General features: G+C 34.3%; 7 protein-coding genes and 1 non-coding gene across 8 annotated transcripts in view; 2 read left to right on the forward strand and 6 right to left on the reverse strand.

The window, feature by feature from the left end:
- Nucleotides 1-674: 674 nt before the first annotated feature.
- Nucleotides 675-2175, reverse strand: LOC104894735 (hypothetical protein). The gene has a single exon (XM_010681041.4). The coding sequence runs from the start codon at nucleotides 1597-1599 to the stop codon at nucleotides 985-987; it is 615 nt and encodes a 204-aa protein (XP_010679343.2). The 5' UTR covers nucleotides 1600-2175; the 3' UTR covers nucleotides 675-984.
- Nucleotides 2176-8886: 6711 nt separating this feature from the next.
- Nucleotides 8887-9649, forward strand: LOC104894736 (hypothetical protein). The gene has a single exon (XM_010681042.4). The coding sequence runs from the start codon at nucleotides 8972-8974 to the stop codon at nucleotides 9491-9493; it is 522 nt and encodes a 173-aa protein (XP_010679344.2). The 5' UTR covers nucleotides 8887-8971; the 3' UTR covers nucleotides 9494-9649.
- Nucleotides 9650-9710: 61 nt separating this feature from the next.
- LOC104894737 (uncharacterized) lies at nucleotides 9711-18886 on the reverse strand. Its single transcript, XM_010681043.4, has 23 exons — nucleotides 18275-18886; nucleotides 16704-16783; nucleotides 16018-16104; nucleotides 15886-15936; nucleotides 15686-15803; nucleotides 15537-15593; nucleotides 15101-15165; nucleotides 14845-14928; nucleotides 14554-14604; nucleotides 14383-14445; nucleotides 14183-14229; nucleotides 13891-13960; nucleotides 13751-13813; nucleotides 12772-12861; nucleotides 12592-12630; nucleotides 11932-12081; nucleotides 11767-11844; nucleotides 11599-11684; nucleotides 11354-11402; nucleotides 11189-11269; nucleotides 10957-11050; nucleotides 10107-10219; nucleotides 9711-10018 (listed from the first exon to the last, which is right to left on the reverse strand). The coding sequence occupies exons 1-22, from the start codon at nucleotides 18576-18578 to the stop codon at nucleotides 10155-10157; spliced, it is 1872 nt and encodes a 623-aa protein (XP_010679345.2). The 5' UTR covers nucleotides 18579-18886; the 3' UTR covers nucleotides 9711-10018; nucleotides 10107-10154.
- Nucleotides 18887-18888: 2 nt separating this feature from the next.
- On the reverse strand, nucleotides 18889-18960 carry TRNAE-UUC (transfer RNA glutamic acid (anticodon UUC)). The gene has a single exon. It is a non-coding gene; the product is annotated as a tRNA-Glu (tRNA).
- A 2061-nt stretch (nucleotides 18961-21021) lies between these two features.
- LOC104894738 (vacuolar protein sorting-associated protein 52 A) lies at nucleotides 21022-33511 on the reverse strand. Its single transcript, XM_010681044.4, has 20 exons — nucleotides 33016-33511; nucleotides 32684-32768; nucleotides 31713-31770; nucleotides 31140-31235; nucleotides 30283-30384; nucleotides 28520-28603; nucleotides 27922-28002; nucleotides 27186-27329; nucleotides 26832-26923; nucleotides 26391-26472; nucleotides 25557-25742; nucleotides 23874-23989; nucleotides 23736-23794; nucleotides 23470-23570; nucleotides 23323-23373; nucleotides 22867-23046; nucleotides 22650-22784; nucleotides 22493-22567; nucleotides 22280-22337; nucleotides 21022-21728 (listed from the first exon to the last, which is right to left on the reverse strand). Exons 2-20 carry the CDS (start codon nucleotides 32746-32748, stop codon nucleotides 21421-21423), a joined length of 2073 nt encoding a protein of 690 aa, XP_010679346.2. The 5' UTR covers nucleotides 32749-32768; nucleotides 33016-33511; the 3' UTR covers nucleotides 21022-21420.
- Nucleotides 33512-35932: 2421 nt separating this feature from the next.
- Nucleotides 35933-40211, forward strand: LOC104894740 (hypothetical protein). The gene is made up of 3 exons (XM_010681046.4): nucleotides 35933-36397; nucleotides 37457-37554; nucleotides 39148-40211. Exons 1-3 carry the CDS (start codon nucleotides 36284-36286, stop codon nucleotides 39704-39706), a joined length of 771 nt encoding a protein of 256 aa, XP_010679348.1. The 5' UTR covers nucleotides 35933-36283; the 3' UTR covers nucleotides 39707-40211.
- Nucleotides 40212-42016: 1805 nt separating this feature from the next.
- Nucleotides 42017-44335, reverse strand: LOC104894739 (berberine bridge enzyme-like 22). Its single transcript, XM_010681045.3, has 2 exons — nucleotides 43386-44335; nucleotides 42017-42789 (listed from the first exon to the last, which is right to left on the reverse strand). The coding sequence occupies exons 1-2, from the start codon at nucleotides 44318-44320 to the stop codon at nucleotides 42141-42143; spliced, it is 1584 nt and encodes a 527-aa protein (XP_010679347.2). The 5' UTR covers nucleotides 44321-44335; the 3' UTR covers nucleotides 42017-42140.
- Nucleotides 44336-58399: 14064 nt separating this feature from the next.
- The window catches only part of MYB12 (transcription factor MYB12), a 6438-nt gene continuing 3771 nt past the window's right edge, over nucleotides 58400-61066 (reverse strand). Inside the window, 1 exon segment of the mRNA NM_001303064.1 lies at nucleotides 58400-59480. Coding sequence (NP_001289993.1) covers nucleotides 58610-59480 — 871 coding nt within the window. The 3' untranslated portion in view covers nucleotides 58400-58609.

Genomic DNA, 61066 nt, shown 5'->3' on the forward strand with positions numbered 1-61066 from the left:
TCTAGTGGAAATGCTTTGTATCCATGTGTAGCACTCAATACAAAAAATTTGTGTAATTATTGCAAGATCTCGAACAAGTGATATTTGAAATGAAAAGTAAGAGGTTAACAATCAATACACTTTAACTTTATTGTCTAATGTTGAAATAAATATACTTGACTAGAAAGAGTTACAAAAGTACATACATCTCTACCACTCTTATTATGACGTAACTAACAAGAGACTATTGATGTCATATTCCCTTACCATAATTCCTTTTAAGATATTATTTTCAAACTTAAACCTTTTAGATTTTTGTACTTATCATGTCATGATGTAAAATTTTCAATTTCTTAATGGAAAAAAACTACAAAAATTGCAAAATAAATTATGGAATTTAAGAATAATAAAATATTTGTTTATCTGTAACTGACTCGAGGTATCGTTCGGACCAAAATACTAATTATTAATGAAAATGTGATATTATAAATCTACAAATAAGACGAATCTATCAAGACCGTACAAAACTATATCTTTAATTATCAGAGAAAGAAAAAAAAAATTGATTAAAGTTGATAGTTTTGCTTTTTTACAAAAGATGCAGGAAGTAAATATAAATAGTCAAAGTATCAACATTTCCCTGGATATATTATAAGATGGAAGTAAAAATGGAAACTGAAAACGTATAACTGTAGTGATGAAAACCAAATTAATGCATTGAATGCTTGTGACCATAATTCTAAAATAAAAATTTGCTTGCTGATGATCAAATGCATGCATGCATGTGATCATGACATGAATTTTTATTGTACTAGCACATCTATTCTCTGTTTTTTTCTTTCATTCAATCAAAAGCACATTCAATTGATCTTATTACTCAATGTTCCTCAAGAAAAATCGAACGAAATCACAAGATATGATCAATAGCATGCATCATGCATGATACATGATGCATGATGCACGATCATGAATTCATGCTCCCAGTGTTTCATATATAGAGATGGGTCAATTCAAGTGTTGAAGCCTCATTTGCTGGTAAAACTTAGCAATGAACATGTCAGCCTTAGCATCAATCATCTCATCCCCTTCAAGACCATCATAATAAGCATCTCCATCATCCATCATACCCTCCTCATGATCATCACCATCATCATGGTCATCAAGATCATACAAACTCTGAGCTGAGTCATACCTACTCATTGCTCCACCGGAGGAAGATGAGCACGTGGAGGCGGCATACTTGGGATTATAGGCCGGGGAAGTTTCCTCAGGCGGCACCACCACCTCCGCCACATGCGATTCTAGAAAATTATGTGGCGGAGGTGCTGGAGGGGACATGTCACCAACGTCCCTCTGAAGGTGAAAGGGTCGAAATGCCCCCACTAAATTAGTCAGAGTAACGTTGGTGGCAGTAGTTGGGAAGGAGGGCGACAACTTTTTAGAAGATTTATCGCCCTTCTTCCGCAACATATATAATGCTACCTTGATAATATTCATAGGACCCCCTTTGAACGTCTTTTTCTTGTCTTTGGAGGTAGGAGGTTTTTTGTGATGATTGTTTGCATTGTTGATGCTTTTTTGATAACCAACAACGTCATGTTGTTTGGTAGACTCATTCATAACGAAATTGTGTATGAATATGATCAAGCAATTCAAGCAATATGATCCCTCTTTGATTGAGTATTCGATTTAAAGGGCTATTTGTTTTCTTAATTTTTTTTTTTTTTTGGAGTTTTTTCTATTTCTCCTCTCCCCTGCAGAAAGCAGGGCGAGAGGAAAATTGAATAATCTATTAGGAGACTAATTGTCTTGGAATTGAAACAATTTGTTGAGAGGAATGCTTGAATTGGCGATTTTATATATAGTGTCTCAAACTCAAAAATGAAAATTGTGGTTGCTTAGAAATTGAAGGGCATGATAACAAATATATGTATAGATTAAATTATGGAGGAGTAAGGAGCTTTAAGAAAAGTACAATAGAATATCATATAGAATTATTATTATTTTTCTAAAATTGTGGGTTCATGCTAATTAAAATAAGTTGACATTTGACAGCTAAAATTAGTTATAGACAATTTCCCGCATATATAGGAATAACAGGACACAAACATCATTTCTCTTCTAACTTTATGAAGCCTTAATTTCTGAAATTAATTAGAGGTAGGCGATGAAAATAGGAGAAACAAATAAAAGGTTGTCTCTTAAAAATAAATAAATTATTGAGTTAGTCTATAAAAGATCGTTTTATCTTACTATTTAAGATAAAAAGGTAACTTTAAAAAGGGCGTAAATAAAAAGTGGTATCGTACTATTAGAACTTCTTGTTTTAAAACTTTTATAATTGCTTAGAAGAGATTATACACAATATCTTTGTTATACATTATTTGTATGTACATACGTTGCGTGTGACATGCCACATAATTGATATATCATATAAGTTGTAACAATTAACAAACCCTAGGAAAATTTATTTGTGCATGGCTTAACTCCAAGGTATATACTTTATATTATTAATTAAGATTGATCAATGACAATGATGTACTCCTTTCGTTCTTTATTAGTTTGCCTACTTTGACTTATAACACTATTCATTTTTATTACTTTGATCATCATTTGTGATTTACATATCAGGAAAAATATAATCATGTTGGATACCGTTGAATCGTCTCAATATGTAGTTTCAGTATATCAAATTTTCATAATTTTTACAAACATATAATTAGAGATATTATTACTCAAACTTTTACATCAATAAATGTGAATAATCAAAACGAGTAAACTAATAAAGTATGAAGGGATAATAGTAATTAATCTCTAATTAACATCAAAAACAAATTTAATAAGAGTACTCTACTCCCAAATACTACTACCGTCAAAAGTAATACTTCTTCTGTTTCGTTTTAAATGTAACAAAAAAATATTTTATATCTCACAAATAATATCCTTTATTGCATTTAAAACGAAACAAAGAAAATACGTGACATCCACACCAAATTTTCTATAAAGTCAGTTGACAGTTATATTTTGAGTTACGTGATATTAATATATTATGATACTTCTATTATGATTTAGTGATCTACTATAAATTCATATAAGAAATGACCTCAAAACATGCAACCATGAAACCTGTACCCTTACAACTTAACAATATATCACGTCCATTTTTTTTGTTGATGAATAAATATATAATCAAATTTGCAACTGTAAGCCATACCTAAATTCTGCGGTATTAGTGATGGGTCCCACACCATCATGCAAGTCCTCCCATAAATTACGACGTTTACTTGCAAGGTGCAACCACGCATAGTCTTTGGCAACTACGAATATGTTTTTTCGAAGATCTTGCATATCTTAGTAATCTTACATATCACAGTTGGGAATTTGGGATAATTCATGGAATTTGTTAATTTGATTATAAAAATTGATAGTTTGTTACAAGTATTTGCCAAGAGAGAGTATATAATTCATGAATAATCAAGTTCCATGAATAATTCCTTGGCAAATTCCATGAATAAACTACTAGAAGTATAAACGTTGGCACTTTCATGGAGAACATATATTACATATCACACTATGTAGGAATAGTAAGATAAATTTCATAATTAAATTTATGGAATTTGCTAGAAGTGTTTGTTTGTTAATGGGGTCGGAGGTATTAGAGTATATTTGTGTAAAGAACAGTATGGGCTTTCTACTAGAATAACTGAATAAGGTCTTTGTATTATTATTATTATATATATAGCGAGGGCTACATTTCCTATTTGGTCGCTGCTTGGCAATATGAGATCGAGAATTTCCACATCACCTTACTTATTCCCTATTCTCTACAGAAGTTTTCCTTTACCGGACCCTAGGTTAGCAACAAATATAATACTAGTTCATAACAAATTATGAAGTACAATTATGAAGGTCTTATTACATATCACATTATTTACCCACCTTGTTTCGGGACAAGAATGTAGTAATTACTTTGTTAGAAAATAATTCTAGTTCATAACAAATTATGAAGTATTATCAAATCATATTTTTTTTTGTCTTATCTGTGTATATTTTACATGGCACAATCTATTAACCATTAACGATCAATCAAATTTTATTTTATTAGTTTATAAGAAGGTTGCATTGACATGTAGCGTAACCTATGTAATATGACCATTATTTTCCGAACGAGGGAAGTAGAATACAACAATATCGTTTTCTTCAAGTAGTCGAGTTGTATATTGATTGCCAACTTGTTAATTGCATATTTTAGAGTATGAAAGGTTGATTCACATGTACCATTAGAAGATTTCAGGCCGAAAACATGGAATGCACATTTGTTTTTCATTTCCTTGGTGTATTCACAAGTTTGCAAATTGCAATGTTTAATGAATCGTTGAATGTAACATCAAGCCCAATTTGTTGCATGTTTTCTCCTTATTGCCCGTTTAAGGAAAGACTATAGCTTCATCATTTGATGTTGATGGCCCATTCTCCCTAACAGTGGCCCAATCTCCCTAACAGAAATAAAAAAAAGATGCCCACAGACTTTGAGAGAGTCAAAAGTCCCGTTCCTTTAGACGGAGAGAAACTAAATTGAACTGAAATTAATTAAAGTAAACTAAATTGAAATTAATTAAAGTAAACTAAACTGAAAAATAAATCCAAAAAAATAATCTTTTAACATTTAAGGTTAAGGGTCCCAGATAGATGAAAATTATAATTTTGTTAATTTTTCTACCATTAAGGTAAAAATGATAAATTAACACACTAAAACTCCAAAGGACAATAATAATTTAATTTGAGAGTTGGAGTAAATTTGAAATGCAGTAAAAAAATTCAAATGATAAAGTAAAGTAAAATGTAAAATGCTGAAGTAAGATAAGATTGGTAAAAAATTAACAAGGGCATAAAAGTCCATTCATATATAAATTTGGGCGATTTTAAGTACTTTATGGACGATGTATAGAAGTTCAGATTCTTTTTTTTTTTTTTTTGAGGGGTATAGAAGTTCAGATTCTAATAATGTTGCAAGCACATCGATTTATTTCTTTTGAAACATAAATTTTATATATGATTTTTTAAATAAGGTACAGATCACTTTCATTTCAAAAACCGAGAAAGTTTCTCAAAATTATTGGTACCCTAAACTTGATCCTTAAAGTACCTTTAGCTTGACTTTGAGACAATAATTGCTACTTCCTCTGTTTCAAAATATAAGGCATTTACGCTTTATAAAAACAGAGAAAGTTTCTCAAAATTATTGGTACCCATATTATTTTTACTTACTTTATCTTTTTTGTCATTACTTATATATTTCTACCTATTTTACCCTTTTTTGTTACCTAGTAATAAAGTCGTGGTCCTCTAATCTCTCTATATGTATCTCCGAAAATCTTAGTAAGATATAACAAGTAAAGATTGAAGAGGTGGTTATAGAAAATTACACGTAAGTGAAGATTTTTTTTTTTTAATTAGGAAAGATAATTGATTTAAAGACCAACCCCTGCTAGACTACTAGCTTACCGGGTACATCAGCTCAAAAATTGGAAACAAGGCTAAACAACCCAAACTAAATGCCCAACATATTGTTGGGATGAGGATTCGAACCCTGGACATTACCCTGAAATTCGGGATGGTACTCCACTGAGGTACCACCTCTCCCTCTACTCGTAAGTCAAGATAAAAGAGTAAAAATTAGTGTATAGACGAAAGACGTTTAATCAAATCATCAAATCATCTAACAAAAGACGAACTAATAATGGAATTAGAGTATGGTGTGTTCATGTATCGACATTGAAGTTTCTTAGCATCCTTCTGTGGACCCAAAGCTTCTAATAACCAAAAAAAATGCCCTAATCATTGATTTAGGGGATGAAGGGTACTATGTACGTTTTTGAAACATAGACAAAAATCATTGAATTTATAATCTTAACTATTAAGTCAAACAATTAGTTAACCAAAACTTAAACAAGTACATTCCGTGTTTGCGGTTTAGTCAATTCTTAGCTGCGACTAAAAACGCCATCACATTAAATTGTACGACATCTGACAACAACCCATGTTAGTTTTCTTCCTAAGGACTAAACTAGATCTCCTTAAGTTAGAGTTTAGATACAAGAATTTTCATTTGGATTTAATGAATATAGATAGGAAATATGAAATCTATAAATCAAGTTCAAATATGATGTTTGGTAAATGATACAACAACAATTATTGTATCAAAAATTCTAACCAAATGATTGCATAAATAAATCAATGAGTTGATTTTGTAAGAGACTGTCTATTTAAATTTAAAATTAGGCAGCAGTCAAAACCCAATATTAAGAAGAGAATGAGGAGACCACCTCCTGAATATAGTGACTAATTTAAGCCATTTAATGATTAATTTAATCTGTTCAACAATCACATTCTTTAATCAATTCGGTACAACTGCTAGGTTATTTTTAAAATTGTCTGTTATAGTTCGAGATTCACAAGGAAATAAAGAAACGAGAAGAGAAGAGAGCACTGGTTGGTATGAGATGTTTAGGGATAGTGTTGGATCAGAGTAAGATGCTTGGGAATAGTGTTGGATCAGAGTGAGATGGAATAGACTAGGAAAATATAGGCTTGAGTTTGTACCGCCTATTCTAATAATTTCTGAAAATGAAGAGCATATTGGCTGATCATTCACATATATTTTCTTCCTTTACTCACTTCTAGTTCTACCTATTGTTACATGTTTAGTAAATGATAGAAATTCAAAATGTAAAATCCATCATCATGTTTGGCAAGTGAGTGAAACTTTTATTATGGAATTGAAATTGTCAAATTTTCTTTTTTCACAACAAGCCCAATGGATTCTAGCTTTACATGTATAATGTTGCATATTCTTCCGAAATTACTTGTCTAATGTAAAATTATGATAGAAAGAGGGAAGTCTCCAAACTTGACATAACATGCATGTTATTGGTTTCCTTAACTTTCTCTGCAATTTCCATTTTCAACCATCCCGTAATTTTCTTCACATTCTATCATGAACAAATATTTTATTCACATAAAGTATCAATATATCCCTATTATATAAGGTAGGAATTTCCCTACCACCCCCCTACTCTAATAGCGTCTATCCTACTGTCCATCTGTCTCATACCGGGTTAACCTATGCAAGATCCCGATTCAGTAGGATAATTTATATTATTAATTAAAAAACCCATCATAACTCATCTCTTTTTCTCGATGTCAAAAAAAAACTCTTCTCTTTGGTTTTCTAAGAATAAGATGTTAACTAGTTATTAGGCCCGGGCTATGCCCCGGGTAAGAAAAATATCATTTATTAATATTATACTTTAATATGATACCACTAAATACAACTTGGTCTAGTGGTTAAAATTTTAGTTCATGAACTTGAGGTCACGGGATCAAAACCTATACTATGCAATTTCTAATTTTTTTATTGTACATGGATTACATGAACTAAAACTCCCTAAGAGAGAGCGCCACGTGGCACCTTTTTGGTTTACACACGCCTTTTAATATATTAGTAAAGATAATGATGTGAAGTCTCTTGAAACAATGATTAGCTTTAATTGATTTGAAAAAGCTGGAGAACTTTTTGGTTAAATAAGGGGACAAAAATGTTTGATTTTAAAGAAGTAGGGGAGGAAACATCACAAGCAGCTGCAAAACAAAATTCCAACCAAAATGTTGATTTCAGGTTGCTCCACTATGATATGGGGTTCCACCTATTATTATCCAGCTCATAAACTCCTGTATTTTTTTAAGCCGTGATTTTAAGAAAACTGGAAGTCTAACATATATTTATAGAGTGCGTCTTGAATGTAATATATTACACCATAACTTATTGTATAACATGCGTAATGACACAAATTTCAACAAGAATGACATGGACTGTACATATAATGATGTGAATCTCATATTATTTTGTTATTTATTTCATGTCATTTGAGTTTCTTTACAAAAGAAGCGGTGGTTTGTGAATTGTTGCACCATAAATTATGGTGTAACGTTTACAGCTAGGAAGTTGTGATATTTATATGAATAGTGGAATAATCAAAGTTTTCCTGAAATAAAAAAAAAGAAACAAGGAACCGAGCAATATTTTGCCTTAAATTACTAGTACCGCTTCAATTCAAGAATTACAAAAATCCACAAAAAAATTGTAATATTAAGAAAATATAACATATAACCACTAATATATTTAACTACAGATTAATAAGTTTGTAAAAAGTTAACGTTAAAAACACAGTCACACACTAAAACACAATAACAATATCACACATGACATTGTTTAAGGATCTTTCATGCATGGGAGAATTTTCGAAATACTACCATTTTAGTATTTTTACCCACAACAAGAAAATGGGAGAATTAATTCATGCATGGTTTTAAGGATCTTTCCTAGCAAGTTGAGTATGATTGAAAAAATAGCTGAAAAAGAAAGATTTATATTACACAACTCATTCTTAATAATATTTGGTAGGTCTCCTTTTTTTTTTATTATTAGGAAAGATAATTGGTCCGAAAACCAACTCTTACAAAAGTACTAGCCTGCATGACACACCAGTTCAGAGACTGGATACAAAGCTAAACCGCCCAGAAGTAACTGCCCCAACATATTGTTGGGATGAGGATTCAAACCCTGGGCAATGCCCTGGAATTCGAGGTATTACTCCACTGAGTTACCACCTCTCCGTCAGTAGTAGGTCCATAAACTTGCAAAAAAAAAAAAAACCATATGCTAAAAAAACTATGAAATTAAAACAAGAGGCTGTATGGTCCCACATTACAGCCGTGTCCCTACTCCCTTTTCCCACTCTTGACCTTTTCTCACTCCAATCACACCGCGTAACATTCTTATAATAAACAACTTTTATCTAATTATGCACCATATATATATATAGACAATGAACCTTATGCCTTCATCATCTCAAACACAAAAGTTCATTCACTTTTTGTATACTAAGATACTCAAACCAACCATTGTAATTGTATCCTCTTGCACAAAAAAATGGGTAAGAAAACAAGTTCATGTGAAGAAGCAGCACGCCGAGCATGGCGGCTCCTTCGAGTAACCTTGTTGTGGGCTCGGAAGGGCAGTTTACTAAAATGTCGGCTCATGGCTGAGCTAAGGCACATGCCAAAGCACCTAAAGGGCCATAACAAGAAGACTAGAGATATGATCCGGTATGGTGAGCGTGAGCTCTCTTTTGATGAAACACCCATAATGCACCTTAGGATGAGCCGACATGGCTCGTTAAGGTTCAAAATTCCGTGCATTACCCCAGAGGTAACTGATTTCGATTATGATTTTGGTAACGACGGTGATGATTATGATGATGTAAGGTATGGGAGTTTTCTAAGGAGCAATGTGGAGGATTACAAAGATGACTGCGACGAAGAATGTGAAGAAGAAATGGTTAATGAAGAAGTAGGGATTGATGTCAAGGCAGATGAGTTTATTGCTAAGTTCTATGAGCAAATGAAGCTGCAAAGACAGATTTCCTATCAACAAAGGCATAATGTAATATAAGGAAAACTAAAGATACAGCATTACATTCGGATTTTCTATTTTTTGAGGAGATTTTGTAAGAGAGGCGTTGCGGCGTTTTGTAAATACCCGAGGCTTCATTGAGAGAGTTTTACAGTAATTTTATTGATAATAATAGATTTTATCCAGTTTCACAAATTTCATTTTGCAATTATTTCTAAACAGCAATATAAAAATATGGGAAGAAGGTAAGACAGTATTGTGCAAAGGAACTTAATTTAAATATTCCAATCAAAAAACAAAAATTTAAACGAATATGAAGGTGATTTGAACAATGTAGTAAACTATCTGGAGCCCAATGGAGTGGTTATTCCAGAGCTGCTATAACCAACACCAACCAATATTCACTATCCAAAACTTCCTAATGAGCATAAAAAGAAATGAGCGAGTTTCGAGCCTGACATTTTCAAAAATAAATGTGTGCGGCAAGAGCTACGAACACACCTTTTGAATTGGATTGGCACAAAAATCAGGCAGAAACCACTATACTTATGCTACGCCTATTCCCTGTGACAAAAAAAGTCCAACGCTTGCATTAGTTCGTTCCTCAATTTCAGGGGAAAACCAGAGAATGCCTTCTTAAAGATATGCTTACCAATATAACAATGAAAACGTATAAGAGAAATCGATCTAGATTTGCATGCTAGCTACCGTTTTGATTCGTCTTTAGATAACCTTCCAATTGCTTGGTTGCTGCCAATATAAGACCTATAATAGCAAAAGGATTGGTCAAAATTACAATCTCCCCGTAGCCAAAAAATCAAGATCGTTTCAGTATTCTGCGGAAGATGTTTAAATACCATGTAGCCCAAGCCTCATTAGCTTGAGCATTCACCATCCTTTCTTTTTTGTTGCTACATTATATCATATATTTATGATGGTATACAGGATTTTTAATGAAGCAATCATGGTATCCATATGAGCATTATCCGATCTCTTTGAATCCATAAATCTAGTGCACTTCTCACTTGTTTATTCTGAATAATTCTCCAGTCTCCAACTATTGAGGGTGAAGTCTACCTCGACTAGAGTAACAGGCGTGATTCCTTTTCTATCAATCGGATATAACATGGGAGAAAAGAAGGGTATTGAAAGGATGCTTTCCTTTTCCCTCTTGATAAACAAATCCTTCCAATGTCGGAAGAATAATGCAATATCACTCTTCCTTTCCATTCTTTCAATCCCTTCCCTGCCTTTCCCTCCATTATTGCCATCCAAACAAAGTGTCAAGTTCTCCTGCTTGCTGGTGCAGTCTTTGCACTCAAACACCCCTCATTTCCCTAAAATGAAAAATATTGCATTTCCAATGCCAAACTTGACTCCAAGGAATAGTTAAACATGCTTAATATGGTAGATTTTCCTTCTTTGTTAATTTCTGATACATGTATTTTTTATTTTATTACGTCGCGTTTATTTTTTCTTTGGGGGGGGGGGGGGAGATTTACCAAGGAATGGAGCAGAAGCTCTCCCAGGCCTTGATTTGAATTCTGGATGAAATTGGACCCCAACATAATAAGGATGACCAGGCAGTTCTAAGATCTGCGCAAGAAAGGAGACACAAAAAGAAAAAACATATTAAAGATGTTCAATGAAAAAAAAACACCGAGAACACACTTTATTCCTCATTTATGCTACAATAATCAGATAGTTACTTAGTAAAGTGGGAGCACAATTTACCTCCATTCTTTCTCCACTTTCATCCCTCCCCACAAATTTTAAGCCACCTTCTTCTAAAGCACTAACTAGATTTGGGTTTACCTGCAGCACGAATTTCAAATTAGTACCATTAATTTGTATACCTAAAATGATTAGCACGAAAAACCAAGTATCAGGAAAATGAACCTCGTATCTGTGGCGGTGACGTTCATCCACAAACCTCGAATTATGATACCTAACCAATTGGAAACCGAAGAAATCAATGGAAGAAAAAAAATATGTCATTCGAGAAAATCAACTCATTTAATATGAGCAAAGAACTAAGTTCATAGACTCACATACATATCAAAAAAAGGGATGAATTATTATTAGGTATCAAGAAGGAGCAAATCATTTCTGCGTTCTTATAAGAAAAGTGATGTCAAACTTACAACTTCGAGGTCACACAATTAGGGGTCTGGAACAATGTCTTCCGAGAACCTAATCTCATTGTATTTCCCATATGCGTTCTAGATCCCTGAGTGCACAAATAATTGATAATTACCAAAATAATCATTCCTTTCTTCGAACACTCGAAACCAAATACTGTCATAGCATACCTCTGGCATAAATTTAATCACAAGACTTGTAGCCTCCGCATCAAACTCTTCACTATTAGCATTTTCCCAACCCAAAACCTATGGCATTAAACAAACAACCGCAAATAATAATTCACCAATCTCAAGAAACAGGAAGAGTAGTTGCTTCAGGTTTAAATTACTTACAGATCTAGCAAATTCTATGACAGAAATCTGCATGCCCAAGCAAATTCCCAAATATGGAACATTATTCTCTCTGGCATACTTTGCAGCTAATATCATTCCTCCGACTCCACGATCACCAAACCCACCAGGGACCAGCACACATGAAGCATTCTGTAGAGAATAGAGATAAATCATTTACATATACTCAGAAATTCACCAGGAAGACAGTTTTGCGTGGTCTTTCCAGAAATTCTATTCTTGCAGGGGATCTTTTGAGTTTTGACATATAGACTGCCATATTGTAATTAATACAAGCTATAAAGATAACCATTATCTATTGGAGCCGAACAAGAAAAGCAAACTTGAAAAACAAAAATAAATGCAAAGACACAAGCATGCTCAGATGAGCATAGTTCTGCTGTGTAACAGAAAATCACTGAACAGTGAGAGAAAGGAGAAAAAGAATTAACATTTCTCAGAATTTATTTTTGAGGACTTACGGATGCATAAGAAGAGCACAATAGTAAATCACCGAACTTTTTCTATAGCACCCAAAACAGACAATGCTTGTGCTCGAAGTTAAATGGATGCTTTTGTGAGGAAACAAAAGAACTCGTGTTTTTAGCGTACAACCTTAGAAGCAAAGAAAAAACTGAAAAGAATACAAGAACAAAGCCATACCTTTAGAGTCTGCCATGCCGAAGCATGGGCTTCTGGCGTCTGCAAAGAAAAAGAATACTGTCAAATTCTCTTCTTCAGAAACAAAGCAAGAAATCTATTTGCATAAAAACATTTGCAACAACCTTCTGAGGCAATATAACAGAAAATGAGATTAGAACTCTAGATATAGGGGATATATACCGATTTGGCGCTTTCATCTTCAAGGTCTGAAGCTGCAATCCAGTCAATTGCTGGCTTTGTAGAGCAAGCAATGCAAGCATGCAGAAGTGCCTATGCAAGAGATCACCATCATATCAAGAAAGATTATTATCAGAATCATCAATTTATCCATTACAACGTAGTTGTCAAGTCATAAAAAAACCTAGCCATTTGACCCGCATGATGCTCGTATTCGATGTCAATATTGTACTTCCAAAGAAAAAAAGAGGTAAAAGGAGAGAATGTATGTATAAAAATATTATATTTTATCAAGTATATACAATTCCTAATAGATTTCAATATGTAAGGAATAAAAATATACTAACAAAAAAATTGGGCAAGAGGTAAAAGATGTCATAAAATGAGGCCATGATGGGCATGATATGAGGCTTGGGTCATTAAAAAATTAATATAGATTTTCAGCTTCGGTGATAATAGAAAAAATTCAAATGTCTCACTAAGAAAACTTTCGTTTCTCATTTTTTACTTGTCGCAAGCTAGCATTGTTTCTAAATGCAAGATACAAAAAGGAGCACCTTTTCTGCAATTAGGGGAGCAAGTAAAAGACCATACATCCAGCCACCATATTTAGTTGAGGGATTTCCACTTTCCATTCATTCATGTATGAAATCCCCTAGAGGGATTTCAGACCTCAGAAATAGAAAGATAGACAAGATAAAGATGATACCAGATTACCAGGCAGCAACATGACCACTCAAGAATCATAATTTTAGCACTCTTTCATGGTCTAATAATAACAGATGATATCATTATCCAAGTGCTTCTCATCCTTTCACAGAACTCCCTCCAATCGAAATTAATTGTTATGACAACGAATTCTAGAGATAGGTACTACAGTTTGTCTTAAAGTATTGCACATTAATGATTAAAATATTCAAATATGAACGTTCAAGAAGCAACATTGGCAGCATTAGTATCGAAGCCGTGGAAATCAACTCACTTTTATTACAGACAGATAAGAATCTGTAAAACCAACATACTTTCCAACCATAGCAATCCTAACCTGCCACCACCAAATATCAGTAAGTACAAATCAGGACAAACCCCATCAGCGAGAAGATGAAGTACTAAAATTCTTACAGAGTTGGTAATATTATCATATGTTTCTGCACGGTTCGTCCATTCATGCAAGTTGGGAGGAGCCGCAACACTGCAATATAATCAACCTAGTTAGCCCGAAAAAAGTCTACAAAATATTTAATTTTTTATATTGCATTCTTAGGTAGAACCAAGAAGGCTTTATGACAGATGACACAGGACAGAATGTAATACATGACAGATTCTATGTTTTTGAGTAGTGCTAAGCCCTTAGAGTTTCATGGAAGGTTGAGCTTTAAGGGAAGCAACCAACATAGCAGGAGCAAAATCTTACTTGAGTAAAGTTAGCTGTCTCAATATAGCCAAGTGAGCATTTTGATTCTGCAATGCAATATATAACAAACAACAAAACTAAATAAGATAGACTGTCATGCAAGATAAACCCAAAGATAGACAAGGTTTCTTCAGTTGAAAGTAAAAGCAGAACATGTTTTATTTAATGGCACGAGATCAGGGACATGATAATAAACCCACCCGCAACAAAAGTGGAACATGCCATATATTTGGAACATCATGGATATTAAGAATATTTTCTGCCTGCAGAAAGTCAATAGAGGGAAGTCAAGGAAGAAATCATAATCAACAATCAAAAGGGAGCCTCCCAAAGAGGTAAAAAAAACCTCCAAATTTCTAGCAGCTAATTACCGGAACATGGCAAAATTGTGAAAGCTTCTCCTTAGTATTCTCTAGCAAAGGCTGCAATAAACAAAAAGTATCACTCATTCACCTATAACAGAGTAAAGAGATCAATAGTACACTATTAGCCTTTCTTAGTATCTCAATTTCTTGTAAGTGGAAAAATCATGAGTATAGGCTACATTAAAATTTGGCAAGTAACCAAGGTGTTGTAAGGAGATAAAGTATCAGTATCTGCAAAGTTTGATAGGCCAGTCTGACTTGTAATTGTAATGGCTGCTTGAAAAGAAAAAGATTGACCTGTGCGGATCGACAAGCAAGCAGATGAGGAGTCAAGCCTAATGCTCTCAGCTCTCGCACACTATGTTGAGTAGGCTTTGTTTTCTGCATAAAAACACATAAGATGCCATAACAGACAAGTATAAACATCAAAAGAAATAGACTCTGCATTGAAAAACGAAACATTAGCAACATATAAGTTTCGATTTGTCAACAAAGATAATACAAACAATAACAAACCAAAAGAACACAGATTATTATAGGAGTTTAAAATTACCTGCTCACCCACAACACCTAGAACAGGAATCAGGCTCACATGAATGAGGCAAAAATTGTCTTTTCCTGTGTAGAGAATTTACCAAAAGAACAAAAGTGTGTCTGATGAAAAGGACCATGAAATATCAAGTCTATTAAGAATATTAACCACTGCAACTCCGATTAATCAACTGATTGTTAGATTAATTTACCATAACAAGAAAAAAGGTGGGAGAGGGGGGGGGGGGGGGGGGAGGTTGGGGCACCTCATAGTTACTAAGTTAAAATGTTAAATAGAGCTTCAATCAAACTCCCCTACGACACTAATATACTGACAGAACATTCATCGAATATAGGGAAATAACAACAAATATTTGATGGGTTGTATTAATAAGAAACAATCACAAGATTCACTTCAGACTTCGGAGATGTAAAACTATAGCATAATTCAGACATACCAACTGTAAAAGATAGTTGCCGTAGTGCCTCGATGAAGGGCATTGACTCGATGTCACCTACAAAAGTTATATTCAGAGCTTCATACATCCAGTTCCTAAAATTTAGTAGAGTAAGTAGCAAAAGACTACTTGGAAGGGATCAACTTTACCTACAGTCCCTCCCAACTCTATAACACAAACATCAGCAGACTCATTGCTTCCATCAACAGGGATGTTTGCAACTCTCTGAATCGATTCTTTGATGGCATCAGTTATGTGTGGAACAACCTGAACGAGAAAACAATAGTGTCTTTATGCATGACAAATTTGCAAGAGACTAGGACCTCGTAGCTAAAAAACCTACACCTACCTGCACAGTTTTTCCAAGGTAATCGCCCTTTCGCTCCCTTTCAAGAACAGACTGCAATCAAGTAAAGAAGTTGATTATCAGAGCAAGTTATCGGACAAGCTTAGACTGACATTGGCACAAATCTCTTCTCACCTGATATATCTTCCCAGTAGTAATGTTGTTGTCTCGTGTGAGTGTCACATCAAGGAAACGCTCGTAATTACCCAAGTCCAAGTCAACCTTTATGAATATACACGAGGGATATATTTAAATTTCAAAATCCAGAACTCAAAGAAGAAAACATTTTCAACCAAAATTAGGCTAAATACAAGAATGAAGTGCATTCCTGGAATGCTAAAGTAAAAACAAAAAAGTATGTTATCATATTTGACTGATGGATCAAGCAGTAGGTAATATGCATATGGGAGGCCATACAATTAAGACAGCAAAACAGACACACTAGAATGCCAGTGACCTGATAACAAATACTAAAGCCAAAAGCATCAAGTCAATATAGTTCCCAATGTCCTGTAATTTAACAGATAGACAACTTGTGCTAACAGAGCAATGTCATTTTGCTTCTAGAAAATCTTTCAAGAGCAGATTACACTTAGCTATTTATAAGTATCTTTCAAGAATAGATAATACTTAGCTATTTATATGTATAAGAATTTCAGGTGAAAGATGAAACACTGAGTTAAAATGTAAGTTCAAACATAAGAAGACATGAAAACATTAGTAGGCACAAGCGAATACATAAGCAGATAAAAGAACATGGCAGAGATGAATGTAAACTTAAATTTGATATGAATCCTAAGTAGATAGAAACAGAAGCAAACCTCTCCACCATCATCAAGTACAAACACTTCTCCATGCTCAAAAGGAGACATTGTGCCAGCATCAGTATTCAAGTAAGGATCTGCAGTACAAAGAAACTGTGACAATAAACAATCTTCCCAAAAATTAAATTGCTCAAAGTAAAAAGATAACAAATGGAAGAAAGTAAACATTAACAAGAACTATCACCTATAAGAAGAGGTACAATTCAATATGAGAAGCAACACTAGAGAAAGATAAGTTCAACTCTCCAATCAAGAATAAATGAAGTAGGTAACTTAGGCAAAAAAAATCTTTGGTAGTCCTTTTTTCTATGATTACCAAAAATCATTCAAGATGGTAAAAACAACTGGGGAACAGCGAATCAGTACATTGAAAAGAAAATTCGGTATCTAGAGCATAACCTGGGAATAGAATGAAAAAAAAAAAAGAAGAGAAAACACAACATTAACCTATGAACAAACTTCAGAAGACAAATAGTTACTGCATAATTACTGTTCCATATAGAAAACTAGATAAATAAACATTTATACTTAAAACCATAATTTTCTTTATGAAATAGGCATCAAACTGAAGCATTGCCACTATGAGATTTATCTTTAGGGGGAGACATAATTAACAATGAGAGAAAAAAAATGCAACAAGCTAAAAACCGACAATATAAATTTACAAATAACTTTACATAGTTATATTACAACAACCAAACATGGAATGATCACAATATGGTCGAAAAAAACAAGACATTTGGAATATCAAAAATAATTTAACCTCAAGATATACCAAAAAAGAAAACTTGAACCAAAATCCAATCCTAATGGACCTAAAAATCAGGAAAAAAAAAAAACATGAACAGAAAACAACATCAATCAGTAAATAGTTAATTAAACCTATAAAGAAAGAAATTCAAATTGGCTTTAATAACAACCAACAACAAATTCCAGCAGGAACCATAGAAACACAAACAATGAATTAAAAATGCAATAAACCATTAAAATGACATCTTCAATAAGACCTACAAATTATTCAAGAAAGAAATCAAAAACGCAACCAACCCAATACAAATTTAACAAAAAATGAACTCTTTAGCAATATCCACAAATTATTAAACAAAAACAAAAATGGAATCAACCAGAAACAAATTAAACAAAAAAATGACATCTTCAGCAATACAAAAAAAAAATTATAAACAAAGAAAAAATGCAATCAACCCAACACAAATTTGAAAAAAAATGACATCTTTAGCAATACCCACAAATAATTCAACAAAAAACCAAAAATTCAACCAACCCAACACAAATTAAACAAGAAGATAACAACTTCAGCAACACCCACAAATTATCAAACAAAAAAAATCAAAAAAATGCAAACAACCCAATACAAATTAAGCAAAAAAATAACATCTTACACAATACTCAATACAAATTAAGCAAAAAAAATAACATCTTAAACAACACCAAATACAAATTAAGCAAAAAAATAACATCTTAAACAATACCCAATACAAATTAAGCAAAAAAATAACATCTTAAACAATACCCAAACTTAATTATCAAAAAAAAAATTAAATTCTCACCAATCTTAATTGAAGTGACACGAAGACCACATGCTTTAAGAACAACACCTATGCTACTAGCAGTAACACCTTTACCCAGACCACTAACTACACCACCAGTAACTAAAACATATTTCATGTCTCTTTTTTTCTCAATTTCCAATTTTAACCCTTGAATTGAAGTTTTGCAGAAAGAAGAAGAAAAACGGCTAACAACAATGTAGGGTAAGTGTTTGATGAAATGCGTAGAGCGGGAAAGAGATGTTGGGTAGTATAAGGATGAGAGAGAAACAAGTGTTGTTGTTTTTATCAGATGGTAAAACATAAATAAATACCAGGTCAAAATTCCTTCATAAAAATGGAAAGAGAATTTTCTTCTTTTGAACTTTTTTTTGAGGTTAATTAATCACTAATTTGGGTAATTTAAAAACCCTAGAAAAGAATTAAAGATTCTGTGAATTGGGTTTTTCAATTTTGGGAGGGTTTAATTCTCTCTCCTTGAAAAATCCCAGAAAAAAAAAATGAAAGATTCTGTGAAATACTGAAATGGGTAAAATAGCAGTGAGAAAAAAGGGTTTAAGGAGAGTTATGAATTTGGGGAAGAAGAAATGTGGAGAGAGAAAATAAAAAAAAAGTTCCGATGCCGGGAATCGAACCCGGGTCTCCTGGGTGAAAGCCAGATATCCTAACCGCTGGACGACATCGGAATTGATGAACATCTACGCAATGAAAACCATCTTGTAGTTCTTACGGAAAATTCTAATTGGTCCATAAAATGAATTATTATTTTTAATAAGTTAACCTTTCTGCGTTTTTTTAAAAATAAGTCAACCTTTCGATTAAGTATGAATAAGTTAACGTATCATAATTTTAACATCATTAACTCGTTTATAGCATAAATAGATATAAAGTTGACTTGTTCTAAGATAATCAAAATATTGACTTATTTTGAGAAGATCAGTTAAATATTGACTTATTAAAAATAATTTTTCCAAAATAAATGTCAAATGCTTTTTTTTTGTTTTTCCTTTGTTCAATCAATTTATTGTGAAAGATAAAAAGGGTAATGTGTTGCTTGTACCGTAATATAGGTCTTGGTTTCTTTATTTTTTAGTTAGTGGTAAGTATTAGAATCTCTACTTCCTTTAATTTTACATATTGTATATTATGACATCAGTAATATAGTTATGTCTAGGATGATAGAAACTTGTTAGATTTAACTCAACATATATTTGCCAAAAATCATTTTCTTATTATTTTCACCCGTTTGTAATTAAAAATATTAATGGTTAAAGTTTTTTTGTTCGCAATTGTGAAAATCAAACTGTATAATTTAAAAGAAACATAGGTTGTACACTTGTACTTTCATATCTTTTACTCCCTCCGTCCCAATTTATTTGCTACATTTTGCCATTTAGGGGTGTTTCAATTTATTTGCTACATTTGCAAATATTTCCATATATAGTACATAGGTCCCACACTTTATTTATAAATTTGTCATCACTCCCTTCTTGATTTTGTAAATGTTTCCATATATAATACATAGGTCCCACAATTTACCTATTTGCTTTTTTGTTAATTCCATTTATGTCAATGGTCCCCACTCCCTCCTTGGTCTTTGTGAGAAAGTGCTTGTAGCAAATAAATTGGGACGGAGGTAGTACGAAAATTATGAGTAACATTGTTGATTTGGATTTTGGTGGTTCTAATATTTGTAACCTTGCAATTCGTCTCATAAATTAGCATTAAGTGGTCATGTTGGGAAGTCAGATTGAACATAGAAAATCACAATATCTAGGAAGTCAGGTTTTTCATGTAGTAGCATCTTTAGGAAGTGCAAGTTTGTAACCATGTAATCCAAAAATGGTCCAAAAAATAGAAGAAAACAGTGAAAAAAGAAAGTTGAAAATCTTAGCATAATTGGAAAAAAGCAAATAAAGGACTCTTTTGTTTCTTTTCAAGAAAATGATAATGAATCAATGATAAGGTCCATTGACAAATTTGCTGTTGAAAATTATTTACTGCAACCACTATATAAAGAAATGGCATTAAAGTTAACTTTGTCATATTCTTCTCGTGGGTTTTTTTTTTATAAAAAAATACTACTCTACCTTTTTTTTATTATTATTATTAATGGCATATTCTAAGTCCTCTAATAAGAAAAGGCCAAGTTCATGCTTTATAAATTATTGGCATATCTTTAGCATATTTTTCTTCAGCACAGAGAATATAGATAAAGGCTTTATTTGGTGGATTGGCTTTATACCTGCTTTATTGTACACTTTTTTATTATTATTTGCTTTTGATTTTTCATGCGGTTAAAAATTCAATATAGTAGTACAATATATTAACAAAATGGTTTTTTCGGTTTTAAGCTTATTGAAGTAAAATTTTCAATTCTCAACTTAGCCGAAATGACAAAATTGGATAAAGCAAAAGACATAATCGATCTAAGAGTTAGTTTTTTGTTCTTAGTATACAAAAAACAATTTCATGTTTTAAGTATTATCCTCGCAAAATTACATTAACTAAGTTAGTTGATATACATATACACAATTAATACACAACAACATCTAATTTGATTCGATATACTTAGTCAAATTTATTTTTCAAAATTACTTGATCAAATATTTAATTGAATAATTTTGTATCGATTTAATCACCAAATTTCACCTTAAGCAAGCTCTCTTGGTCTCTTCTTTTGTGTTAATGTTCTTGTTGCGGCTTGCAGACATAATTTTCAACTGGAAAATTAACTATGAACCAAATTGGCATAATGTTGTTTCTCTTTTCTTTCATTTCTTTCTCCATTTTTCTTTTTACATAAATATAATGTGATTGGAAAACAAAAAAAAAAATCCAGTTCTAGGTTGTCAGTTCTAAACTCAAATTTCCAAATTTTACATACAACAAAATTTCAACATTTTCAGAATTCAAAAATCTGAAACAGATCATCATACAACAAAATTTCTCCTCTCCCCTTCTGTAGATCCAAGAATGTAAAGATTCTATGACAGCAGCTGAATTCCAGGGGAGCATTTTTACTTCAACTCTCACGTAACAACTTGAAGAAAAGCTCCAACTTGAACATATATTAGCCAAATCAGACTATCATCAGATCTCGAAACTTGCTAATTCTCGAATCGGAGAAAAAAAATACTACATACTTAGAAAGTCCTTGAGAATTTCCTGATCTCGTGAATAATTAACTGAATAGAAACGAGATCCTTGTTCAGTGCAGACCCACCACCGGGCACCTTCTTTACACACTCGGACAGGCGGGTGTAGTAGAGTAGCAATTGGGTTAATGAAGTTCTTAAGATTTCCATGCCACACAAGAAGTTGCTGAAGGAAGTAATGACATCTTTGTGCATCAGCTCAATTGCATCTTTCCATCTGCTAGCAAAATCTTTCACAAGTGGCTCCACTTCACTGACGGATATGGCCTTCTCAGAACCCACACTTGGATCCTCGGCTGATAATTACCATATCAAACTTTTTTCAGTATCGCGAAAACAAAGGAGATCATAGCAAAGGAGATTTTACACAAATAACCTATCTGAGTAGAGTATTTTATGCTAGCCCCTATTTTTGTTTTCCAAATAATTGAAGGTACTACGAGAAACCCTACAATCAAGTAACTACCACTCAATGTGATGTGGTAGATTGCCGAACTTTTTAACTACAAGTATATGAAAGAAAAAAAAAGAGCGAGAACAGAATAATCCTCAAGAGATGTGGCTATTCCATGATCTAGAATAGTATTGTTAAGAAAGTCAAAGTTTAATAACTGTTGGAAACAGTTCCAAAAACCCCTTTAAGTTCTTATATATTTTCATCTAAACTAACCAAAACTGCTATATTTTATTCACCATCCCCAAACCCTCCTTTGCTCTCAAAAACTCGCGTATATGAAGAAAAGTTTGTCATAATTGTTAGAAAACACATTGGTAAGCACTAAGCACTCCTGTTTCAATTACTAGAAGAAGAAGACACGTGAATGCATCTCCCTAAAAAAATACTCACATGCCCTGATCTTCACAAACTTGATCAAATCACTGAAGTGCTCCAGCAGCAGCTCTTCCTGTATAGATTAAAAATATATATATACAACTAAATTAATCCACGATACCACTCTGTTAAGTTATTAACAAAATCAAATTCAAGAGAGAAGGAGATAACATGGAAGTTTATGACACCAGAAAGAATTTCATAGAAAACTTTATGCTGGTAACTCACCACAAATATAGTTGTTTGGCTCTTCAGGACTTCCTCAAAATTCATCTGAATCTTACCACCATCAGGACCAGCTTCCTGAAATTAGACGAACAGTGTGAATTATAAAATGAAAGTATCAGTTGCAGCAGGTAGTCTTTTAACCAACACAATCTCTCACCTTCAAGACAGCAATCGTCATATCATAATTGTTTATAAGAAACACACACTGCAGTTTTGATTTAAGAAACTGTGTAGATAGCTTCATAATCAAATCATCAACTGCCATTCTGAGTCTTTCCAAGTTCATCTCCAGCTGCAACAAAACAGAAATCAATGAGTTCAACAAGTTACAGAGGTGAGCAAAGATGAAGTATAAGGATCAAAGATTAGCAGACCTGGCCATCTCCATAGTCAGTGTTGAGATGAATGAGGGAGGCAGTAAACTCAGCATAACGCCTCATGACATAGTGAGGGCGAACATCATCTTCCCACAACGTTTTCACATTTGCATTACGCAGACTGCTGATGTGCATGTCAAAGACCATCTTAAAACGAGGCCATAGTGCAATGTTCACCTGAAACAGGAAACCATCAAGTTGTATTTCATAATAACATCAGAAAATGCACTTGTCTTTCTCAACAATCAAACATGAATCAGAGAAGGTTCAAAGACTTAAGTTTCACAAAGTTACGATTGCAGAGAGCGTTAGAACGGATATATCGATGCACAAGAACTATAATGACATAATAACTCATAAAATCAAAGTCACCACCAAAGTTTCTTTATCTCCAAGCAGTAAGTATTCTTTCACATCATTCAAGGCAATAGAAGTTACTTAAAAAACACACACCTTATCCAGGTATGAGTCCAAGCAGGGAATCCGCCGTCTTGACATGATAAGCTGCAAGGAAGATGGAGTCGATTATTATGACAAGTTGACAACACTCACAGCTTAGCAAGGAAATGAGGAAATGGCAAACTGGTGAAAGAGAAGTACCTGGTGCTGATGGGTAAGACGAATCATGAGCATTAGACCGATAGCGTCATAAGAATTTGACAAGATTGTGTTGAAGTGCTCATCGATAACTGCGAATGGACCTGCCAAAAAGGGACATTTGAGATATCAGAAATTCACAATGCTGGCATATCACTTGTATGACTGATTCAGTCTGACCAAGTGATCTCAGAATAGTATATACTTATAGAGATCAATCAAAAAGGTCCATCTTCAGAAAGTTATAATCGAACAGACTAGATGATTACCCGCAAATATGTCATAAAACAAGGACTCTTCCCCAAAAAATTCATCACAGAAAAGGTATCTGAAAGGTAACAGATTTGATCAAGATATCATACAAACAACACGAATCTAATGATGCAAAATGGCATTCTTGTGCATACTCAGAACTGGCAGTATCCATCAGCAGCTTGTGCAAGCTCCGGAAAAGAACTTCATAGGGATACTTCTGAGCACTTGCTTCTGCTATATGGGGGATTAATGCAGGTTGATCAATTTCCTGAAGGCAATGTGCATAAAATATCAAGGTCAACGCCAAGCAAATAACACATTCAAGAATAAAAAAGACAGAATGATAGAATCGTCATAACAGGCAAAAGAGAATATGACAATACATGAAAAGTTCTTTGTCCCTTGAAAGAGAATCACACACAGCAAGAAACAGGGACAATACAATAACAGGAAATTCCTTGTACAAGGAGCTAATACATAAATTAGCTCTATTGAATAAATAGATGGTATGCTGCGAGCTAAAAAACCCCTAATGATGTAATATTTGCAGATCATAAGAGTAAGAGGCAAAAAAAGGGGATCCCATCATAGGTGTAGGGAATAATAATATACACTGCCTCACCTAACACCAAAGAAGAAATGCAACTGCCAACTAATAAACACTTATCTTGCATCATAATTAGAAAATTCTGTGTTTTGCATTCGACAACTACCAACTTTTCCCAAGAGATCTTCAACATAGTTTAATAGTCCAAAAGTCCACATATACAGCTTGTGTAATAGGATCCTTTCGCAGGACAGATACATCACATGTCATTGGGAAGAAACAAAAGAAGTCATCCTTTTAATGCAAAAACTATTTTTTTTCCAAAAATGTGACAGAGAGAAAGAGGTGGAATTGTGTAAGGATGGTGGCGTCCCTCAAAAGCAAGAGTCCAAAATGATGAAAAAGACAGAAATAACAAAAATCTTCTATGACCTTCAGATGTACACAGCCTTAAATTATTTTTATTTCACCCTACGGCTTTATTCAATCCCATCATTGGTTCTTCTGATTATATAGTAGGAACCTCTGTGTATCATTATGTTTCATGATCTCTCCTCACATAAGATACTAAATACTACCCAAACAAAAAGTGAGTTGTTCGACAGGTCCTTGCCCTGGGAATTTTGGACTTCCAACCGAAGTAACAAACCATTCTACTGTTACTGAGTGACAAAGAGCTAAACAATCCATACCAAAATGAGCCGCACATTGCAAAGAAGTTCCATGCTCAAGTCTCAACCCTTTTCAAATGGACAGACGAGGTTATATTGATAATTGACCCACCCCAGAAAACACCAGAAGTTCCAGCATATGTAGTCATCACTCAAATGCTTTGTAGAAAACTTCTCAGAATATCTCACCTATCAAAAGACTATTAAAAGTGTGTACACTGAATTCTTCAATTTCCAAGACAAGCTTTCAGGAGAAACTCAAAGTAGCTCGAGAGTAATATAGTACCCATCAAATCTTCCATATAAATTGCGCAAATTCTGGGAGATATAAGGTTCACGAATTCAGGTAAAATGCATGACTAACTTAGATAATAGCAATTAAGTCCTTCCATTTCCTTGGTACTCTTCCTCTGAAACATCTAGCAATTTATACTTCTGTCATAAATTGCTACAAGATTGACAAACAAGCAATAGAGACTAACTTTTATCATGGTTCTGCAGCATGCAAAGTTTAGAAACAGACATACAGCAGAGTAAATATGCATCAGACAGCAGCACCAAAGCCAGACACCAGACAAAATAAACAGAAATGACCAATATATATATATTAAACAAACCTTTAAAATGTTTATTCTATCACCCAAGGCAAAAACGGAAGAACGGTTCTTCATGGGTTCTCTCCTGGTTGAGAAAAGACTAGTTCCTCCTCTGGCTTCAACGCCGATTAAATCACTGGATGTTGCAATATCAAGCTGCAATTTCTCCAAGGCTTGTATATAAGCACGGAAATGTGCACTCAAAACCTGAACATTGGCAGAAATATATTATTGCTGAACAGAGAATGACAGCCACAACATATATACAGAAGACTATTGTTCTGCATCAGCAGGCAGCAGCCCATAGAAACAACAAAATGGATGACTTACCCAGTATTAAATCGTTTTAAGACTGAAAGGTCTCAGACTGAGGCCAATGGTTGCCGTGTTTAGTGGGCAAGAGGAAAGAGGGTAGAGAAATAATATACAAAAACAGGAGAGAGAAACGAAAGGAAGAGAGAGGTAGAAGGATGATTCTTGAAGAAGAACCAAAAAGATGGGGCATGAGGAGAGAGTAAGGAAATTGATGACCACTAGTAATTGGTCTAACCATTGTTCATGTCATGTGCTTTTAACGCAAGAAACTTTGTTCTTTTCATTTCTTTCTTCCCCATCCCACACTTCCATCCCCCAGAAAAATGTCATCTTTGTTCTCCAAACAGAGCTTGAGGCTAATACGGCTTAAGATCATATTGTCAATTTATAAAGAAGCAACATAAACAAAATAGAGTCAAGATTCTGGCCATGGGAGATCAAAATACTATTTCTAGAATGTGCACGTAATTACATTACTGGAGAGATCATTGATGACCTTTTGTATACTCAACGAGCCAAGTGATCTTAGTCAGTATTCACCTTATTCATTGTATCAAGGTAAGCTGCCCGTGCTTCTGTATACACCTCCTTGCCATGCTCCTTGAGAAATGAAATGACATATCTGCATGTTAACATTCAATATAATTTATTCTACAGGGACTTCATATATATTCCGACAAAATTACTCCATTTAAACTGTAAGATTGAATACATCGCTCAAAAGTCAAAGCCTAGCAAATAATGAAAAGTTGTTCACATTATATGAAGTATCTAATAGCCACTTAGTCAGAGCACATTAAGAGAATGTACACCCCACTTTGTGCCTCATATCTCAAGTACACAAAAGGCAAGATAGTGCATTCAAAAGAAGTTCCATGGTCTAAACAATGAAAAGAAATCCACCAAACTAACCAGCAGAAATATGAGCTCTGATATTTATCAGGTGAAAAAGGAACTTTTACGGGAACCAGTACAACTCACTTGTATTTCAAAAGAACACTTTGTTGAAGAATCTGTATGTTTGTTTTAGGTTTTCTCAACGCATAAAGCTTCTGAACAATGAAATCAAAAACCTACAAAGCCACGAAAAATAGCCCAGTCACTTGAAAATGAAGTGATGAGCTTCAAGAAAATAAATATGTGCATAACTAAATGGCTAAAATTATGGAGCTAGTGCAGTTGAGTTTCTCTTTGACCAAGAATGCTATGAATCATGTAGAAAATTTTGAAGAGTCCTTTCATCAAAAATCATCACCAATCTGAATATTTTTTGGCGTCATAAGCTAAATAAGAGGAATGCATTTTTTTCATCATTTTAGTGGTTAAAAGAAAAACCTTGGAAACTGCCTTCTGCCGAAGTCTTTCTAACTCAGGCTGGACATCTTTCAAAGCCGTTGATGTCTTCACTGTTGGATCTGCCGTCACAAACTTCAATTTCTTACTGAGTATCTCTAATGTTCTCATGTAATCCTCATTAACCTGTATAAGAATAACTTATAAACTCTACTGCAGTCATGGAACAATTCTAGTACCAGAAGTTGCACATACACTTTCAATTCATGAATCACATTAATTTCAGTGCATTGACGTGTTAGTAAGACTGCTCATTGAACCCCCAGTCACAGTCACATTCACTGACTGATCTTTAAGCACCTCAAAGGTGCAAACTCAATCTGATAAAAATTAATAAACTGGCAGATTGAAGTGATAAATCTATTAGATAGGCCCGTATAGGAGCAATTAAACAGATGTAATTTCTAATATCTCACCTGCAAGAAGTTTACAGCTTATTCTAAACTATTCTACAGAGGTCAAAATTAAAATCCCATATGATTTGTATGCTCTTCCGTACCATAAGTTTCTTTAGGATAACTGTAGTCCACAGAATGATTCTGATAAATTTATCCTTACGGGCTTACAATATTGGAACTTTTTTCTTTATAAAAAAGAATTCAAAATTATGAAAAGATTAAATCAGTGCTCTTCATCCAAGGTCACAGATGATAAGAGTCTCACCCTCTCCCATTAAGAATTATGCCAACCATTATACACATGGACTAACAATATTTACCTCACCATCGACAATAATGTCAACCATCCTAGGTGGAACAATAATATCTTCAACAAATTTGGCCAACTTCGATTCTGCCACCTGTGAAAGGCAGAACATAGATTAAAAGAAAGCCGCAGTTGTACAAAACAGACAAGCAAACAAAAAAAGGGGGAGAACAAGAACCCTGTAAAAGACATTTGATTCCCTAAACAGAATTTCGATGAAAGAAAAATATCATTTCACAAAACAATAGTGACTTGACTTGAGTAAGTAATTGAGTGAAAATATATTAGTATAAAAGGTTTTTTAAATAATGCCTGCATGAATTATGAACAGAAAAAAAAAGCAGGGGACAGGAAAGAAAATCAATTCATATCCAGTATATTTTTCATGAACATAGAAATAAAAAAGTGATCAGTTTCCTTCAGATTAGAGTCACCCATATCTGCTTGCTGTAATTATTGCAATTTACTAAAAGAAAATATGCTAATAGATCTCCCACCATTCCAGAGACCAGATTTTGCAAATACTATGAGTGTACACTAATTTCAGGATAATATACATGTTTACAGTACGAATTTAAAAGACAAAATCACTAATGGTCAAAACATCATACCTTGCGGTTCTTCAGCTTCAGGCCCATGTCCATTGACTTCTCTTGGAGAACTTTTATGTCTGAACTTATGGAACCAATCTCAGCCTACTCAGATCAACAACAATTTGTCAAAATAAGATTTCTATCAATTTTAGGAGGTCACAAAAGTGAAGGCATACATGAGTGATCACCGCAAGCTGTTGCTTATACAGGATAATATATGTTACAATTAACAATTTCTCGAGACAACATGATAAAAGAAGAATCTCCTCCGGGAAAGCAAAAAAAGCATCTTACTAAGAAGAATTCATGAAAACGGAAAGAAGCCTATGTTGAAGGACAAAGGCAAGAAGGCAAACCATGACAACAACGCAGCAAAGCAAAGAGCATAAGAATGTATGAGTCTAGGGGTGTTCATTTCGGATATCCAATATTCCAATCCGAAAAATTTTCGGATAAGGGAAATTGTGATCCGAATCCGATCTGAAAAAATTGGATATCCGAATACTAAAAATTTAAATTTTTCAAAGGGAAAGTTCATAAAGTTTCGGATATCCGACCTTGAAAACGGATATTTTGGATCAAATATCCAATCCGACAAACTTCCACGTCACGGATATTTTTGGATATCCGAAAATGGAAATTTTTGATCCACATCCGATCCCAAATATCCAAAAACTAAAGAATCGAATCGGATATCCGAACAACCGGATCACGGGTCGGATCGGATGTTTATGAACTCCCCTAAATGTATCAGACAAACTGGACACGACCATGCTGGACCAGTTTATCTCGATATCAGCATGACCACGCAATTTATGGGCCGGGCGATTTTGTTACGAGTTCGCCCATTCTCACATGATCTCACGGGGGAGCGAGTCCTATTGTTCTAGCTTCATTTCCTAGTCAAGAAGGGAATGATTCATCTGACAGCAGGTGTTGGCCATCTCCTTTATAATTTTCTTTTAAGTTGGCAAAGGTCAGTCCAACCTACCTGGTATGGACCACCTCTCTCCTTCCCTCAATTCAGCTTAAAAAGAAAACCCCAGAAGCTGGGCTGTTCAGAGCTGGTCGCCTAGGTCATTGATTGTGCTATCATACAAGGTGCCTAGATCATTGATTGTGCTATCCTACAAGGTGCCTAGATCATTGATTATGCTATCCTACAAAGGTCTCAGGCTATCAAGGTCAAGTTGGCTCGCACTCTGAGTCTCTCGGACTATTGCCAATTCCCTACTAAGATACAGGATAGTAATAAAGGCTTAAATTGTACAGTCTCCCATTCATATTGGTACGAGAGAAAAAAGGCTAAAGGTATGCATAATTCTTACTCCTTCATCACTTGATGTACATGAACTAAGTATCCAGATAATACCTATCAAAAATTAGTACAGTAGTGTCTCAACTCAAGCCTTCATGTTGTTTCAGTTCGGGCTTAGGCCTATTAAAACCGTTTCTCCTCTGCATGTGGACGTAGCTAACACATTGTTAGTGAACCACGTTAATTCTTGTGTCGATTGTTCATTATTTTTGCTATCGTCAATTGCATTTGTCACAACTACTTCCTTTCCAGTTAGTTATGATCACATTCTGGCTCTGGAAATTTCCCCAAAAAGGTAAGAATTAAAACTTACAAAACATGTGTCGCTATAATGAACAAGAGGATGCAAGGTTGTTGTGATAGAAGAGACATACATCCACAGTTCAACTAAACCAATATCTCCTACACAAATTTACCTATGATTGGTATAAAAAATAAACTCATGAAGGAATCTTGCACATACCTGAAATCCACTTAGAAGGGACTCCATCTGTGACAAGATGATGTCACAGTCACGAATTTGATCATGAAGCGATACAAGATTATCACTTTCTTTAATATAATCCTGCATGACAAAGGACAAATATTTGAAACTTCAACAACTTAACAGACTTCTTGAGCTATGACTTACTTATGAAAATTGAAAGCAAGTTTCTTAAATGGGAAACTATTTTAAATTAACAGGTGCAACAAGAAGGCTGACCATCTAATTAACACAATTGAAGTCTAATATGAATGACAGGGAGTGAAAAAGAGACAATGGTATCTTCTCTCTATTTAACGAGCCTCTATGCCAAAAAAAAAAGTTGTTTTTATTTTTGTTTGGTAAGATTCCAAAAATTGAACCTAAACTACTTATCTGGTCTTGACAAATTTTTCAACATTGAAATGAAAAAGAAAGCACGAAAAGGATATTTCCATAGGTCACAGCTAAATATAGAGCTTTGCCCTCACAAGATACTGGTTACTTTCTTTCCATGTAACAACTAACCAGCTTCTACAATTTAGCTATCCAAGCACTCCATCCTCTTAAAGAATTGGAACAAAAGATGATACAACCAGCTGCCTTCTTTTGAATAGCGTACGCAACTTAAATTTGATATTGGATACACAGCAGAGATGGAAAAACCTTCAAATCATCACTTATCTTTCTTAATTAGGCTTATTCTTAATCCAGCGCATAAATAATTTAAGCGTTCTAGGATGATCACAACAACTAAATTTAATAAAAAAATTAGCAAGCAATCACCACATATAATAAGGAGAACAGATGACTGAAACAAAAATATTGCCTAAATACACGATGAGAACTGTACAAACCTGTATAGAATCCAATTCGCCTTCACGCAAATTCTTCTCCACCGTCTTTGTATAATCACGTAGTTTAATTCCTTTTGACAAGATGTTAGCCACCACCTGTGAGAAAGAATTCTTTTATACTGATATTAACAGAAAAGGATAAATAAAAACCAGTCCAATGATCATAGAGACTAACTAAGAAATGCAAAAACAGACAACAGCCTATTGACTCAGAACATCTTTTTGCCTTGAGAGTGCCAAAATAAAGTCAATAAGCAAAATACAGAATATATTTCAACCTTCCAAATGTTGGAAATGGGTCAACACAAGAAATTTTCCAGACCAAAATAAGGGTACTTCTGATCAAGCTTTTTTCAATTCTCGAGATGTAATAAAGAGAAAACTGAAAGAAAGGTTGCTTTAAAAGCTAAAAGAGAAATGGTCTCATATTCGATAGATTATCTTGTTTCTTAGACCACCATCCAAAATCTCACGTTACAAGAAGCAACCAAAAAGAAGGGTGCGTACGAATGGGGAAAAAAAAAGTGAATTCTCAACTCATAATAAATTGTCAAATGCAAAGAGAACACTTACATCATCATGTATACATTCTTCCAATTCTTGTTCTAGTCCTTCAAGTGACACATCATCACTGGAAAATAAGAATACAAGTTGTGTTACATAATACTACGTAATAACCAAAGGTGTGGCAAAGAGGGAGAGGAGGAGAAATGTAGAACTTCAGAGAAATTAGCAATGGCCAACGGCGGTATAGAAGAAGGTTCTACAGGAATTGAAAATTTCAAAATATAAGGCAGACCAATCAAATATTTTGGCTGCACCAATGTTCGAAAGTAACAAGTTGAGCAATTTATCAATGCATGTTCAGTCATTTGCTGTAGGCGTTCAGCCTAATAAAATGAACAGATATAGACGTAACCAGAAGAGGTTGATCATACCCCCCCAGCCTTCGATATACAAAAAGAAGCGGGAACAAGTCCCTATCTACTGTCTCACTTCCTGCTAGAACATTTATTCATGCACCATAAGAATCTACATGTGATATGTACGATGCGAACTGCATTCATTATTCATAACCAGGAAGCCAACATCGTATCCATCGTCCACACTATAATGAAAAATCCATCAATCATTCATTTGACAAGAACCGGTCCGCCTTCCTAATTTGGGATTATGCAAACACAATATGTTTCACTTCAATGCTCCTCAAACCCTAATCATAACCATATCCGATTCTTAAATCAATAATAAAAAAAAGAGAGCTGAATTCTCACTACAACGCACGCCGTAGAAAAAGCATTAGGGTTTTAATCACATTTCCTGAACGCAACAAGGTATCAGATCGGCGTAACCAATACAGTCACTTGCTGCAGTTTTCAAGCAAACAATTACCCAAAACTCCAATTCCCATAAATCAGAATGTATTCTACATCATAGGAATGCCAAAAGGCAGCACAATAATAAGTTGGACAGTAATTAACAGAAAAAATATAATTTACCCTCAAATCATAAAGAAATGAGCTAAAATGCGGCATATTATTTACCTTCCTACATCATCTTCCATTGACAAATCTCCCACAAAAGCCCCTAAATCCATTTCAGTGACCATTTTCCTCCATTCAAAACTTCCTGAACTCAAAACACACAATTGAATCAATTCTTCGTTAATAACAGTAAAAATTCAAAGTAAAACAGATGATCACATATTATTAACAGCGTAAAATGCCTCATAATATCTACTTTTCTGAGCATAGGTGATTACAGTTCTTAGTAATCCAGCAACAACAACAAGATCAATTTTATGGTTTCTGCAACATTTTATCGGTATTATGTCAGTTTTTTCAATGGTGAAATTAAGATTTTTACTAACACAAACCTGCAAAATTTGAGAAGATCCTAGATTTCGATCTCGCCGAGAAAATTGAATTTGCGCGCAATTCTTTAATCTCTCACTAATTGAGGGAAGTTGATTTGATGATGTAAATCCGAAATTTTGTGTGTGTCCTAGAGTGCGAATAACGTCAATTATTTAGATGGAGAGCTGGTGTGGATGAATTTGGAGAGAGAAAATGGACAGAGTTTGGAGTTTGGAGTGTGTGGAGTCTCCTTGATGTTCTTTTTGTTTTGTTTTTTTTTTTTTGTTTTTTCTTTGTTTATTTGGTTTGAGGTGAATTAAGGATTCACAAACTTTACAAAATTTGAGTTTTTGGGAATTAGTAAAAATCAGTTTATATAATTTACCTCAATGAAATTTTTTTGGGGTCTATTAGGACCCATGGGCCATGGTAAGATGAAGGATCTTGTCAGATCATAACTTTTCGTATGTTAACTCGACTTGGATCTACGGGAGCCGGGCAGGCACTTTGAGAGCGGGGGATGGTAAGGTAAAACCAAATATCTTAGATTTAGGTGATCTTACATATTCGAAAATACCGGAAACATTGAAAAGTTTTCGGATTTTCTAGATATCCAACCTGGAATACCTGAAATTATCTATTTTGAAGACTTATTTAATGAACCTTCCTTTTGAAAAATTCAATTTGTTAATTTTCGAATATTTGATTCGAATTTCAGGTATTCTGCTTTTCGGATCGGGTTCGGGACGAACTTTTTGAATGTCCGATATTTCAGGACGGACTGGATTATCCGAAATGAACACCCCTGGTTTCAACTACTTCATTGTCTTGAGAGCATCGGACTTGAGGTAGTATGTTGATATCGCGACTTATGAGCATTTAGGATGTCCAATCTAATTATTGTCCTTTTTGTACCATTTGAGTATTTCTTGCATCTGAGCACTATTGCACCCATAACAATTGCACGCTACTAATATCACTGTAATCACACCCTAATTATTTGCATTATGAGTATCGACACAAGCTTCATAAGGTATTGCACTCATATTTCGAGGTTATTTTGGATCGATATGAAAAAGGGGTAAAAATATTAATGGTAATTTAACTTGAAATTTGAATCATTACGAACTCATAGGCTTGGTCATAATCAAAGGTTATCCATTGAAGAAATTAGACACTCTTTAATTTAAAAAAGATCCATAAGCCTAATGGTACACTAAACAAGTATGCTCCAAATATTCAAAAGTTTGATAAATTGGACGATCTCCTGCATCTTATGTGAACCTTATCGATGCAAGACTTCATGCTAAATTCTTTAGCTTTTAGGTGCAATGAAGATCAGAGCAAATGACATTATACACCTATTTTTATTTGGGACTATGAACACTCTACTTCATATACATATATATATATGTGTGTATGTGTGTGTGTGTTTGTACACACCTAATTATATTTTACTTGCGATGCACTGACGATCATGTATGACCCGCCTTATTACTATTTGTGTGGTTAATGATGAATTTCTCTAAGACCCTCATATAGTTGCACATAAAGGTTTGTTAAAATAATGATGAATTTCTCTAAGACCCTCATATAGTTGCACATAAAGGTTTGTTAAAATATTATGTCATTGATTGATCAGATAACCTCCTTTGTACATCATGTCTTTTCATTAGGTTCAAATGATATAACCAGCTAGATATATCCTAAATCATCATTGTGAGTTGAAAATGTACTTTACAGTTGCTGGAAGTTCAACAATTAATCTAAAAGAAAAACCTCAAAGTGAGAATGGAAAAAAGAAAGTAAAAGACTCTTGTCCCACATTGGAAAATAGCTTTGCTTCACCTTGTTTATTAATGGGAGTTCCTTAGCACTTCTTGTTAGATAGAGTGCTAGATGGATGGATGCACCACACACACGCGCCTAACAGGCCCGGGCTTGTGGTGAGTGCGGGCTTTAGGCCTGCAGTCCATTTTAGATTTCCTTTTGTTTTGTCGTAAAATCACCAGAATCTCGGGTTGCCATTATAAACGTATTATGTAACCGTTGGTAGCAAGATTGTTTTGTTTTGTCGTAAATCACCAGAATCTCGGGTTGCCATTATAAACGTATTCTGTAACCGTTGGTAGCAAGATTGTTGGAGCCTAATTGATTCTCATTCCTTATATACAACCTTCCGTTTTTCTCTTTGGAGCTGCGGTCCATTTTAGATTTCCTTTTTTTTTTGTCGTAAATCACCAGAATCTCGGGTTGCCATTATAAACGTATTCTGTAACCGTTGGTAGCAAGATTTTTGGAGCCTAATTGATTCTCATTCCTTATATACAACCTTCCGTTTTTCTCTTTGGAGCCTTAAAAAAGGTTGTTTCTCTTCAGTAAAAAATACACAGAAAATAACTCTCTTTGAAAAAACTTCTCCACAAAATGTTTTATGGTTTTTGGACAATTTTCTGATCTCCATCCAAAGCGTTTGAGTGCACATATAAAACCTCGGAGTTTTTAGAACAGTGGTCATCCAGGTCACGACAAACTACTCTTCGTTCACGCTTCAACAAATAAGTATCATTTTATTGTTTTAGTTGCAACAACATTTACTTATTTGGGAAAAGCTACAAGTATTTTCGGGTGTTCTGAAAAGCTTTATTATTTTTCTACCATAAAAGTTAGTACTTAAATTCCGATGTGGTATTTACTATTGATAACTTATAGTAGTTCTCTCTAATGAACTACCTCAAGTATCCAAGAAGGCAAACCTTTTTTCTACGATCTTATAAAAAGGTCAAAATAAATACTTTTGATAATAAACAATAATACGACGGAAAATCTTCTTATTCTTAAACACTTTTTAAGGTGAAACGAATAGGCTTGTCATAAATTATCACGGTGATATGGAATAATAGCCAATCACATCGACATTTTACTCACCATGACTAAAAATTACATTCTCCATATTTTTGGATCTTTCTTTCAAAATTAGAGGGTTGTTTAAACAACTTTGATTGAATTTTCTATATCTCAAAAAAAAAAAAAAAAGAGTTAGAAAAATCACATAAATTAGCAGTTTTCTTTGTTCTTTGTTGGAGGGACAAATCAGTTCATTTCAATCTTTTTTTCTTCATATATATAAAAAAACCCACCCGAATTTCTTCCGATGTCAGCTTGTCCTTTTCACGATTTAACAAATCCCAGATTTCATAAGAAAACCAGACAAATTGAGGAATTTTAGGAAGAAGGAAAACACACCCTACATACCCAATAAAAAAAAAAAAAGAAGTGTGAAAAAAAATGGGATCAGAAACCACTTCACCAACACCATCTCCGAGTGGAAAGAGAAGCAGAGATCCTGAAGATGAAGTTTACATCGACAATCTTCATTCACATAAGCGTTATCTTAGCGAGGTATAATTTCCCACTAGTGTATTTTTTTTGGTTAATCTTTATGATTATTGTTATTATTCTTTCTTGTAGTGAGTTGGGTTATGAATGATTATATGTCATATAGTTGTATCATGTATGTAGTACTATAGTAATAGCAGGTGTTGGCCTAGTGGTGTACGCGTCACCTGATATTAGAGTCCTCGGATCGAGTTTCACCCCTAGTAATGTTGGATACCCCTAAACTTGCTAGGGCTTCACTGTACCTACCTAAAATATATATAGGGTGTAGTAATTGAAGAAGTGGTGAATTTTCAGAGTTTTATGATGATTGGATTTTTCAAAATTATGGTTTTGCTGAACTAAGGTCATGTTTTTTAAAGAGTGGTTTGGGGAAAAATTAGAGTTTTTAGATATTATGGTTTTATATATATATAGTTGTTTGTTAAATGTAATTTGAGTGTTTGTAAGGAGAGGTTTGAGAATAGCTAATTGGGACCAAAAAGCTATTTTGAAAAAGTTGAAGGAGCAGCTTTTTGACATTAGAGGTTTGGGGATGAGTGGTCAAATTACATTTATAAAGTTCTTGAAAATTACGTTTATAAACAATAGAACTTACAAAAATGGGTTATATGCCCATGCCCTTTTTGGTCATTTTACAGAGTTAAGTAACAATCACCTATTAACTACATACAAACACCCTTACATGAACCACTTGTCAAACCAGCTAATACAATCAGATATCAACTATCAGCTAATACAATCAGCGAACAACTATCGGCTATCCGCTAATTGCCATACAGAGCTTAGTATTTCATTGATGTTAGTTGGAAATTGCTTAGTATTTCATTTTTGTTAGTTGGAAAATTCAATTTTTAAATTCTTGGATTGCTATTTCAATGTTTTTAAGTCATGGGTATTTGACAAATTCTGCTATCTTCTAATTGTAGAGGTTAAGTGCTTAGATATGATGTTGGGGGATCAGGGTCTAGTGTTTTGTGTATGGTGCTCTTTGGTAGTGGGGAGCTCAGTATTTGTTGTTATTGTTGAGCTAAGAATTAGAATTTGTGGGTATTTCTTCAGATGATGGCATCAAGCTTGAATTGTTTGACTGTGGGAGACCCAATTCCTGATAATATCTTGGATTCTCCGGCGAGGTCTGAAAGCATGTTCTATTCGAGGTGAGGTGATATATATTGTTGTTATTTTTTTTCATTTTGTGTTCAAGAATTATTCATAAGTGCTAAATTGTCCATGTTACCTGCATCCTCAAATACCCTTGTCGACGATACTACTCCAACTTGGAAGTGGGCACTTTTGACAGTTACACTCATTTAGACTAGAAGCATGGAAAATTTGTCGCCAAGTAAGCAAGTCTAGCACAAGTATCCAAGCCTGAGTAATTTGGTTCTAACCTCCTGCAATAAGTGAATGTTTTGTACTTTCGGTGTATCTTATTGCTTTTAGCGTGCCTATTTTGTATAATGATATTTGTCATTTAAGCATGCAAGTTTCTGACTAATGTCTGTGTTTATGACATTATGTATTTGAATAGAGGAGAATTGACATATTTTCTCCTGAAACTTCTGGATCAATTGTTTAGATGATCTTTTTCCACTACACCCCCATGAGAGATGGCTGCATTCTTTAAGTCACCTTTGAGCCAAGGTTAGATTGGATATTGAGCTTACATTGGGTCATGTTACAACAATACAAGAAGAATCATCTGAATTCGCAGAAGGTGGGTGCATCAAGTTATCTTGACAAAATCTTGTGCTCGTGGCATGTTAATTACCAAAACATATGTTCAATACCAAAACATGCAAGTCCGAGCAGACCTATTCTTCTATACACATACAGGCCCTCCTTCATTTCAGTTGCTGACTGTGTGTTTCCAGCCTTTTAAACCTTGCTATGTAAAGCCTGAAAATCATTCTGCCTATTTCTGTACCATGACCAGAGTAGACACTGGATTTGGCTCTAATTTTTGCTTATGAACAGAATATTATTAATGCCATATTGCTAGTCCTACAGTGAGAATATTAAATGTTCTTCAAATTCATAAAAGGAATAGTTGTGGTCCTTTTGAATGGAACGTTATTTCCCTGATTTTTCTTGCCTTTGATTTGTAACCTTATGTCTTTTGGTGAAAAAACGCGCCTTCTTTCTGTGTTGTGTGCTGGGATAGATGATATTCAAGAGTAGGAGAGTTGACATTAGAGCTTTGACACTCCTCATAGTTAACTAGGACGGGTATTGTGGCCGAGACATGTAGAGGGTCTGGAAACTCCAATTGTGTGTTCAGTTCTTTGTCATTGCTAAAAGTGGTATTACATAACTTTGTACCCATTTGCTATGTGCAATTCTACCTAATTGGCATTGGAAATTAGAAAATACTAATATTAGAAGCATGGTTATGCTGTAGAATTATTATCATAATATGTATATTCTTACATATGACTTGGGCAAAACAATTATAGTACACTTACTTTTTAGCTTCATCACCCTTTCTAGCGAACTTAATTGTCAACTCAGATTCTTACGAATTACTTAGTGTACATGTTGGACATAATGCCCGTCTAACTTTGAACAGTAAATCATTGTTTCATCTTTTAAGAAAAATAACAGACAAAGAAAAAACACTAGCATAAGAAGCCTATTTAATTTAAAATTGAATTGATGAAATAATACATGATATAGGGGTGGTATAAATATTAAATCGTCTCTAAATCGTATAATGGCGGTTTCTCATGTTCAAATTACCCTTACTGCAGAGATGAGTTGTCCTTACAGTATTCCCCCATGTCTGAAGACTTAGATGATGCGAGGTATTGTGAAACTCCCATGAGTGCCTGCTCATCTCAATCTGAAAGCCGTCCTACTAGTCCTGTCTCTCCTTACAGATATAAACCAGTTGGTGCATTCTGTTCTAGTCCTCCTAGCACCTCACAGCCTCCAAGCGGATGCAATGCCTTATCAGGCTCTTCTCAACCTCGTCAGAGAGGTACAGATACTGAAGGTAGATTCCCTTCTTCACCAAGTGATATATGCCACTCAGGGGACTTGAGAAAAGCAGCACTTTTAAGATCTGTACAGATGAGAACCCAACCTTCATGTGCATCAGCATATGATCTAGGCTTTACTGCAGCTCAAGAGGCAATGGAGCATGTTGAAGCTGAAACCCGATCCTGCTCATTTTTGAAACCTTTGGATGATGAACGGGAGTACCATGCTGAAGAATGTCCTGCCATACCATCTTCTGAACCCGAATTCGACCAAGCAAAGGAGTCAATGCGACTGAATATGTGTGAAGGAGACAGATCTTTGGACTAGATGCCGTGCGAAATTGGTGTGTTGTCTTAGGGCTGCATATTTGAAGCTTGTGGGGGCACATATGTGGAATTTTTGGGCGCAAAGTTGTCCATGATGCATTCAACAAAACTGTTAGAACAACAATAATCTAATATCAAAACGTAGTAATCTCTGAACCTGAAATTACTCATGTGTACGCTTATTAGCTGACCTTATCCTGATGATCAATGCCGGCACATTTTGGTGACCCCTAGATTTGCTACAACCAGCCAACCACCTAGTATTAATTTCTTCGGTGGGATCTGTAGAGGTCCAGGTGTATGGAGCTTTACCCTTAGATCTGTTGTATATTTGTATTTAGATGTCTGATCACTGATGGCATACATACTGGATTCTAACCCAAATGGAGCTGTAAGTTTACTCCTCATTCAAATTATCAGAGTGGCAAGTTGAATATCTGATGATTTGACTTTCCAGAATCCAGATGACCTGTAAGTTCAATCTCATATTTTGTTTCTTCTCCTTACTTGGTTACTACTGCCTTGTTCACAATTATGTGTATCTTTTGTACTCCCATTCTCTTTTTAAACTACACTTTGTATTTTGCACTATTCCCTTACTCCAGTTTGACCATCGTTTGTGATTTATACATATAAAAAAGAATAATAATATGGGGTCTTCTTTGTTTGGTCTCTCTCTTTCTATGTGTGTGTGTGTGCGTGTTTGTGTGTATGTGTATTGGCAAGCGTGAAAGTCAAACTATGTAGATCAAATAAGAACAAAGGTAATATATTGTAAGTTGTAACTATGGCTTCAGAACTGCAACGTCAGATAATGGATTAAGTTTTCCTATACCTTTCTATCAAGCTGATTAAGCTTGTTACTCTCACTGCCTATGTTTAATGTTATGATTTAGTGTCCTTTCATCCTTTTGCATCGTTTACTTCTTGCTTCCCCTTTGCATTTGCCTGCTAGTTTGCTGAACATCTGTGTGACATTCTAGATAACTTTGTTTTTTACTCTTCTGTTGTATGTTTCTCTGTGCTTGATTTAGGGAGTTGGGGGCCAGGGAAAGGAATTGACTATCCTCTGTTAATCCATGCAACTTTTTATCCAAATGGTTCACGCTTATAGCTTATATATTCTATGGAACTTAAGGTGGGTTCAACCTTATTCTTTAGAAACGGCTTCAAATTTCTTGAGACTTGTTATTCAAATTATTTGCGGACACCAAGAAGAGGGAGACTGGTAGAATAACTAAGACAAGAAGTGCTGCTTACTTCGCACCTGAATCGATGCTTTCTTAGGAGGTGGTTTAAGTTGGATGCTAAAAAAGAACTTCGGATGCTAATCTGTGATTTTCTTGATATTATCATGGTAGCTGAAGCTAATCCAGTTAAGGAAATTCTTGTGCACCAGCTGTTGACAATGATTCATTAGATCTTTGAGCATGCTCTAGTTTCTAGGGATGGAAGTAGTATAGGGATGTGCATAATGGCAGAAGTTCCATGTTGAAGGATGTGATTAGAAAATCCTAGACATGTGTTTTTCAATATCACGAAGTTTTGCAATAAAAAACACGATTTTTGAACAAAATCGCCGTTTCTAGCAGTTCAATAACTGCAGAAGCAAATATCTGGAATGAGTCGACCTGCACTAAGAATTTCTTTCTGATAGGGATATTAATTGGAGCTTCATGGATCTGCACTAGAAAATCAATAGTCTATGGACTTTTGCTTTCACCCCCCTTCACCCCCCCTTTTCATGTAGATGAACGTGCCCATTGCCCCCTTAAGTATGTCAGAGTTCGACATAGGTTCTTTTGTTTGTGTTTATAAGCGCCAATAAACCTCCAAGGCTCCAACAGATAGGGTTCATTTTGGACTCTATCAAGAAAATCTAACCATGAGCATGTATCTTGGTATCTAAAGGATTTATAGTACCATTAGAAGGCTTTATAATGCCATACAGGCCCGTCTCGAACTATACAGAGGCCCTGTACGATCTCATATTTGAAGAATTCAATAATGTAATAGCTCATCCATACTTCATATAATCATATTATGAAAAAAAATAGTCCAAATAAGTAGATAAACTTTGTCGTTTTACTACTTGAACTTTCTCTATTTTGGGGCCCTCACAATTGAGGGGCCCTGTTCCATGGAACATGTTGAACATGCTAAAAGCCGCCCCTGATGCCATAAGCAAGTTTTATAATACCATCTAGTCTATATATATTTGAGAAAAGATACAGATAGAGAACCGAGACTTTGCCTGTGTGTGTTGGGGGGGGGGGTGTGGGGTGGTGGTGGTGGTGGGTGGTGGGTGGTGGTGGTGGTTGGTTACCATTTGCTGCTTCCTGTTTTGCATAGATGAGTTTTGTTTGTGGGAATCAGTTTACATGTAATTGGCCTATAAACTAGACAGACACAAGGTTGCATGTGTTTTCCTCCATTTAGCCAAAAGGTGGAATACTCTGCTCATCCCTGAAGAAATTACTTGGATCAATGCTTCTTTTCGCCTTAGCTAACCTCTCGAAATTATTCTTGAAGTACTTTGTACCCCAGTCCCCAGCTTCCACATAGCTTGTAGTTCCGTGAATCCCATTAATTCCCAAATCAAGGTCTCTATAATTAAAATAGGCAGTTCTTGGGGAGTTAGAAACATATGGACTCATAAACTTGTAAAGCATTCTCATCCAGTGAATATGCCTTTTAGCTTCCTCAGCCTCATTTACTTTCCACTTCACTATATACTGTATGTTGTATAGGTTTCCTCCTCTGTGAGGGAAAGCTATTTGGGTTTCTGGTATGCGGCTCATTATCCCACCTAGTGGTTCCATCACCATGTAGGCCTCGTTTACCTGCAAGTGCCTCTCCCACGCTTGTTGAAAGGCGATTTCAGGTATGGGTTGGTTTATGAAGTCGGACTTTGCCTTGAAATAGCTTTTGTAAAGTTGATGATCTCTGTCTAGAAGAACTTCCTTTGGTGTGTCGCTTGGATGCCCAGCAAAGTATAGGACTGCTTCAATCCAGCTCATTTCCTTGCAGTCTTTTTCCTCTAGTTCCAGCTCAGGGAAGCTATGCTTCATTAACGGGATTAGGCTGTTGCAAAAAAGAAATTTCAAATGGTTTTAGACTTTTAGGTTTCATGCATGAAGGAGAATATTGAGAAGGAAATTATATTAAGGTTTTGTTCTCCTCGCCCTACACGTATTTAAGGAAAAATCAGTTTAGTCTAGTTCAGCTAAGTTGAGTTTAGGGACATTAAGGGCTCTGACTTCAAAGCACAACTACAATAAGTTCTAATAAGATCATATAACTCAAATTCAGGATCATTAAGTTCAGATTAGTTAAAAGTTAAAGTTTTATAAGCTCCATAAGTTTAAGTCTAATAATTTCGGATAAGTTCAATGCTAAGAAGTTCAGATAACTAGAGGGTTTTTAAACGAATATGAGTCGAGATCAGGTGAAGAAAATGTATCTCAACTGAAGGATCCATTCGGTGTTAGTACTATTACTAGTTCTCCAATTTTTGTTTTTAAGAATTTAATTCATAAGATCTTAGTTTAGTAATAATGAACTTCAAACAACTACTTGCTGTTTCCATGTTATGTTTCTAATTTGGACAAAAGAAGTCCATTTTTCCACATCTGTTTGTAAATTGAACTTTTGCATTCACCAACTGATAAGTTTGATACCTCTGAATATTCCCTAGAAACATTGAGTTGAAAGAAGCTTGAATAGTTTTCTTTACCCCATAATTCCCTCCTATATTTTGAACTATGACCCTTATGAACAGATCTTCAGGCAACTTATATGCAATCCACTGCCATTTGTCAATGAGCTTATTAGCCCCTTGCTCCAAACTTTTGTGCACTGTAAAAACTGTTACAGTGACTGGAACTAGAACCAACTTAATCTTCCATGCAGTAATCACCCCAAAACTTGCCCCTCCACCACCTCTAATAGCCCAAAACACCTCTTCTCCCATCAACTTCCTGTCCAAAACCTGACCATTCGCGTCAACCAACCTAGCATCCACCACATGATCTGCTGCCAGGCCGTATTTCCTTGTCAGAGTCCCAAACCCGCCCCCACTTATATGGCCTCCAACCCCGACAGTAGGGCACACACCAGCAGGGAAACCATAGGTGTTATTTCTCTGTGCAATGTTGTAGTAGAGCTCTCCTAGGGTAGCCCCACATTGCACCCACGCCGTCTGGTCCTCCGTGTTGAATGTGATCATGCGAAGGTGGATGAGATCAATGAGGACAAAAGGAGTTCTGCTTAGGTAGGATAGGCCCTCATAGTCGTGACCACCACTTCGAACTCTAACTTGGAACCCGTGCTCTCTGCTGCAGAGGATTGCAGCTCCGATCTCGGGTTCTTGTGATGGGGTGACTATGTAGAGTGGTTTGAAGGCCAAGGAAGAGTTTAACCACCTTGGGTTTTGTTGTGATTTTTGGAATACAGAAGGGTATAAGGTTGAGTCTCTTGTATAAACAATTGTGGTAGAGTATCTGGTGGCCATGCATTGAAGAAAATCTTTGGAGATTATAGGTCTAGTAAAGACTAAGATCATGAGGAAGAAAATTGTTGATTTTATCGATAAAGAAGCCTCAATGTTATTCATCTTTTGGATGTTGAAATTTACACAACTGATTTAGGTATAGTTTTCTGAAGCTAGGAGATCATTGTTTGGGAATTCTAAAGTTGTAGTTATATATCTAGATTAAGGAAAGGGAAAGAATAGGGTTGATCAGTGTATTGTTCTATGTTTTAGTAATTCTTTTTTCACTTTTAATCTGTTTATTTGGAGAGAATAGAGATGGAGGTAAATAAGCTAGCATGCAAGTTAATAGATGCACTTAAAGTACGTAAATGGTGCTTCTGTTGGCACATGCATGACACATGTGCATACAAAGAAGCGCGTGATGTCACACGCACCGTTTTTGTGTGTGCGGGAACGGGTGGCTACCACCCGCAACCTCACTTGTGCGTAATGTCACACGCGCCGTTTTTGTGTGTGTGGGAGCGAGTGGCTACCACCCGCCACCTCACTTGAGCGATTGTTGTGCACGTGCTGGTGGAAATTCATCTTTTTTGGGCTCTTTGGTGTATGGTTTTGGTATTTGAGAGGTTTTTAGTAACACACATTTATGTTCATTATTCATCTATAGACCTTAAGGGTTGTTTTTATTGATGCCAAGGGTGAAGCTATGTTGGGGTCTAAGAGGGTCATGTCCCATGCAGTCCCAACTAGTGGTGTCAAAACAGGTTAGTAAACAGGTTCTGGGTATACCCACGGCGAACCAGGTCATACCCGGACAGGTCAGGATTCTGATTGTCAGTGCCCCGGGTCATGACTGGTCAGGTTTTGTTCAACTGGGTCGAACACATTTGAATCATTGGATTCCCGGGTGCCGGACAGGTCTGAACGTTCCATTTACAAGTCGATCCATTCCCGGGTATAATCGTCCATTGACATTTTTTTTGCCGGGTTTGCGAAGGTCGTATTTAAGTTTCATGTACGGTTGAGTTAAGTGAAATGTACTCGGGTTGAATTAGGAATGACCTTAGTTCGATCATTGTGAAACATCGGGTCCATTCGCTATTGTACGCCAATTCAACTTCGGGTAACTCCTGGTCGGGTCATCTTGATTTTGTTATGTATTTTGTAAACGAATCATATTAATAAAAGTATTAAGATCGATATATATATATATATATATATATATATATATATATATATATATATATATATATATGTGTGTGTGTGTGTGTGTGTGTGTGCGCGCGCGCGCGTGTGTGCACGCGATAAATATAAGGATGACAACGAAAAATCAATAAAAACACTATATTGATTACCGTTATGTTTAATGTATTCTTTTAGTCAACTCTTATTTCTAATAATCAACTGCGTAAAACGACTCTAATGAGTAAAGGAGTATAACGACTCTTCATATGTTTTAATATTATATATTATAACCAACGACAATAATAACGAGTATACGATCAATTCCAAACTTCATATAAATGATTTATTATTATAAGCATTATGATTGATATACAAGTTTGTAAATAGCTATGATGGTAATGAGAACAATACTACAAAAATAAATCAAATGAAAATGATAATAGTTAATCATAAGAACATGTAACAAGTAACAACCATAAGTTAAGTAAAATAGTTAATCATAACTTATTAAAATAAGTTAACTGTTAACAATAACAACCATAAGTTAACTAAAATAGTTAACAAGTAGTAACTTGTTAGCATTTAACAACGAGGCCTAAGTGATTACAACGAGGTCGGATTCATAAGTTGCACAACCATATAGTAATTTAACACTTAGTTAGTTACTCGGTTATTCCCTTGTCCATAAGTATTATCATTTCTTAAATCTCATATCATTGACCAAAAAATAATACGAGTATAATGTGATCATAATTGGTGATAATGAAGATTAACGTCGATCAACACAAGCTAATACGAGTATAACGTGACGGAAGCCAATGTAGGGAGTAATCACTAGGCTAAACTAAATTAGTACATAGATTAATGTATTGCATTTCGATTATATGTCAATGTATAGATAGTGTATAGATCAATGTATTACATTTCTAGCTAGTATACATTAGTATAAACACAAAGTAATACATATGGATTAGTGTATAGATTAGTCAATGTAAGTGGAATCATTATGATAATCGTCCTCGAGTGTAATGCGTTTCATAAACAAAGAAATCTACTTGAATGATTCAAACTACATATTATACGAAACGAATGTGTCAATGGTAATTGATAGGCTAATTAAGATAACAATAAAATATTTGAGTTAATCGTCTTTATAAGAAATGCATTTTGAAACAAAAAACATCTACTTGAGCTATATGTCTTAACTTTGTATATAGTGACTATCAACAAACTATTTTATCAGTAGACTTAAATACTTTTGTACGATATAATAATATTGGAATCATTCTAACTAATAAGTAATTGATTATTAATGAGTATAAACTCTTAATATGTTCTAATAGCATAACTAACGATAATAATAATGAGTATTATATATTAACTACGAATATACGATCAATTAGTGGATATGAGATTACAACTATAAATAATTATATTATTATTTGAAAAATGGGGTTATAAGGTATGAGATTTGGGGTTTAGGAATGTGAAACATGGAGATTAGTTGTTATGAATAATGATTTGGTAGGATTATTTGTTTTCTTAAGGACAAATCCAAAATCATATAATGGGCAAAATCTAAACCGTTAGATCATCACAATCAAGGGCACACAAGAAAATAACACAAAGCACACGGATCATGAATATTAACCGTTAGATGCATGTCATAAAACAAACTGAACCGTTAGATCATCTCCTACCCTATTACTTTCTCCCATCTCTCCTCCAAACCTAAAAAATCATATTTCTCTATGTTCAGTCTTTCCATTGTGCTCCTCCTTCCTTTGTCTATCCTTGCCGGAATTCGGCCGCCACCACCACCCTTCCTCCCCTTTTCGATTCTCTTTCTCTCTCATCTCTCACTCTTATCTACTAGCCTCTCTCATCCTCCACAACCAATGTGTTCGTTGGCCTCTCATCATCCTCGCTGAATCGACGCTCTTCGCTCCTCGCTCGTCGTCGTCATTCGTTGTCGTCGGTCGTCGATCTTCGCTCGTCAATCGTGTTCGTCGAAGTAACCACCTTGTTCGTCTCAACCTAAAGTCACTGTGTTTCGCACCAACCCTCGTCTTCGCCGTCGTTAAGCTACGATTTTTCGAAGTTGAAGCTCCGGTCTATGATTGTTCAAAGTCGAAGCTCCGGTCTACGATTGTTCAAGTCGAAGCTCCGGTCTACGATTTTTCGAAGTCGAAGCTCCGGTCAAGTTAGGATTTTGGATCTCTAATTTCATTTTAATTCTTGAATGATTTTCGATTTTTATTTTATTTTTTGTAGTTGTTTTTGTTAGATCTGTCAAATGTATAATGCTGTGAATTTTTCCTTGAATTATTTTTGTAATTACTCATTTCATTCATGTTTCTCTGATGAGTTAGTTTATATATTCTTTAATTTATTTCAATTTATGAACAATTTTTTTTCTTACTCACTTGATTCTTACAGGTGTTGAATGCCCATATTGCTCCCACCATTCTCCAGCTTTTGTCATTTACTTTAAATGTCAAATTAAAATAAGAGAGTACTGTACAAAAATAAATGAAAATAAAAATATAAACCAATACATGATATTGAAAGTGTAACCTTCAAATAGTCAAATTGAATGTAATTTAATTTTTTATTTAATTAATTATTAAATGTAAGCAAAATTATAAATTAACATATTTCAATAACTTTGTAGATATGAAAAAATAATTGAATTTTAATAATATCTTGTTGATTACGGTCGGGTTCGGGTTTGAAAGCAGGTCTGTCTGAACAGGTCAGGATATAATCTTGTCAGGTGCTGGTCAGGTCTGGGTAATACCAGGTCAGGTTTCGGTCAGGTCTGGAGACTGACCCTCACAAGTCGAACCAGGTTCAAGTCAGGTCAGAATCAGGTTGACCCAGCGGTCAGATCTGTTTCTGACACCACTAGTCCCAACATAGTTTTGAAGAAAATCAATGTATATATCTTGTTTTATAGGTAAATGGGTCTCCCTCAACAATCATGTTTAGAATCTTTGTTAAACTGGCTCCCTTCCACAATCAAGCCTGACTTCGCCCCTGCTTGATGCTTATGTAATATGATAGACCTAAGTTTTGTTTGAGGACATGATGCCATGCATGAAGGCTGAAGCTATGATGTGATCAAATTTGTATGTTTTAATATAAGTGCATATACCATGTAACGATGAAGCTTGGTAGTTTGAGCTTTTGCCATGCACATTTATCAATTGTCAATTTGTCATGTGTGTTGAGTAGCTTCTCCCACCTGCCACCTTAGTATGCATGCATGCATGCATGCATATATGTCATAGGGATTAGGGAGAATACTAATTTTGTTAGACTTCTTTCAATGTATATTTTCAAATTCTCTACTTATTATAAGTGTTATTTGTTATTTATACATGATTAAAGAGATTAGATAGTCAAGAATGTGCATCAGAGACCATAAACATTATGTTCGAGACTAAAATGAAATAGAGGGTATATTGGGAAGGGTTATTAAAGGAAGTTGTTTTCGATAAATCCTTAAAAAAATAAACTAGTGTTGAAGAGTGGTAAAAAAAACAAGTAACATTTAAAATGTTAAAGTGTCACAATTAAAAAGAAAAGGAAAAAGTAATATTTTTTTTATTACAATACTCCCTTTCTCCCACAACAAATGCAAGAAATTTACCTTGATATTTGTTAATGTAAAATTTTGATCATTCCATATCTTTAATTATGTATTAGAAAAAATCATAAAAAGTTTAGAGTTTGAAATATATTGAGACGAGTTTAACATAATCTTATATAATATTTATCTTTATATACAAGTAAAAGTTCATGATCAAATTAGGTATAAATAGGGCAAAAGTAAAGATGATATTATGAACACTTACACATGAGTATATCTTGTTCTTGTATCTTAAATATATGCATATTTTCATACTTAAAGGTATTATAATTAGCATAGGGACACATAATATATAAGATGGTCCTATTTAGTAGGCGAAATCAAGATAAGATATAAGTTGATACTAAAATTGAAATGTCGAGCACCTTATACAAGTATAGAGAGTGAAATGAAGACTTCAGATGATATTGGTGAAAAGGAAATTTCAGTTCTAGACTTCTGGTGTTTAGGCCCTGTTGTTTTGGGCTGAACTAAACTAAACTGCGCTGAACTCATCTGTGAAAGAAAACTTATAAACTGAACTCAACTGAACTGAAATAAACTTATAAAGAAGCCTCAATGTTATTCATCTTTTGGATGTTGAAATTTACACAACTGAATTAGGTAGAGTGTTCTGAAGCTAGGAGATCATTGTTTGAGAATCTTAAAGTTGTAGCTATATATCTAGATTAAGGAAAGGGAAAGAATAGGGTTGATCAGTGTATTGTTTAATGTTTTAGTAATTCTTGTTTATTTGGAGAGAATAGAGATGGAGGTAAATTAGCTAGCATGCAAGTTAATAGATGCACTTAAAGTACGTAAATGGTGTTTCTGTTGGCACATGCATGACACATGTGCATACAAAGAAGCGCGTGATGTCACACGCGCCGTTTTTGTGTGTGCGGGAGCCAGTGGCTACCACTCGCCACCTCACTTGCGTGTGATGTCTCACGCGCCGTTTTTGTGTGTGCGGGAGCGAGTGGCTAACACCCGCCACCTCACTTGCGCGATTGTTGTGCATGTGCTGGTTGAAATTCATCTTTTTTGTGCTCTTTGGTGTATGGTTTTAGTATTTGAGAGGTTTTTAGTAAACACACATTTATGTTCATTATTTATGCCAGATTGCCAGGGGCGAAGCTATGTTGGAGCCTAAGAGGGCCATGGCCCTGGCCCCTGCAGTCCCAACATAGTTTTGAAGAAAATCAATGGTTATATCTTGTTTTATAGGTAAATTGGTCTCCCCCAACAACCATGTTTAGAATTCTTTGTTAAACTGACCTCCTCCACAACCAAGCCTGACTTCGTCCCTGATCGATGCTTATATATTATGATAGGTACCTAAGTTTTGTTTGAGGACATGATGCCATGCATGAAGGCTGAAGCTATGATGTGATCAAGTTTGAGCTTTTGCCATGCACATTTATCAATTGTCATGTGTGTTGAGTAGCTTCTCCCACCTGCCACCTTAGTATGCATGCATATATGTCATAGGGATTAGGGAGAATACTAAGTTTATTTACTGCTTTAGTGATTTTTACGCTTTAGAATATTTGAGGTATCCTAGAAATTCTTAATAACACAGCAACAATATAAGTATAGATCGATTTCATGCATTTCCATCTTTACTTCATTCATAGCTTCTTTTTTTTTCATATGTCAATAGAACATAGTTCATGCAAAAGTTCATGAAATGAAAAATACGTGTAAATAGGGTTATTTCATGTGAAAAGAACGAATTTGAAACGTGTTTTTAAAGTATTCTTATCATATACTTTCGCTCTTCTTCTTTGTCTTTCTGTAAGTTACTGTTTTAGGAAAACTTTGATTAAAATTCTTACTAATGCATAATGAGAAACACTATTATTTGAAATTTTGTTAGACTTCTTTCAATGTATATTTTCAAATTCTCTACTTATTATAAGTGTTATTTGTTATTTATACATAATTAAAGAGATTAGATGGTCAAGAATGTGCATCAGAGACCATAAACATTATGTTCGAGACTAAAATGAAATAGAGGGTATATTGGGAAGGGTTATTAAAGGAAGTTGTTTTCGATAAATCCTTAAAAAAATAAACTAGTGTTGAAAAGAGTGGTAAAAAAAACAAGTAACATTTAAAATGTTAAAGTGTCATATTTAAAAAGAAAAGGAGAAAGTAATTTTTTTTTTATTACAATACTCCCTTTCTCCCACAACAAATGCAAGAATTTTACCTTGATTTGTTAATGTAAAATTTTGATCATTCCATATCTTTAATTATGTATTAGAAAAAATCATAAAAAGTTTAGAGTTTGAAAGATATTGAGACGAGTTTAACATAATCTTATATAATATTTATCTTTATATACAAGTAAAAGTTCATGATCAAATTAGGTATAAATAGGGCAAAAGTAAAGATGATATTATGAACACTTACACAGGAGTATATCTTGTTCTTGTATCTTAAATATATGCATATTTTCATACTTAAAGGTATTATAATTAGCATAGGGACACATAATATACAAGATGGTCCTATTTAGTAGGCGAAATCAAGATAAGATATAAGTTGATACTAAAATTGAAGTGTCGAGCACCTGATACAAGTATAGAGAGTGAAATGAAGACTTCAGATGATATTGGTGAAAAGGAAATTTCAGTTCTAGACTTCTGGTGTTTAGGCCCTATTGTTTTGGGCTGAACTAAACTAAACTGCGCTGAACTCATCTGTGAAAGAAAACTAATGAACTGAACTGAAATAAGACTAAAAGAACAAGGCTTTAGTACTAGACTCTTTTCTCACTTTTAGGTAATCTTGCTCCTTGTCCAGTGAGTACTTCTTACCATTCTTCCTCGGTTTATCTTTCTTCTACCTTATTAGAAGTTCAACCTCAAAGTGTATTGGTTTGTGATAGTGATTTCGTTTGTCCATTTTGGTTCACTTGTCCTTTTTAAGGAGTCTTGTCAAATCACATCTTTCAGTTCTTTTTTGTAGTGAGATTATGTCCATTCTAAGTTAGGTGAAATGTTTTGATTTATTAGAATCCATATATAACTTCCAACCTTCTAGCTATAGTAGTAAGTCTTTTCTTTCTGTTATAACTTGTACATCACAACACCTACATGTTCTTGTTATATAATGGTTTAATTATGAATGAGTCTATTTGTCAAACGGTTTGGCGACGAATAAGAAGTATTTTGCATTCATAACTTTGTTTGAATAACTTCGGTTTTCGTATACATTCAAAAGTTACTTTTCATTACTTCCAAGACTATATTTATACATTCAAAAGATACGTGGTACTACGGGCCTGTTTTCCCCAGCTTATTTTCAGTTCAGTTCAATTCTGTTCAGTTAAGCTCTGGACAATACTTTTACTCTCACATATCACTATTCATCTCAATTCAATTCAGTTTAGTTCAGTTCAGCTGTTTTATGCCGAAAAGAACAAACCCTACATCAATAAATTAATATTCTTATACACATTCAAAAATTGTTTTTATACATTCAAGAGTTTTTTCCGTACACGTGGAAGATATTTTCATACATTCAAGAGTTACTATTTTGAGCTGAGTTACACGACATTTTGAAAGGACAATTTTTCCAACTTACACATAATCCTAAGAGTTATACATCAAAAGTTACATGTAAAAACAACGAACATAAACTAATGACAAATTATGCTGTGATTTTAGAATAAGTTCTTAACTTAAACCATATTAAGAAATACTACAATGCCTAACCATGGCTCCTAGCAAAAAGCCATATGTATATGATAAATATGAAAAGGATTTGCAAAAAAGGGTTCCTTTTTTATTCTTTTGAATCTTTTAAAATTCTCATATTTTATTTTAATGTGATTTATACAAGGTGGGTTTTTCGTCATTGTTATTGTGGTGGAACCGACATAAACTATGTGGGACTACGGGTGGCAATGATAAGAGACAACTCGCGAGCTACTCGGTCAAAGCTCGACTCGAGTGAGCTCGAATAGAACTCGAGTTCGACTCGAGATGTTGGTGAGTGGACTTGAGCAATTCAATATCCGACTTGAAAACTCTGAGAAGCTCGAATCTGCAATTATCAATAGCAAAATACCTAAATTGAACTTTTTTCTATCATATTGTTGCTTTTAATATAAGACACTTGCAAGCTACTCGAAATCTACTCGGTCAAAGCTCGACTCGAGTGAGTTCGCCTCAACTCACACTCAACTCGAAATGCTAACGAATCGAGTTGAGCTAGCTCAAACTCGAACTCTACTCGCATAATTGCCACCCTACATGTGACTACCACAAATAGAAATAAGGGTGCTAATCTGCTAATTGAGCTTGTACTTGACTCGACTCGACTCGACTCGACTCATACCCTTTCAATCGAGCATCGGCCAAATAGAGTCAAGTTGCTTGCAAGCACATCTTCACTTTGACACATGACTACATGAGGAGAGTAAAAGCAAAGAGGGTTAACATCAATATCAATAAACGCTAATAAGACCATAAACGGTTCAAGTTGTAGTGTTTGGTTTTTTATTGCTTGTATTTAATTTTGTGCTGTCTCTAGAACACAAATACAGACCATATAACACTGAATTGACGGCCATATATTTGGCCTGACTGAATCACATTTACTTTGAAAGATAGAGATGTTAATTAGTAAGGTGACGTCTCTCGAGTCTTCACCATTCATGTATATTATTGAGCGGCTATTCAATGCAAAAAGATTGTGCGTATCTTGTGTTCTTCAGCTGCTAGGGCCGCTACCCTATGCAGCATTGGCAGTTTGGCACCCCTTTATGATGAACTTGCAAATTGTAGGGATTATTGTGCCGACTAGTTAGTATTCCCTCCGTTCTACTTGCTATATTCATTTTTGACGCGATTGGTAAAGCAGACGGAAAAATATTCGTGTAGCTGTTGAGTCCAACTTTAAAGAAATATAAAGAGAATATTTTGCTAAAAAAGATATGTAGTTCGAAACGAATATGTAGCAAGTAAATTATGATGGTAGGACTAGACAGACTAGGACTAGTTGATTTTATCTTCCCCAAACCCAAAAGTGTTGAAAGATTGCATCGGTTCATCGGTTCATAATCAATTTAGCTATTGAGATCATTTACTATCTTAGATAGATCTAGCCATTTCGGATTTGACATTCGAGTGCTAAATGATGGAAAAAAAATGTTGTGTTCTTAGTTTTTTTTAGGAGAATTAGGCAAAAATAGAAAATAATAAATGTTAAGGGATCTTTGAAAGATATTGTTTTGCTAGGCTCTAGTTTTGTTGATTTTTCTATTGCTTTCGTTAAAAGCGGAGGGAACATTGTAGGCCATTTGCTTGCTAGACTTAATTCCTCTAATGGAGTTGAACAAGTGTTTGTTGATGATGTTCCGCAATGTATTATAACTTTGGTGGAGCTTGATTTTACTTAATAATATTATGGCTCTTTTGCCCTAAAAGAAAAACTAGTTAAACTAGGTTAACAACCTATCTAATAATCTATGACGCTGCTAAAGTATCCATATTGTTTATTGTCTTTATCTTTATACCATCTTTATCTTTATACCTAATGTTAGAACAAAAGTGAAGATTCTACTTCTAGAAAAAAGACTTAGGCTTTGTTCTTTTGGGCACAGTTTTAGTTCAGCTACTTTCCTCTCATAATTATACTTTAGTTCAATTCAATTCAGTTCAACTCGTTTCAATTTAGTTTATTTCAACCCCAAAAAAAAAACAGGGCTTACACTAGTGTCTATTATATAGCTAGAACGGCCTTCACAAATTGCAAATACTGATTTAGTAAGAATTATTCGAATTAAAGCTATAGCGTCATCGTTTGGCGGAATCGAAATATCCGCAAGATTCGAGTCACAATTTGTATCGATTAAACAAATCGTTGAAATCTCTAAAGTAATACATTATCGAAGGACCGTATATTCTTCTTGTTGACGATCAACGATGATTACAATATCTGGTAACCCTGATCTTAACTAACAGTACATGACTACATCTGCACTTAAAATATCTTTCTTTCAAACCGTCCAAAAATCAAAATATAAGTCCAAAAAAAGTGTTCTAAAAAGTTGCATAGCACTAAAGTCAACGGCACTCACAAGTAATGTACAAAGGTAGTATGTTCCATGACCTTTCACTGTTTGTAATCAATGTACTACCCAATTGTCCCTAAGAACTTTTTGGCATACAAATGGTATAATCCATTTTGTATCCAAGGAATGTGTTGAGTATTCTCACAAGCCACATGCCTTTGTGTTGATTGTAGCCGCGCCATACATGTCTTGTATGTACGTACTAAATGCTTTCACCTCCCTTTACAACCTAGCTATGAAAATGGAACATGATCCTTGGAGATAGATTTTGTGGTCCTTTGCTCAAGTGGATGTTCTAATTTACTTGGATCTTCATGTATTTTATGAGAAAAGAAAAAGTGTATGGATTGTGTGAAATACTTCATGTAAGGAGAAGTCGTGTGACGAAAAATGTATATTACCTTCGGTCTTTATTAGTTTACCTATTTTCAGGCCTGTCTTGAACTATATAAAGGCTCTGTACGAACTCATATTTGAAGAATTCAATAATGTGATGGTTCATTCATTCATGATTCTTCACTTCATATAATCAGATTATGAAAAAAGAGTATCCAATAAGTAAATTATTTGAGGATCATTTTTTATGATTAAAAGATAAATGTGAGTGAAAATGGATTGCAAATAAAATAGCTAATAAATGAATTTCCTAGTTTAAATCATATTTTTCGGTGTTTCATTTGAGGTTAATTGGATATATGGATTGAAAAATTATGTTGAAGTGATCATTAGAGGCTTGAACTACGAGTAATAATCAATATAAGGTAAATGTGTTTCCCAAAAAAATGAGAAGGTGAATGGTTTGGGGAATTAAGACTTGCAGAAGATTAGAAATACGCATGAATATTGTGGGAATTGGAAAGTCAGTAAACCTTTTCTTTTTACTACTTGGACTTTCTCTATTTTGGGGCCCTTACAATTAAGGGGCGATGTTCCATAGAACATGTTGAGCATGGTAAAAACCGACCCTGTCCATTTCTTTTGTTTCTATTTTTGGAATAGGAACACTAGCTTTTTATCATACATATATTTAACTTTAACATAAAATAATAGTTTTTCTTTCCTTCTATGTCCCACAATATTGTTTCTCCTAAAACTTTGTACAAAAGAAACGATAAATTAATAAAGATAGGTTATTCGAAGAGAGATAGTAAAATATGAGGTTATAGTGATAATAACATTACCAACTATATTAGGCTACATGGTTTTTTCAAAGGGTGGTTAGGTTTCAAGTTGCAAAGGTGAGTCCATCTAGATATAGAGTTGGTAATGTTTGACCAGAAAGCGCAATAACCAAAATTGCAAAAGATGATTTGAGGGTACTCCCTCATACCGACAAGGTACAACATACGACTAGAGAGCTTATATAAGTATTATAATACTAACATACTCTCGGTCTTCCTTTATTAATTTACCCGTTTTTTTTTTTACAAAGTTTTAAGAGAAATTATCTTGTGGGACATAGAAAGTAAGAGAATCTATTATTTTATGTTAAAGTTGAATGTATGTATGATGGAAAGTTAGTGGTCTCATTTCAAAAATAGAAACAAAAGAAACGGGTAAACTAATAAGAAACGTCCAAAAAAAATACGGGTAAACTAATAAAAATCGGAGATAGTATTTCAATAAAGTCAAATGAGATTAGAGATTCCCCTCGATATCACTGAGCTTGGTGAGATTTTTGGTGCTAATAAGAGCTTAATGGTATGATAGCAGTTGATTGTACGTGGACTTAAGTTCACCAATAGAACTTTATGAACATTTAGGCCTCCAAGTCACCAATTAACTAGGGCAGCCAACATATAGCTTTTGCCTTTTTGACGGTTGCGAAATAATACAATGATAGGTGTGACTTGTGAGTGTGTGACTTGTGCGTCAACACTTATGTTGTTATGTCATCTATAGGATTGACATTTTGCTAGCAGTATTGCACGTAAACAGTTTGTTTTTTGGTATAGAGAGGGGTACAAGAGTGAATAATGTAGACGAAAATTGATTCGAGGTTTTGGACAATGGGCACTACCTCTTAAGGCTGTAACTAATTTAGCTAGATGACATCTACACGTAGGTAGTTTGCTTAGTTTTAAAATACTTTGCATAGTAGTAAGAGAGGTTTTTTTTAATGATCTTAAGGTTATATGGTCAAATATCACAAGGTACTCTTTGGAGCCTAAGGTTGAGGATTTCATTATCCTCCCCCCTATTCTTACATGATATGACTTGTCAAACTAGACTAGTGTCCAGTGAGAGATTTTGGTCCAATAAGATCCTTTTTCTTATTATATGAAAAAAAATCAATTGATTTTTACTATTTACTTTGCTTATTGCTTGTATTTTTGCTGCTAACTCTCATAGTCTCTTGGTCTAATATATTTAGGCTTAGACAGTTGAGGATATGAAGAATGATAAGGAGATCCCTACTGCCAAGCACCCTCACTTGACAAAGTTCAAAGTTTAGACCCAATATCTTAAGGATTTGAGATGAAAGTGATACTGAATGGGTCAACCCTTACTTAGATTATATTTTAATTTGCTTATTGAAATGAAACATTGTATCACAAGACGCCTATTCTAGAAGGCTCATTTGAGGTAGAATAGACTTTATAAGTTGACTTTTGTTGTAACTAAAACTAATAAATGGAGATCATCATCTGTCGAAACTTTATGTTCACGTGAAAAACAAGCACGGAAACAAACAGAATGTTCCCTTTCACCCAGAAACATTCATTTAAGATATAATGAACTGCATATATTGACTTTTTATCGTAATTAGAAGTGCTAGTGGGAGATCATTGATCAATACTTCATTTTCAGGAAAAAAAAAGGAAAGATCGTGAGGAAGTAGGAAACATACAAGTTACTCTTTTTGTCACCTCAGGTATCATTTATGTTACTATTTTCAGTAATGTATTTAATGTTCATTATTAACCCTTAACTTTATATCAATTTTTATCATAAATTAAACTCCTATTGAGAGATAAATCATCTAATACTTCATTTTCTTGCAAAAAGGTAAAGATGAAAAGGAAGTCGGAAACAAACAACATGTCCCTTATCACCTAAAATATCATTCATTTTAGGCATCAATTGTGAATTCCATACATCAATTTTTATCATATGTATCTAGAACTATTACTTAGATATCATTTCTGGCACATTTCATTTTCTTGCAAAAAAAAGAGATAAAATCAAAGCATAAAACAGACAAAACGTTACCTTTCACCCAAATCACCAAAAAAGAGTAACATTGAGACATAAAAGGAAACTTGACATATACACAATTACACACCACCTACAACAACCAAAAAAGGGACATGATCACTCAACTACTAGTACTAAACTACTACGACGGCCCATGATCACCTCTACTACTACCCACTACTTTATACAAACCCAAAAACACCTAATAGAGTATTAATAAAGTACCAAAAACCATGAAACCTTAAAAAAAAAATGTGACAAATGATCAAACTACACTAATTGAACCTTTTTTTTTTTTTTCTTGTTATGAAAGTAGCCAATCAAGCATAGCTTGTTCCTTTTCAGCATCCAAATTATTAGAAAGATCAGCAAAAACTGGTTGTTCCAAATGATCATCATTTTCCCATAACCAAGAAATAATCTGATCTTTTTCACTCCATAGTTGAAAATCTGGTCCAACATCATCAATGATCCCTATTTCCCAATCTAACCCACCATCATATTGATGATGCTCATGATCATGATGATGATGGTCATGATGATGATGATGATCAAAGTTTGATGATGATGATGCTGTTGATGCTCCTCCACCATTAGATCCAGTTGAAGTGCTAACATTTGCTGTATTATTGCTATTACTACTCTGATGTTCTTGATCCTCTGCAATTGGGCCCATTTCCATAGGCCCATTACTCTCATTGGGTCCCACACCAACATCACTATCTATTCCACTGTTTTCATTTGTGGTAGCTAAAAGCCCATCAAGGCCCATAATGTCTTCAATACCCAACAAATCTGATTCATGACCAAACATTAAATTCTGATTGTCCATCACCTCATTATTATTATTTTTGGGTATACTAAAGTTTTTATCCCCCATTATGTTGCTCTTTGTGGTGGGACCCACTGTTGCTATAAAATTATTTGCAACGTTGTTGTTGTTGTTATTGTTGTTGGTTTTGTTGTTTCTGTTTCTTTGCATTGCGGATCTGCTAGTTCTGCCACCTCGACGCTTAGGTGGCATGTTTGTGTGGCTTAAACTTACGAAGATTTTACCATTATCTTCTCCATTAAACCTTCTAAATGTGTGAATTTTCCTGCTCAAATGAGAGTTCCAGTAGTTTTTAATCTCATTGTCTGTTCTTCCAGGTAATTGTGCAGCTATCATGGACCACCTGCATGACATTTTTACACAATTAAGAACAATGCAATGATTCACATGGTATTGCACCAAAAAAAACTGAAGTTGGGTCGTCTAATTTATTGCTGGAGTTCATTCATCATACATCTGGGTGTACCATGTCCATAGTACACCTAATACTAATTTCTGCTCATTTGTATAATTAGAAAACATGGTACGCCAAAAAAAAAACTTGCATGTACCAATGATCACTGTACACCTGGGTGCATGATAATTTTTTTTGATGTTTCTTATGATATAATTCTGATTATGTAGGAATAATTTCGAGGTCTCGAAAATGGAAATAATTTGGAAACAAGTAAATCTCAACATCTTTCCATTTTGGGCTTCATTAATATGAAAGTAGTGGGAGTTTAGGATTGCAAACACCAAACAGGCAAAAATTATGTCTTAATAGTTAATTAGAGTACTTCAAAGTGTGCTAATAAAGCATGATTCAACAACTTAGGTTATATATGACTTTCGTTGAAGTCACATTTAATTTACAAAACAAGTATTTCCGGACAAAGGTAAACTTACCTTCGATTACATGCAAAGTCATTTTCAACTAAGTATATTGGACAATCATAAAAATGTATAATTGTATTGGACAAACAAAACATTTATAAGGAATAGACCAAAGATGACCAACTTGCAAAAAAGGCAGGTGACAATGAAGTCTTGTCTCCTCTAAAATGATTGTCATATCAACTGATAAATACTACCTCTGGTCTTTATTAGTTTGCTCGTTTTTTTTTTTTGAGATGTCCTTTATTCACTTTCCTATTTTTTTTTGTTTCTATTTTTAGAATGAGATTAGTAACTTTTCATCAAACATACATCTAACTTTAATATAAAATAATAGTTTCTCTTTCTTTTTGCATCTCATAAGATTGTTTTTCCTAAAACTTTTTAAAAAAGAAACAAATAAGCTAATAAAGATCAGAGAGATTAGTAGGTAAAACTTTACCCCCCACCCCCACTAGATTTCGTTGGAGTTTAACTTCTACCAAGAATCTTGGAGTGGTTTTAGTTATTAGAAGGTACAAACATTTTACTATTAAGAGTACTTCAAAATCAAATGGTTGATCATTATGTTCAACTACTTTAAATTGACTTGCTAGAGCTTTCTACTGGCCAAAAAAATTAATTAACTTATAGTACTATATGTTTTTTTTTATATCGTGACTTTCTTGTTAAAAGATTATTCTTTTGTAGAAAATTATAAACAACAATAAGTTTTAACTAATGGTTTCGTATGTGCGTTTGTAGAAAATTATAAACAACAATAAGTTTTAACTAATGGTTTCATATGTGTGTGCATGTGTGCATGTGTGCATGTTTATGTATTTATATTGAAAATCCTTAAAATTGTATCATGATTTTATTACGAGAAATTATTAATCAATGTAATTATTCAATTTTATAGCTAATGCTGTCCTGAATTAGTTAAGAATAATTTATGGTCTCATTAAAAGAAATAGAAGTTTTAGATTGCATGACTTTTGATGAGGGGAAAAGAAATATACAACTTTAAAAACTTTAGAAGATATTTTCAAGTAGAACTTTGTAAAGACATAC

This window comes from Beta vulgaris, chromosome 5 (genome assembly GCF_026745355.1).
Source record: "Beta vulgaris subsp. vulgaris cultivar EL10 chromosome 5, EL10.2, whole genome shotgun sequence".
NCBI lineage: Eukaryota > Viridiplantae > Streptophyta > Magnoliopsida > Caryophyllales > Amaranthaceae > Beta > Beta vulgaris.

Excerpts from the sequence above, each read along its gene's own strand:
- LOC104894738 (XM_010681044.4), bottom strand. The coding sequence starts at position 32,748 with ATGGTCACTGAAATGGATTTAGGGGCTTTTGTGGGAGATTTGTCAATG. Across the intron at positions 28,604-30,282 it reads CCCTTCTAAGTGGATTTCAG|GCTGAGATTGGTTCCATAAG; the intron begins GTATGTGCAAGA and ends TGATCTGAGTAG. Across the intron at positions 27,330-27,921 it reads ACATTATTGTCGATGGTGAG|GTTAATGAGGATTACATGAG; the intron begins GTAAATATTGTT and ends ATTCTTATACAG.
- LOC104894737 (XM_010681043.4), bottom strand. The coding sequence starts at position 18,578 with ATGTTTTACCATCTGATAAAAACAACAACACTTGTTTCTCTCTCATCC. Across the intron at positions 16,105-16,703 it reads TACTTGATGATGGTGGAGAG|GTTGACTTGGACTTGGGTAA; the intron begins GTTTGCTTCTGT and ends ATATTCATAAAG. Across the intron at positions 14,929-15,100 it reads TAGGTGTTGTGGGTGAGCAG|AAAACAAAGCCTACTCAACA; the intron begins GTAATTTTAAAC and ends GTTTTTATGCAG.
- LOC104894736 (XM_010681042.4), top strand. The coding sequence starts at position 8,972 with ATGGGTAAGAAAACAAGTTCATGTGAAGAAGCAGCACGCCGAGCATGG.
- LOC104894739 (XM_010681045.3), bottom strand. The coding sequence starts at position 44,320 with ATGAATAACATTGAGGCTTCTTTATCGATAAAATCAACAATTTTCTTC. Across the intron at positions 42,790-43,385 it reads TTTCTAGGGAATATTCAGAG|CCTAATCCCGTTAATGAAGC; the intron begins GTATCAAACTTA and ends TTTTTGCAACAG.
- LOC104894735 (XM_010681041.4), bottom strand. The coding sequence starts at position 1,599 with ATGAATGAGTCTACCAAACAACATGACGTTGTTGGTTATCAAAAAAGC.
- LOC104894740 (XM_010681046.4), top strand. The coding sequence starts at position 36,284 with ATGGGATCAGAAACCACTTCACCAACACCATCTCCGAGTGGAAAGAGA. Across the intron at positions 36,398-37,456 it reads ATAAGCGTTATCTTAGCGAG|ATGATGGCATCAAGCTTGAA; the intron begins GTATAATTTCCC and ends GTATTTCTTCAG. Across the intron at positions 37,555-39,147 it reads GAAAGCATGTTCTATTCGAG|AGATGAGTTGTCCTTACAGT; the intron begins GTGAGGTGATAT and ends CCCTTACTGCAG.